This window comes from Ornithodoros turicata, chromosome 6, assembly GCF_037126465.1.
Source record: "Ornithodoros turicata isolate Travis chromosome 6, ASM3712646v1, whole genome shotgun sequence".
Taxonomy (NCBI): Eukaryota; Metazoa; Arthropoda; class Arachnida; order Ixodida; family Argasidae; genus Ornithodoros; species Ornithodoros turicata.
In genome coordinates, this window is record NC_088206.1 from 41,441,386 (window position 1) to 41,513,148 (window position 71,763).

The 71,763-nt window shown below is 45.7% G+C and overlaps 2 protein-coding genes and 5 long non-coding RNA genes across 7 annotated transcripts in view; 1 reads left to right on the forward strand and 6 right to left on the reverse strand.

The window, feature by feature from the left end:
• Positions 1-4,056: 4,056 nt before the first annotated feature.
• On the reverse strand, positions 4,057-9,580 carry LOC135398537 (protein piccolo-like). The gene is made up of 18 exons (XM_064629936.1): positions 9,542-9,580; positions 9,408-9,497; positions 9,170-9,259; positions 8,932-9,021; positions 8,694-8,783; positions 8,455-8,544; positions 8,217-8,306; positions 7,979-8,068; positions 7,740-7,829; positions 7,502-7,591; positions 7,263-7,352; positions 7,025-7,114; positions 6,787-6,876; positions 6,616-6,637; positions 6,310-6,399; positions 6,078-6,188; positions 5,830-5,889; positions 4,057-5,647 (listed from the first exon to the last, which is right to left on the reverse strand). The coding sequence occupies exons 1-18, from the start codon at positions 9,578-9,580 to the stop codon at positions 5,214-5,216; spliced, it is 1,836 nt and encodes a 611-aa protein (XP_064486006.1). The 3' UTR covers positions 4,057-5,213.
• Positions 9,581-9,885: 305 nt separating this feature from the next.
• LOC135397902 (uncharacterized) lies at positions 9,886-10,847 on the reverse strand. Its single transcript, XR_010423860.1, has 3 exons — positions 10,759-10,847; positions 10,119-10,214; positions 9,886-9,970 (listed from the first exon to the last, which is right to left on the reverse strand). It is a non-coding gene; the product is annotated as an uncharacterized LOC135397902 (long non-coding RNA).
• Positions 10,848-16,614: 5,767 nt separating this feature from the next.
• Positions 16,615-17,883, reverse strand: LOC135397903 (uncharacterized). The gene is made up of 6 exons (XR_010423861.1): positions 17,763-17,883; positions 17,562-17,682; positions 17,424-17,482; positions 17,128-17,346; positions 16,943-17,041; positions 16,615-16,714 (listed from the first exon to the last, which is right to left on the reverse strand). It is a non-coding gene; the product is annotated as an uncharacterized LOC135397903 (long non-coding RNA).
• A 1,198-nt stretch (positions 17,884-19,081) lies between these two features.
• Positions 19,082-19,676, reverse strand: LOC135397904 (uncharacterized). Its single transcript, XR_010423862.1, has 3 exons — positions 19,481-19,676; positions 19,347-19,409; positions 19,082-19,259 (listed from the first exon to the last, which is right to left on the reverse strand). It is a non-coding gene; the product is annotated as an uncharacterized LOC135397904 (long non-coding RNA).
• A 14,498-nt stretch (positions 19,677-34,174) lies between these two features.
• On the forward strand, positions 34,175-35,056 carry LOC135398538 (uncharacterized). Its single transcript, XM_064629937.1, has one exon. The coding sequence runs from the start codon at positions 34,175-34,177 to the stop codon at positions 35,054-35,056; it is 882 nt and encodes a 293-aa protein (XP_064486007.1).
• Positions 35,057-61,733: 26,677 nt separating this feature from the next.
• LOC135397907 (uncharacterized) overlaps positions 61,734-71,763 on the reverse strand; it is a 23,473-nt gene continuing 13,443 nt past the window's right edge. Inside the window, exon 3 of the long non-coding RNA XR_010423866.1 lies at positions 61,734-61,807. This is a non-coding gene — a long non-coding RNA (uncharacterized LOC135397907). The remainder of the gene's footprint in view (positions 61,808-71,763) is intronic.
• Positions 67,623-68,448, reverse strand: LOC135397905 (uncharacterized). Its single transcript, XR_010423863.1, has 2 exons — positions 68,161-68,448; positions 67,623-67,744 (listed from the first exon to the last, which is right to left on the reverse strand). It is a non-coding gene; the product is annotated as an uncharacterized LOC135397905 (long non-coding RNA).

The window sequence follows — 71,763 nt, forward strand, 5'->3', positions numbered from 1 at the left end:
TCTCTGAAGTGCCGCCAACGTGTGCCGTGCCCCTATTCGACCACACGTCACCACGTCTATACGCCTACCACGGTCGCCCGTTAACTCCAGCTCTTGCGATGCGTCCGCAACGCATCTGACGGCCGGGGGACCCCTGTAGCGGACGGCGACGACGACGACGACAACGATGGCCACGCGCGTGGAGCACCGGCTTCAGTTCCACCGGCGCGGCCATGGAGATAGGCCACCGTCACCGCCTCTCCGTGGCATACCATCATCGCCGGTCGGGGCTCATGTAGAGGAAGACCATCGTCCTCTACAAGTGCTTCCAGGAGTGCGAGCTGTGTCGTGTACGACGGCTCTGTTTGAACAGAATGTTCTGATGGGAGCAATTGTGTTTCTTCATACTCAGCTTGGGTTGAGTCTGCCTTTTTCTTTTTTAGCTTCAGTACGTGCGTCATTGTTTAATAAGCGTTGGAGTGTCAGTGCGTCTTGAGCTTCACCACATAGCGCCACTATGCTATTGTCATTCTGCTCGATTTATTTAATTTCGTGTGTTGAATGCGCGCTGTCTAAAATAAAAACAGGCCCAAGGGTTTATTGATCATATTCATCATCTGTTTTTCCCTCAAACCAGCTTCTCTGCACAGCATCAACTATCGTTGTTTTCTCGATCATGTGCTTCTTCCAGCTTATTTCGAACGCGTGCTGGCTTTCCTGATTAGCGTCACGATGACTTTTTTGCACATTGAAATGCTTTGTTTTGTTTATGTTCTGTCACAAAATTCGTTCTCAAGAATGAACGCGCTCCATTGCATCATTTGCCATTCTGCTTGATTGAAACGATTTTTAGGTTGAACTGCAAAGCACACACACACACATCCTAAACGATCCTAAGCTTGTTCTCAGGGGGTGGGCTTGACCTAACGCACGCATGCAACCGGGGGAAGCCAACTTTACTCGTGTAGAGTGTGTTTTGAAATGTGTACCCTGAAAAAAAAATTTCCCCAACTGTGGCTACGTGAACAGGCGGCGGCATGTAAGCTGTTCAGCACGCTGGCTCTCTAGAACCAGTTGGATAGAAATGAGTCACCAATGCAATGGCAGCAGTCCATCTTTGCAGAGACAAGCGGCGCCATCTCTTGTCTGTGTAGGGCAGAGCATGTGAAAAAGTTTCATTGTGAACCGGTGAGAAGCCGCGGATGGGCCGATAGCAGTTGGAGCCCGTTAGGGAGCCTTACACATAAGTGACCGATGAGAGGCTTGTAGTCAGATGGGCCAATGAGCACTTGCAGTTAGATGAGCCATATGGTGTCTATCGAGGGAGCTGAGTGACCAATGAGCGCAAGAGATGACCGGGATCTCTCTGATGCAGCTGAACCAACCCACAGCAGGTTGTTGTACCAAATAAAGGTTGAAATCAACAATTGTCGTGTGTGTGTGTCTTGTCTGAAGCTGCTGCATTGTGGTTTAGGAGCGACAGGCTAGCCAATCACTGTTCAGTAGGCTTAACGTGGACCAATCAGGGCCAGACATCGGTGGGCTTTGGTGTGAAGGGACAATCAGTAGGCTTAGCGTGGTTCGGCTTAGAAGTCAGTAGACTCAGAATGGACCAATCAGCATGAAGTAGGCAGAGCTGGTGAAGAGTTGCGCCATCCGGTGTCAGTGGACTTAGAACGAGGGCCAATTGGTAGCGGCCAATCAGAGCGCTGGTTGAGTGATCAGTAGGCTTAGCGTGGACTCGCTTAGAAGTCAGTAGGCTTAAAATGGACCAATCAATGCGAAGCGGGTGGAGCCATTAAAGAGTTGCGCCACGAAGTAAGTAGCATCAGGGCCAGCCACAGCTGTGCCCTATGACGCAGCTGGACCAATAGCATAATTTCTATTAAATGTGTAGGGAACCTTCTTCGGCGCCGTCAGAGCATGCGCGTTGTGAACCAATGGGTGGAGGCATGCGGTTAGCGCGGGCCAATAGCCGTTGGAGCCTACCAGCCCCGCTAAAGTTATCTTATGGTAAAAGTTCCACAGTTAAATTTATATCGTCTAGAGATGAGTGTGAGTGACCAATGAGTGGCTTGCAGTTCAATGGATCAACAGCAGTGACCACTTGCTGTTAGATGGACCCATCGGAGTTGGAGCCTATGAGGGAGCTGTGACCAACTAGAACCAATAAGGAGCTGGGTGAGCGGCCACATGCAGTCAGATGAACCAATAACAGTTGGAATCAACCGAGGGAGCTGAGTGAGCGTGAGAGATGTCCACATAGACCAATGATCTCTCTGATGCAGCTGAACCTATACCCACAGCTGAACCAGGAGGCTGTTGCACCAAATAAAGGTTGAAATCAACAATTGTCGTGTGTGTCTTATCTGAAGCTGCTTAGGAGCGACAGGTAAGCCAATTACCGTTCAGTGGGCTTAGCGTGGACCAATCAGGGCCAGCCATCGGTAGGCTTAGAATGGACCAATCAGCGTGAAGTGGGCGGAGCCAGGTTGCACCATCCAGTGTCAGTGGGCTTAGAACGGGCCAATCGGCAGGCTTACATTGGAAGGGTGATCAGTAGGCTTAGAATGAACCAATCAGCATGAAGTGGGCGGACGCCCCAAGGTAAGTTTGAACATCTGAGATGAAGCCGCCGGCGAGCGACCCGCGCACCATCTGGCGGCGGCCACCCGCTAGCCCGGGTAAGTTTGAGGCCGCAGCGGGGCGTCCGGCGGGAGGCGGCGGCGGCGGCGGCCAATCAGAGGTGGCTGGGAGAGTGATCAGTAGGCTTAGAATGGACCAATCAGCGGAGCCGGTTAATTAGCATAAAGGGGCGGAGCTGTGGTCAGCGATACGCATGCACCAATCAGCGTGTGAAGTGGGGGCAGAGCCGAGTAATTAGCATAAGGGTGGGCGGAGCTACAGTCAACCAATCAATGATCAGTCAAGGCTTAGCACGGGCCGCTCAGTGTGAACTGGGCGGAGCCAAGCCAACTAATTAGCATAAAGGAGCGGATCTACGGTCAGCCATTCAAAGATCAGTTGAGCGCGGTGGCCAATCAACGTGAAGTGGGCGTGGCTAATGGCGGCCAATCAGATGGCTTTGGATTTGGCTCGTGCTTGGATTACAAGTGGATTGTGTTGGCTTAGAACTGGATTGTGTTGGCTTAGAATCGGCCATCTTGGATTAGAAAAAGGATGTCGTTATAGCGCACGGTTCTTATGCCGCATGGTTCTTATACGGGCACCGTTATTAAGCCGTATTAATCAATACTACTCATATTCCATGTGTCGAGAGAGCCCATGTAGACTGTGCATCCGTCGTGACTGAGGTTAGGTTTAGGACGGAACGCTAGCAACACCTACTATTCCGTCTTAACGGAACTCTAGTGGCATTTACTATTTTGTCTGGACGGAACGCTAGCAACAGCCATCACAAAATCAAAAAGGTGCATCCTCTGATTATGTAAAGATTCATTCACCACTCTACCCTGCGAAAACTATAGCTAGCACCAATGCTAACTTGTTAGAGGGCTTCTCACTGCATAAAATGTTACACAGAGCAGGGATGGAGAAAATATTGGGTTTCGTGTAACGTAATAACTGGAGAAAGGACCTGCTGCATAAGGGTGCTTATGTGCTTGTGGTACAGATAAGACAGTATTCAGACGGAATATGTAAACTTAAAGTTTGACAATACTGGAAAAGTTTGTTCAATTTATGCATTACAAACTATGTCATGTGACCAGTGTCATTGCTGCATTGGAAGGAAACAGAACTTGTCCATGTTTTAGTATGCAGTTTGAACATTTGTAGTGTGGAAAATTAGGATCCCTGTTTATCAGTGTTAAGAATATGGAAAGTAAAGTAAACAACTATTTTGCTTTAAAGTAGATTTCAAGATGCGACATTTCATGTTAGAATACATACCAAAGGATCATACAACTTAGATACATTCCAATACTTTTTTCACAAACACTAGGTACCTCAAATGGAAAACAGAACCCCATTTGCCTATTTCGGGCGTTCGTTGTAGAAAGTGTCTAGCATACATAAAGGAACCTTCAGAGTCGTTGTGCAGTATGCAAGCGGGGTTATCAACACAGTGTTGGGTGAGATTCATAAGGGTTTTTTTTTTCATGTGCTCTACTATTCGTCTGAAGCTACTGATGAAATTACAATTACGTTGGAAGCTTTTTTCGTTTCCTCTGCTCTGACCGTCTGTAAGCAGCCTCAGCAGACTCTCTGTTTTTAAGTCTGATATGGTATTGCATCCGCTTTATGGCAAAAAAAGATAAGAAATGGGCGTGACATGCTGCGCAACAGAAAGGCTCATGACTGTTCTCAATGAAGGCACTTATGAGGCGCTGCTTTACTCCTTTTCTGTGTAGGACGTTCGCAACCTCTCGTAAGAATGTGCTTTCTAACTTGCAAAAGAACGCAAAGAAGGCATCTGATGGGGCTCAAAATGTACTGCCAGACACTTGTGATTCACTTTGCAAGTAAGTGTACAAGCCTTCTGGCCTTAGTAGCCCCTCATCTGCAGCCTTCAACAAGTTTGGGCAGTTGGGACATTCTGATTTCTTCAAGAAAGAGTGAATCAAGGACCCTGCATGTGCATACTGTGCATTAGCCTCAATAATATTGTCGGGCTCTTGCACATCACGGATACCATGTTCAGCCTGCATTTCATCAACTGTAGGCACCCCTTGGGAGTCGGCAGTCTTATAAGAACTGCTTGCAGTTGAGGAAACCGGCATGTGCATCAGATCATTTAAAAGTTCAGTCGTATCAGCCTCACAGTTGCCTCTGCTTGGAAGCTTCATGAGGTTCCCCGCAAGGGTATGCTTGAGGCCTGCTACGAACTGAAACGCGTTTGGTGTCTCATTGCACCCATGCATTTGCCGGAATTGACCAAACATGTTTTCTACAGGGTCCTGGTTGAGCCGCCGTGTCAGCAGATGTTCAAAACCAAAATTTTGGCGAAGGCCCTCCCACAATGCAAGTACTGCACAAATTGTGATTTGGCACCCCCTAACAGTAGGAGGTTGCCTATCACTGTCAAATTTCCACTGTGCAATCCACTGTACTGTAGACTCTAGTAACTCCTTATGTTTGGTGGAATCACTGATAGCAAATCTAATCCTCATCATCCTGTTGAATGGACTTTTATTGAAGGTTCTTTTATGGACATTTAATCAAAAATCATTGTGCATGTACGATCTTTTGGAGGCAGTCCTTGGAGTCTTGTCTTAAGTCCTTGAAGGACCGAAGGCATGACTCCAGGTTCCACAACAATGTCTTTTAGCCAACTCACTCCTCAGGGAACTCTCGGATGGCAATGCCAGCACTTTACTTAAGTAGTGATATGCTTGAGGACCCTTGAAATGCAAGTTAAGCGCGAAGCTCCTAAACTGGGGGGGCCACCTCCGACCAAACTTGTTCAATGGCTGCAGAAATAGCTGAACACGGAATAGACTGAGAGCACGTTTTGACAAACACCGTGATGCTGCAAACACTATCTGGCTTCTTGTGAGGCCCCCAAAGTGCATGGTTGCACGGCTTCGAAATAGTGCACGTCGGAGGCGCTCCCTTGATACTTGAAGCTGATGAATGAGGGCAGCAGTTCGAGGCGTTCTTCGCTTTAGGGGACGTCCCCGCCTGTGACTAATACCAGATGCAGAGGCTGTAAAATTCAAAGCATAATGCTGAAATACATCGTGAAAATAACGGTCACAACACAGGAATAAGGTGCACTGACATAGACTACAGCATGACAGACTACATTCGTAGAATAAGTCAGTGCTGACAGACCCAATGAGTAACATAGGATAAAACAGTGTTAATCATATATAGTGCAGTTCTTACCTGTGGTCTGCCGTGTACTTGAATCTTTTGCGGTGTCGCTTTGTAGGGGTTCAGCCAACGCTGCAAAGATGAGATTTATCACGTTAGCCCGAGGAATGATTTAGCATGTGTAAAGCAATCATGTTTATGAGGTGCTCAGGGGCAAAAGATGTACCCAAGCATATTCTTATCGAAATGTAGTTTGAGTATAAAAACCTGCAACACATTTTACCTTCTACCTGAAACTGCATAAGAACAATTCTACTTACGACTGAGATCTTGAGGTGCGCTGCAAGGTGAGGATGTCACTGAAGATGTGCCAGGTGTGGGTGAGGCTACCGCACTACCTTTTGTAGCAGCACGCTCGTCAGAATGGGTACCTGAAGCGAGTTCATATTTAGCATATCGTACCCGTGCAAAAGCAACTAACTATATTGAAAAAACAAGTAACTCTGGCTTTGCCATTATGGGTTAATACATACAAAAGGTATATCCACCTACCACTGGATTCCCCTGGCTCACTTGGTTGGTGGTAGGAGGTTGAGGGAGTTGGGGAGTGAGGTGCAAACCTAACTGTGGTTTTTGTTTGGCCTGTCACAGAGGAATTGAGCAGAATGAAACACAGTGGCACTAACCAGTTCAGATTCTTTCTCGCTTAATGAATATATTGCCATGACATTATAATGTGAGCTCTGGCCAGACAGTCTTGGGTCGATAAAAAGAAAAATATTCCACTTACCACTGGCTTCCCCTGGCTCACTTGATTGGTGGTACGAGGTTGAGGGAGTTGGGGAGTGAGGTGCAAACCTAACTGTGGTTTCTGTTTGGCCTGTCACAGAGGAATTGAGCAGAATGAAACACAGTGGCACTAACCAGTTCAGATTCTTTCTCGCTTAATGAATATATTGCCATTACATTATAATGTGAGCTCTGGCCAGACAGTCTTGGGTCGATAAAAAGAGAAAATATTCCACTTACCACTGGCTCCCCCTGGCTCACATGGTTGGTGGTAGGAGGTTGAGGGAGTTGGGGAGTGAGGTGCAAACCTAACTGTGGTTTCTGTTTGGCCTGTCACAGAGGAATTGAGCAGAGTGAAACACAGTGGCACTAACCAGTTCAGATTCTTTCTCGCTTAATGAATAAATTGCCATGACATTATAATGTGAGCTCTGGCCAGACAGTCTTGGGTCGATAAAAAGAAAAATATTCCACTTACCACTGGCTTCCCCTGGCTCACGTGGTTGGTGGTAGGAGGTTGAGGGAGTTGGGTAGTGAGGTGCAAACCTAACTGTGGTTTCTGTTTGGCCTGTCACAGAGGAATTGAGCAGAATGAAACACAGTGGCACTAACCAGTTCAGATTCTTTTTCGCTTAATGAATAAATTGCCATGACATTATAATGTGAGCTCTGGCCAGACAGTCTTGGGTCGATAAAAAGAAAAATATTCCACTTACCACTGGCTTCCCTTGGCTCACTTGGTTGGTGGTAGGAGGTTGAGGGAGTTGGGGAGTGAGGTGCAAACCTAACTGTGGTTTCTGTTTGGCCTGTCACAGAGGAATTGAGCAGAATGAAACACAGTGGCACTAACCAGTTCATATTCTTTCTCGCTTAATGAATATATTGCCATTACATTATAATGTGAGCTCTGGCCAGACAGTCTTGGGTCGATAAAAAGAAAAAATATTCCACTTACCACTGGCTTCCCCTGGCTCACTTGGTTGGTGGTAGGAGGTTGAGGGAGTTGGGGAGTGAGGTGCAAACCTAACTGTGGTTTCTGTTTGGCCTGTCACAGAGGAATTGAGCAGAATGAAACACAGTGGCACTAACCAGTTCAGATTCTTTTTCGCTTAATGAATAAATTGCCATGACATTATAATGTAAGCTCTGGCCAGACAGTCTTGGGTCGATAAAAAGAAAAATATTCCACTTACCACTGGCTTCCCCTGGCTCACTTGGTTGGTGGTAGGAGGTTGAGGGTGTTGGGGAGTGAGGTGCAAACCTAACTGTGGTTTCTGTTTGGCCTGTCACAGAGGAATTGAGCAGAATGAAACACAGTGGCACTAACCAGTTCAGATTCTTTCTCGCTTAATGAATATATTGCCATGACATTATAATGTGAGCTCTGGCCAGACAGTCTTGGGTCGATAAAAAGAGAAAATATTCCACTTACCACTGGCTCCCCCTGGCTCACATGGTTGGTGGTAGGAGGTTGAGGGAGTTGGGGAGTGAGGTGCAAACCTAACTGTGGTTTCTGTTTGGCCTGTCACAGAGGAATTGAGCAGAGTGAAACACAGTGGCACTAACCAGTTCAGATTCTTTCTCGCTTAATGAATAAATTGCCATGACATTATAATGTGAGCTCTGGCCAGACAGTCTTGGGTCGATAAAAAGAAAAATATTCCACTTACCACTGGCTTCCCCTGGCTCACGTGGTTGGTGGTAGGAGGTTGAGGGAGTTGGGTAGTGAGGTGCAAACCTAACTGTGGTTTCTGTTTGGCCTGTCACAGAGGAATTGAGCAGAATGAAACACAGTGGCACTAACCAGTTCAGATTCTTTTTCGCTTAATGAATAAATTGCCATGACATTATAATGTGAGCTCTGGCCAGACAGTCTTGGGTCGATAAAAAGAAAAATATTCCACTTACCACTGGCTTCCCTTGGCTCACTTGGTTGGTGGTAGGAGGTTGAGGGAGTTGGGGAGTGAGGTGCAAACCTAACTGTGGTTTCTGTTTGGCCTGTCACAGAGGAATTGAGCAGAATGAAACACAGTGGCACTAACCAGTTCATATTCTTTCTCGCTTAATGAATATATTGCCATTACATTATAATGTGAGCTCTGGCCAGACAGTCTTGGGTCGATAAAAAGAAAAAATATTCCACTTACCACTGGCTTCCCCTGGCTCACTTGGTTGGTGGTAGGAGGTTGAGGGAGTTGGGGAGTGAGGTGCAAACCTAACTGTGGTTTCTGTTTGGCCTGTCACAGAGGAATTGAGCAGAATGAAACACAGTGGCACTAACCAGTTCAGATTCTTTTTCGCTTAATGAATAAATTGCCATGACATTATAATGTGAGCTCTGGCCAGACAGTCTTGGGTCGATAAAAAGAAAAATATTCCACTTACCACTGGCTTCCCCTGGCTCACTTGGTTGGTGGTAGGAGGTTGAGGGAGTTGGGGAGTGAGGTGCAAACCTAACTGTGGTTTCTGTTTGGCCTGTCACAGAGGAATTGAGCAGAATGAAACACAGTGGCACTAACCAGTTCAGATTCTTTCTCGCTTAATGAATAAATTGCCATGACATTATAATGTGAGCTCTGGCCAGACAGTCTTGGGTCGATAAAAAGAAAAATATTCCACTTACCACTGGCTTCCCCTGGCTCACTTGGTTGGTGGTAGGAGGTTGAGGGAGTTGGGGAGTGAGGTGCAAACCTAACTGTGGTTTCTGTTTGGCCTGTCACAGAGGAATTGAGCAGAATGAAACACAGTGGCACTAACCAGTTCAGATTCTTTTTCGCTTAATGAATAAATTGCCATGACATTATAATGTGAGCTCTGGCCAGACAGTCTTGGGTCGATAAAAAGAAAAATATTCCACTTACCACTGGCTTCCCCTGGCTCACTTGGTTGGTGGTAGGAGGTTGAGGGAGTTGGGGAGTGAGGTGCAAACCTAACTGTGGTTTCTGTTTGGCCTGTCACAGAGGAATTGAGCAGAATGAAACACAGTGGCACTAACCAGTTCAGATTCTTTTTCGCTTAATGAATAAATTGCCATGACATTATAATGTGAGCTCTGGCCAGACAGTCTTGGGTCGATAAAAAGAAAAAATATTCCACTTACCACTGGCTTCCCCTGGCTCACTTGGTTGGTGGTAGGAGGTTGAGGGAGTTGGGGAGTGAGGTGCAAACCTAACTGTGGTTTCTGTTTGGCCTGTCACAGAGGAATTGAGCAGAATGAAACACAGTGGCACTAGTTCAGATTCTTTCTCGCTTAATGAATAAATTGCCATGACATTATAATGTGAGCTCTGGCCAGACAGTCTTGGGTCGATAAAAAGAAAAATATTCCACTTACCACTGGCTTCCCCTGGCTCACTTGGTTGGTGGTAGGAGGTTGAGGGAGTTGGGGAGTGAGGTGCAAACCTAACTGTGGTTTCTGTTTGGCCTGTCACAGAGGAATTGAGCAGAATGAAACACAGTGGCACTAACCAGTTCAGATTCTTTTTCGCTTAATGAATAAATTGCCATGACATTATAATGTGAGCTCTGGCCAGACAGTCTTCGGTCGATAAAAAGAAAAATATTCCACTTACCACTGGCTTCCCCTGGCTCACTTGGTTGGTGGTAGGAGGTTGAGGGAGTTGGAGATTGGGGTGCAGACATAGCAGCATGTTCTATTCGGCCTATTACTGAAGCAGGAAACAGAAGTCATGGAGCGGGTATTTACCAGAAGTTTATGAGTTTTGACCAGAAGTTTGAAGAAGAAGAAGAAGACCAAAACCAGAAGTTTGAAAACAAATGTCTATATGCAACATTTGCGAACAGAACAGTATGTGCCTAATGGGCTACTGTACAGGCTTTGGCAGGTGTACTTAGTATCAGTGATTTATTCAGACCTTCCAACATCCCCCAAACGTTTGACATCACCTTCTCCCCCCCAAAAAAAACAGCAACTGCACCCCCAATTTTTTTTCTTTCCTCTGGATTCTGTTCTGCTGCCCAATGTTGTATCCAAAATGACAAGCAAGGGGGAGGGGGGGTACAAACTGTTTGTGGGGGTTATTCTTACAGCTACGCTTCAGTATCGTTATACATTGAATGTATCACTGTCAACATCTATTTATGCACGTTAAAATAACAAACTCCCTGTAAGAGGGAGCGTTAGGAGGTTTAGGGGGGTCAAGATGTCAACTGGGGGCGGTTCCGAGGCATCACTCATGAAAAAAGACTCACCAGCAACCGTAGAAGGACAACGTTGCACTGACTGGAGGGGCACAGTGGGGACAGCCGTTCTTTTCAGACGTGTCCTCTGCCTGTTCACGAACGCGTCGGATGTGAAATGCGCCTCGCACAGTTTGTGATGTTTTAGCTGGTCAGGCGGAAGATTGGCAAATCCTGGTTGACCGGCGTACTCAATCCACGCAGACTTCCTATAACACAATGAAGGTTGATGAATAAGAGAGAAAATAAATACTCTACAGACTAACCCAAAGGAAAACATCGCTCACTGATTAGTGTGACAAATGTGTCGGATCCCTACATAAGAAAGCTGGAAATAAACAGGAACTGTCGTACCTCTCGTCTCCTGGGAATCCAAAAAATGAAAGATTGCAGTTGAGGCGTGAATTCTTGCAAAAGCTGGCTCCGCATTTGTTATAACTGACCCGTCTTGGTGGACCATCTTCCGATGTTGCCATTGCACCTCACGCCTCCTCACACATGTTGCACGGTCAGCATGGCAGTGTGACAGCCAGACACCGATAATAAACCGAAGAAGTAAGCAAGCACTTAAAATAGATTCTGGTCGTCATTGAGAATCCTTTGGTGTTGCCTTGTGCTCCTTTCGTGAGCATCACTTCAGTCCACTTCCTTACGTCCCAAGGCCAATTCCCACGGGAACAGAGGCTCAAACCTTTTCTTGAGACTTCTTCGGAGTCGGCGCCGCTTTTACTTCGACAGTCAAGGTCGACTTGTATCTCCCGTAATCCTTGGTCACTTTGTCATGCGGCACGCCATAACACACCCCCATAACGGCCAGAGAAGTCAAATCGAAACCATCGAAACCGCCAAGCCTGCACGCATGTGCGCCCGAAAATAATCCATGTTCAACCAATCGGAGCGCGCAGACAGTCTCGGCCAATGAGCTTGCAACGTTGTAAATTGGCGCAGTGGTACATACTCTACAGTCGCATCCTCGGTTACCTGAGGAGGACTGCCCCGAGCGGTCAACGCAGGGCACAAAAGGCCGATCCAATCCAATCCGTTATTTGTTTTGTGGCGTTCGTTGCGGTGACCGTTTATGGTGTTCACGCGTGTACGTAAATGCAGAAGAATCTGAGTTTCACAATGGGTGAGTGAAAAGTGTGAAGGTAATGAGTCAGGAAGGATTGTATGTTTGTGTTTGTGTTGTGAAATAGAAAGTTGCGATGTTTCGTTTGTGCTTATGTGCATGCGTTCGTGTAGTGCAGATCCCATTGTGTTTTGTGTTGACAAAATGACAAGATCAATGGCATTTTCCACTGACGTGTGAAAAGCAGCTGTTCAACGAGCTCCTTCGTCAGCTTGCTCGACAACTCAGACTCGGGTAGCACTACAGTGCGAACAGCGAGCAGGGTGAAGATTCTGATACATAATATCAAGTTGCGAGTGCGCTCTCAAATATTTCAGAACATACCCAGGACGCACAGGACAGAGTAATTATAGCTTTTTCGCTGCTTCTAACAGTGCGATCAAGAAACATCCCAGGGAACACATGATAGTCCACTAGACGTCCAGACCTGTTCTAACCCTAGACTTTAGGGATAGTGCCCAAACTGGACGTTGACTAGACGTCTAAAAGTCTTACTATTATTTAGACGTCTAAAATTAGTGATTTACTAGACATCTGGTAGACATTTAGTAATTGACGTCTAATTGTAGACGTCTTGTAGCTGGCCTTGTATATACCACATATTAGAAATCATCAAGATTTTGTCTTATTAGGTTTTTAAGAGGTGTGAACACATTCAGACATCAAATAGAGTCACTAAATTATAAGAGGTGGTTCTTAGCTTAGCCTTCAGGTTTACAAAACTGAAGTTCAATTGTTACATAACATATGCAGGAAACTGAATTACTTGATGGCAGAGTTAACATAATTGTGTTGTTCAAGTTGTCCGTGAACCGGCCTTGGTGGCTGAGTCTGTAGTGTGTTCGCCTTCTGATCCCGAGACCGCCGGTTCGAACCTGGCCAAAAACACCAGCAACTTAGTGCCAGGATACAAGTTGCTTAGACATGCCATCTTCCACAAGGGACATTAAATACGGTGTGTTGTGTGGTGAGCTTTTATTGCACATTTAAGGACACTCAGGTGGGCAATCCACAGACCGACTGCTGTGGCGTCGCTCATGATCTCAGTTGTCTCGCAATGTAAACCCCAATTATTATTAAGTCTTCCATGCTGGTATCTGTCCACAAGAGTCGTCACAAGAAATCTAAAAAATGTAGCCAAATGCAGAAAGAGAACTGGAATTAGGAGGGTCATCCAAAAATAAGTTTTCCCGATATTTGTTATTCAAAGGAAACACCACTAGGACAAACTGAATGGTGTAGTAGTTGGATGTGACATCCCGGCACTGCAAACGTTGGTTAATGGAGTGCCATTCACCTATGTGTCAGGCATTCAAGTATGGATGTAATATTTCCGAGTACGTCTGACTATCCTAGTAAGTAAGAGCTATCCTACTTTTCGTTAAAGAAAAAAGAGTGCTTTAGAGAATATCCACTAACAGTTACAAAACACTTTACAGGCATTGAAATGGTGTGTCCTCTATACAGGGTCGTGAAAATCTGCACAGTGAACAGTACAGTGGGAGATCAGCTATAGCACCAGGAAACAACGTTTCTTTTCTGAAATTCCGAGAATTGTTAACGGAGACTGGGGGGTCACTGGTACTGCACTCTGATACTCATGGGAACAAATTTCCTTCAGCTTGGTCAACGAAAGTTATGCAAGATGGGGGCCACATTTGCTCGGTAACGTTCGTAAAGAGCAACGAATGAACGCAGCTTGCATTTTCCTTCAATGGTATCAAGACGGTCAAGACGAATTTCTTGGAACAATTATTATTAATGAAACGTGATGGGTGCATTATGCAAGTGCTGAGACAAAATACCATAGGAAGTCATGGTGGGGTGCCCAGTGAAAGCATTCTGAAGGAGGTCAAACTCGCGTTTTTCGTCTGGAAAGGCTATGCCGACAGTGTTTTAGGACTATCGTTGTGTGCAACTTGTAGATTACCTCACACGCACAATCACAGTAAATGCAGATGTACTGCGAGATCCTGGGTAAGCTTCAAACTACAATGAAACAAAAACGCACAGGACTTGGAAGGAAGGCTCGAACTTCGAACTTCGAAGACTCTGGATTTATTACAGAAATTCATCTGGAAATTTGCCAAAGAGAGAAAAAGTACACAAGTGAGCTGGTGCAACGCAGAAGTAGGAAGCATCACCTTGAGCATGAGGAAAATGAAGTATACAGGAGACTCACAAGCGTGAGTTTTCTTTTCGTGAGCTTCCTGTATACTTCGTTCTCCTCGTGCTCAAGGTGATGATTCCTACTTCAATGAAAATTTGCCCAATCTGCTGTTCCATCTTCCTCTCAAAGCGCCCCTCGGCAGTCACCAATTCGCAAGTGATCACGAAACACAAATTGATCAGGTGAAATGCAAAGTGAATGGCTCACTTTGTAAAGAGGACATAGCATGGCACAGACAATGTATTGAATACTTGGTATCACAGTATGAAATATTTGTTCAGCTAAATAAAGTGACTACGTTAGGGAGTAACGTTGAGCTCTAATCTGAACATAAATTTTTTCAATGTTATGCTATAGATTTATTATTTTGTTCACAGCAGAGGAACTTTTGTTGGATGATCCTCATACATGAAGGAAATTCCTTATTCTCCTACTTTCCATCACACGTGTGTGAAGCAGCAAGTACAATCTGTTTGCAAATGGTCATACTGAGGTAATAAAACTGGACTCTGCAACAACCTTCAGAAACTATGCATGAATGGACCACATTAACTTTGTCCAATTATATTATGACCCAATGGATAGCATGTAGTCTTTCATGCTATGTGAGTTGTATGCCCATATATTGTAACAAAAGATCAGTCAGATGAAGGCAGTCTGACTGAGGTACGTAAATAATTTAAATAATGTCCAGACATATGATGATCCGAGTGTTTTTGGCTCACTGACATGCATATACACTGACAGCATCCACAACTAGAAGACATTACCAGAATCTAAGTGTTGTGAAGTAATATTTTATTTTACTGAATATATATCTTTTTTTCTTAACGAAAGCCCGCATTTGTTCGAGGCAATGTTTCTTGAACTAGCGTTCCTGATGGCGTTACCGTTGCTGGTGAATGTAAATTTTGTACGTTAGTAACTCCCCTGCAGAATACTACGCTACACCAACTTGAAGAAATAAGGAACTAAATTATTGAATCACTGAAACGTCAATAAAAAAGTCGACGACTCCGACGAATCGTGCAGCGCAGCACTATAAACCGTAGCTCCACAAACACAGAAGCACTTTGCACGTACAGTGGGCAGCAGATAGCAGATGTTTGTTTACTGCACATAACATTTCCCACATGCTACACAGCTGCAGCAGTAAAATGGAATCTGACGTGAGTCATGGATTTCAGGACCCTTCAAAAAATCTTGAAACTGCCCATGATATTTCTTTGAAACCACTGAACAGGCAATGCGCTACATATTAGGCACACCTGTAGCTCAGTAGCAAAGGCACTGATAAGATGTTTGCAAAAAGAACAGCGATTTTCAACACACACATCACAAAATACGACACTCGTCGCTGCAACGATGGCGATGGCATAATGATGATGATGTTGGTGTCACTTCCGCTGGATTGGCATATGTGTTATTTAACATTTAACCTCCACCACCCAATTATAATGAACGGCGACGGAAATTAAAGATATTACAAAAATAAGTACTCAATAAGCACGAGCTAAAGCAATGGCAATGACGTCTGCCCGTCTACCCAATCACCATCCATCATCCATCCATCCAACCAGTTCGAACCAGTTCAGTTTCAACGGTTGAAACTTCAAACTTTCCGGACGCGTAACGGGTAGCAGTTGGGGTCTTCGCAGCTGCATTCCACTGGTTGTTATACGAAAATCTTTCGAAGTTCTAATCTCCCGCGCGTTTTGTCTTGCAATTTTTGAGCATAGCGAGAACGTACGCCGTGCTGTCCAGTGATAAAAGCTGTTGAGCGCAGCAGAGCTCCCAGAGTACTGTGGTGGACAACGTTTCTTTGTTCTCTGGCTTTCAAGTTTAAAGGAGTACAAAGGGCCATCCAAAAAAAATTCAGATTAAGACGTCGGATGAAAGTGTGTATGTCATTTTACCGAATAGCGCGAAAGGTTTTGATGTGTGCAATTTGTTTCCCAGAAAAAAACTCACATAAACATAGCTCCGCGCGTTCACCCTTAACTCGCTACTTCGGGTGAAACGAGGATGAGGAGGTGATGATGACGCGATAGGGGGGGGGGGGGCTCGTTCTGATTCGCTGGTCAATGGGGGTCAGCGCCCTGTCCCTTTGCCGGCGTAAACCAGTTTTGACAGTTCCTTTGGAGAATCGGGGATGGAAGGAGCGGCCGCAGCAATGGACGACTTCGAGGTCCCGCCAGAGTACCGGCATCGATGCCTCTTTCCCCTTGGGAAATTCGCACACTGCGGCGGTGTGCGGCACAAAAAACACGGCCGTACGGCGATACCCCTGTGATGCCGGCACAGATTCAGTTTGCCGGCGTCCGCGACAGCGACCGCGCGGCCGCCGCTACGAAGCGAAATCTGGTATTGATAATCATAAGTCTAGGGACATATAGTTGCACTGCGAAGGGGAAGCGTAACAAGCAACGTGGTTGAAAAGTGCCTACCCCAAAATAATTTGGCACAAATTTGGTACTGATGCCCTTGCTGGAATTCTGGGGCTCTTACGATCGAGGAACGTGGAAAACAAAATTAGCAGTTTCCAATATTTGCCTGAGGGAGAAAATGCCATTGAGTTACCTTTGAGTAAAGTTTGCTCTTTGTTCCTCATCGGTGGCTGTATGCCTTTCTCCAGGCAATGAAATGCTGTTCCTTAGTTGCAGTGACACCTGATGAAATCTGGTATTGATAATCATAAGTCTAGGGACATATAGTTGCACTGCGAAGGGGAAGCGTAACAAGCAACGTGGTTGAAAAGTGCCTACCCCAAAATAATTTGGCACAAATTTGGTACTGATGCCTTGCTGGAATTCTGGGGCTCTTACGCTCGAGGAAAGTGGAAAACAAAATTAGCAGTTTCCAATATTTGCCCGAGGGAGGAAATGCCATTGAGTTACCTTTGAGTAAAGTTTGCTCTTTGTTCCTCATCGGTGGCTGTATGCTTTTCTCCAGGCAATGAAATGCTGCTCCTTAGTTGCAGTGACACCTGATGAAATCTGGTATTGATAATCATAAGTCTAGGGACATATAGTTGCACTGCGAAGGGGAAGCGTAACAAGCAACGTGGTTGAAAAGTGCCTACCCAAAATAATTTGGCACAAATTTGGTACTGATGCCTTGCTGGAATTCTGGGGCTCTTACGCTCGAGGAAAGTGGAAAACAAAATTAGCAGTTTCCAATATTTGCCTGAGGGAGGAAATGCCATTGAGTTACCTTTGAGTAAAGTTTGCTCTTTGCTCCTCATTGGTGACTGTATTTATTCTTTGAGTTGTCACTATGCAGTCTTTTTCTTGAGTTTGTTCTTGAAGAATGAGTGTGTCAGCATGAAGTACAATTTCCCTCTTCACTGAGTATCCGACTACCGAAGCAATCACTCACCTTACATGTCTTATCTCAAATTGTGCTGCTTCTTGTGTGATCGTCAAACACTTTCCTTGCTATAAAGGAAACAAATTTGTTGTTCACCTAATGATATGGCTTTTTCTCCATTACAGGAGATACCGCCATGTTGCCTACAAACAATGTGCATCGTGGCTTTGGGGGCGCCTCGAAGAGGGAGATAGGCGTGTGCTGCCATCCTGCGTAGTGTGGGCCATCCGGGACAAGTTTCAGTCTACGTTTTATACAGGGTTCAAACCTGCACAATAGTAGTAGGATGTATATATAAATATATACTCTAACCTATTCAGTACAATGTTGCTTGTTTTTGTCTCATACCTGGAGTTTTGCAGCACAGGCAGCATGCACAAGGCCGTAAGCGGTGTTGCCTGGCCTCTATCAGTGCCTGCTTATCCATGGGGGGCTGGCTGCTTGTCAGGCTGGGGAGCTCCTCAGGAGAGTTTGCGGCCCATGCTGCATCAAACGTAGGCCACCTATCGCACAGCTCTACCACTTTCTTGAGAAGCTTGTGCACATAGTCTGAAAGCAACAAGAATGCAAGAGTTAAACTGGATATCATGGCACTGACTTAACTAATAGTGATGTCTGACTTATGTATGGTTTACATACTGAAGGTAGGCTCCTCATTGATGGGCAGTGCAACATACTCTCCAGAGTACACCTTTGACCGTTTCAGAAGGTGGCATAGTTCCCCGTCCTCCGTGAAAGCATGCGCCCTGGCAGAGTTCTCATTGAAATGCAGGATCGCGAGATATGTCCTACACATTAACAACCAATAAACTTTCTCTGATGATGCCTACATACCTGCACTTCATGGTTTTGGGGCCATACCCAACAGACTTTGGAGCAAACCTGATGACGAGGCTGTGGAATGCCTCCAAGCTTGAAGTCTGCACATCAGGAGAAAGGCTCGGGATGTCCTTGAGGAGGTACTTTGACAATGTTATACTGGCTAGCTTTTTCTGCGGCTGTGATCCTTCAAAAGAGCATACACTATATTATGACTACTGCAGAAAGGAATAAATGGTGCCAATGCGCAGTAATTTGATAGCAAAATACTCACCAGGAATGAGCCATGGTCGCTTCGTGTCGTCGAGGAGAGGGTGCAAACAGCGCGTATAAGAACCCTCGTGACCCTCATGGACATTGCAAGCATGGTTGTTGAGGCTCTTCCACATTGAGAGAGCTTGCTCTGTGTCCCCCTTCACAGTGAGTGACACAGAAGTAAAGGTGGTTGACAACAGGCTTTGTCCAAAGCTCAAGTGCTTCACACCCCTTTGTCTTGCTCGCATTCATGAGCTTCTTGCGGATGCCTATATTTCAAAATTAACAGAAAATAAACTGATCTCTCAGCACCATTTCAGTACACCAGTACCCTAAGCACCTACCTTTGGAGACATGCCAAACATCAAACTGATGCTTCACAGTTGGATATGATGTGCGCATGTATTTTCTTACACTGGCATGCCTATCTGTTGTTAGGGTGTCTACCGCAACATTGAAGTCTTTCAGCTCTTCCAGCCCACGTTTCAATGCTTCCAGCTCCATGTGGTAGCTTGACGCCACTTCATTTGACTGTTGATTTTTTTTGTCATTAGCTACTGGTCACACCAAATACTCCAGACAGATATTTACAAAGCAGCCACACACCTGGACCTGGACAGTGTGGATGACTTTGTTCAACTCCCAGTTGTAGAAGTTGTAGGAAAGGTATTTTGCATTATGTCCAGGTGAATCACACCGTCCGTCAGCAGCTAAGTTGATTCTCCTGCCCTGCATCTCAACCAGGAGTGTGGCTTGGTGTTGTATCCATACCTGCAGCAGGTAGAAAGCACATTAGTAATGGGGCTACTTTTCATGATCTACAAAATCCGTGAAAGAACAAATATTAACAGCGCATACCTCTGTTATTGCGGGAAGAAGGTAGCCTCGCTGGTAGCAGAAAAATGTGTTGTCACAGATGGCCTAAAGGGTAAAAATAACCGCTAAACTTTGTCTAGATACATCTAGTTCCTAGGGGCAGAGTATGGACATACCTTGACATTTATCAGTTGAAGCATACGCAGTGTTGGTATTGGGCTGGCTCCACTGAATAGAATGGCAGCTGACAAAAGCACATTCCCAGCAGGCTTATTGGCTATGTACGGCTGGCTTTCCCAACAGAAAATGTGGCCATCTGGACAGTAGCACTTCACTCGAAGCAGGGATCCGACAGAGCTGAATGACGAAGTGCATGGACTCAAACATGTGGTACATACACGAAAGAGTTCCTTCAGTTTGCTTTCAAACATTATGTATTTTGGCTCCTCCTGTGGATCCACAGACCGGTATTGATGGCGGTCACTGCAACAAGTTTGCATGTAACATATATAAATATACCCAGAGAAAAACCCAAGATATTGAAGTACAACTGTAATTACCTGAGAACACTGTCGTTACTCGGTGCATATGTAGCGTCTGCTGGGTTTTCGGTGTCACCGACCCAGACAACACAAAGACATCCCTGTGACATCCACATAACATCATGCCCTGGACTTCAGGATATCCCAGTGACATCCTGTTTTGTCCAAGAGACCATCATTCGGCTGTCCCTAGGTCGTTCATTGCAACATCATCGGACGTTCTATTTTTAATCCCGAGAACGTCCGACATGACATTTTCCGGACAATTACAGGGACGTATCTTTGGGGTCGTACCCCTCCCCTTTTGGCCCAGTGTGCGCTGGGTGTAATTGGGGGACAAGCCACATCATGTGGTTTGTTCCACCATCCAGAAGGAGTGACATACCTACGTTGCTATGGTTCAAAATTTATTTCAGAACACTGCCAAATCAAACAGACAATTATACACATCAAGGGTAGAAAACTATATGTGATGCACGTTTGTTTCATGGAACATGCATTTGCATAATTGGGTGATTCCACGTCAGATCAGGCAGGTTGGTCCCGTCGACCTCTCCGATTTTTTTCAAACTGAGATATGTGAGAGCCCTCTCCTTGGGAAGCACTTTGGCGCTGATACCAGTGTAAAATTTTTTCTGGTCATTCCGTAAAAAATATAGCATGAAAACGACAATGCTCAATACAAAGGTTTCAGGAAATTTGTGCTCCAGAACACACTTAAATTTTCACTTCAACGCAGGTTGGCACTTAAAAATGCAGCATAGAAAACACTGTAGCTTCACAGACTAGCATTCGGAGAGCATGAACATATATACTTCAATACACTACAAGTACTAAGCATTTCTGGTTTAACCGTGACACAAACGTACACTACCTCGTAGTAACATAGTAAGTATAATATAGTAAGTAACATAGTAATATGCCTTTTTGTATCCATTATGAAATTCATAAGTGGTACAAAAAGGCGTAGCCTCCCTTGTTCAACATCGCACGGGCGTGAACGATGTCATTCGAGATGCCGGCATTGGTAGGAGTATGCTTTACATCACTTACATCATTACTTACTTCATTACATCGCTCCTGAACGGACCATGTACAACTGTGCTCTGTTCTCTTCTGTGTTGGAAATCACGTTGAGTACTTTTTGTTTCAAACTGTTCAGCACTCTCTGACGTTGAACAATAAGTTTCCACAACCTCCCCTGCGACGGATGATTGGAGAACTACTGAGGACTCACAATTATCATCACTTCCACTCAGCATGTTTACTATAAAGACCTCATCTTGATTCCGGGATCAAGACGCACGACAGCGCACGACACTCGTGTTGATCGCGTTGCGTACTCAGAGCGTTAGTCGAAATCGTAGAGTTTTTTCTGTAGCCCGACGGTCCTTCATGCACACATATTTTTACCCTTAACTTTCGGCGTCACTGCACATATTATAGGCTCACCTTGAAACTTAAAACTGCACAACGGAATGTGAACGTTTGCAGTGGCGAGCGGATGATGATGATGATGATGACGTGCGTTATTGTCGATGCTCATGGCGCTTTCTGCTTTTGCGCGGCGGTGCAAGTTAAATGCAGCAGACGACGCTCAGCAGTGAACGGCGGGGACGTTTCTTTGATTTTGATCCCAGGGAATCTAGCTCGCATACGGTTTGTACTGTCGTAGTTCTATGCACGTTATTTTATGGAGCTATTGAGTAAATGAAACTGGTGTAATATTACTCGCAGGATGCCAATCAAAATATAGCTGCTAAGATCCCGCATCAAAATCTTGCGCTATGTTATTTTACGCATGTAGTTATTGGTTGCGACCAGAGTGCACTACACCTTCGTTGTTATGAAAGCTGTTAGCCTAATTGGCTGTATCACAACACGTCTGATATTATACACCCACAGGACGTCCAAGGGACGTCCAGCTTGCAACGTCAGCACTGGATAAATCCAGGATATTTATGGATATTTTGGGACATCCAGGGGATATCCAGTGGACATCCATCATGGACCTGGACGTTATGACCAAACTGGGATGTCCTGGGGACGTTGATGGTTGTCTGGGGATACTGCTCTCTGTCACGTCCATAACTGGTGTGGAACAACGCTTTGGTTCCCATTGCACTGCGGTGTCTTGTTGGTTAGCTTGATGGGCTCCTCACTTGTCCGGTTGCACGATGTTTGCATCGACTGCCAAGGAAGCCCACTGTCCTGTAGCTGAGTTTGACAAAGCTCTTCACTTGTCTGAGTACATGATCTCTGCAGTGCCGCAACATTACGATTTGCTTGTGTGCCTAGAGGTACAAAATCCTATGAGCCACATGTTACACTTATGTCGTTATGTTGCTCATACCAGTTGTCCTAGTATTCGTAAGTACTGTTTGGGTCCATCTTGACTCCTTCGGTGGAGAATACTGTGTGCCTTTCTCTTCGGTTGAACGTGTGCTTTTGAGCTGCTTGCACCACAGTTCATGCACGTGTTTGGAGGAGTCGTGTCGAGCTGCATTGAAGAAATGTTGAACAAACAAAATGGCAGAGACTGTGCTAATGTACATTGCTCGGAACTTCCAACCAATCTTCCATTACCATGATCTCACTCCGATAAGGCCCGACTGGCGGTGAACATCACAGACTGTACCGGGTCTGACACCGTTCTTTCGAGGGCTGGGTGTTGACATGGTGTTGCTTGTTGTCAAGACATGTGGAGGCAGACTCAACAGACAGATTCAGCACAGGCGTCCCGAAGATTGCCCCAGATTTTATTTTCTGTTGAAGTCATTTCCACACACAGTGACAACAAGCTACAGCATGTCAACATCCTGATCTTCCTCGAAAGTACATGGGTCAGATTCGGTACTGAATGCAGTGTTTTCCGCCAGATTTGTGCTGGTGCTAGTATTGGAGCTAGGTCATGGTAATAGGAGATTGGTTGGAAGGTTTGAGCCCTGTACATTATGGTATGACATCTCCATGGTAAACCAGATTATTCCTTCCCGGATCAGGATAGGAGTAATTGCAGTTTAACCTGATTTCTCTTTGGAAACCATGTATCACGTAGAGTCACATGTTATTTGCAGTACTTCGTGAAAATTTGTATGCATGTCATATATAAGTAATATTACAATGTAAGAGTAGACACTCACATCGGGAGACAGAAATGCAGGGGAAGCACGCACTGTTTCAGATGCGTGGCTGCTTTCTTCGTTACCATGTTGGGAAGCCTGTAAATAATATTGCGAGGCACAGTGCAGCATCAATAAATGTTACTGTAAAAGGCATGTGTACCTGCACATACACACAACATGCACTCTTAGATCAGGTAACGTCTTGCAGAATACCGTTCAGTTACCGAACAGTGTATAGGTTATAACTGAGCACGCTGGAGCACCGTAAACTTGATAAGTTGCTTACATTGGGAGACAGAAGTGCAGGGGAAGCACACACTGTTTCAGATGCGTGGCTGCTTTCTTCGTTACCAGGTTGGGAAGCCTGTAAACAACATTGCGAGGCAGTGCAACATCAATAAATGTTACCGTAAAATCATGTCTCCTACAAAACCCAATGCCACCATATACTCACAAGAACCATGGAGCCAGTCCATGCAGTGTTACCATCACTAGCTTGGTTGTCACATCCTTCTGGGATACACATGCTGGCCTGAATTGGAGAAAGTGACTGACACAAAGAAGGCTCAAACCCGCAAGACAGAAAACATACGTATGTGCATATACGTACATATACGTATGTGGAATGGGTGTCTATATTACACGACGCGTTGTAATACGTACCTTGTTTTTCTGTTGCACTGCATGCTGATCGCCCGTCGGCAGGTTCAACGACGGCGTCGCGCCAGGCGTCAGTCTACCTCGGAATCTCCCAACTCCGGACGCGTCCGCGAGTGCCATGTTCAATACGTAATCGTCCGATCGGAAGTGCAAATAACAGACGGAGATTTCGAAGTTCTGTGGGACGGCATCACGTCCTATCAACCTCAGCCATGTGGTCCGTGCGGGCTCGTTCTTTGGAACCTTGTGATAGCGAATACCCGGTCCCTTTCGTCAACCAGAGCGGGATTCTCTGGTGTTTACACAGCCACGAACGCCGCACACACGCATTACGCAGGATTGCAGCGGATTGCGTCAGGCAAGGCACCGATTACCATACACAGTTTCAACCGCGTTGCGCTTACGTAAAACTAGCTGAAATGAGAGGACGAGTGACGGTTGTGTTAGGGTTTATATAGCAGTGTGCGCGGTGATCCGTCTACTGTAAGATCTCTTTTGAAGGACGTTTCTTTGAGGCGATAGAAGCAATAAATTCGCGTTAAAAATATACGGAAACAAAATACAGTCATCTCTTCTAAATACCTTCGACAATAAAGAAACAGCTGTTTGCTGCGGCCGGTATTACAGCAACTGTTGCACTGTTCTGCAGTCTTGTGATTTCGTAGCGTTAGTGATAGCGATAAATGAATCATGTGTTTCGTAGAACAAGGCACCGTGAATTTTAGGAAATCATGACCGAGCCAGAGTAATGCTTTTTCAGAGCCCCGAACAGCTGAGTAGCAGACAGCATCTCTCTGTACCAATCAGCGCGCGCCCCCCCTACAACGTCAGCGGGAGGTCCCCGGCAGATCATTTGCTGGTTCTGCTCCCCGCCACCGTTGCGCACGGTCGCTTTTTGCGGCGTACTTTAAACTCAATTTCTGCGATAATTATGACTCTATGGTGTGAATTACTTCTCATGGTGCATCTTACTGGTCTACTTAACAGTTTTATAGGAAGAAAACCGGGTGTTAAAAATGACTTCTGTGCTACTTTAAGGGGTGAGTTCACTCTTCATTACAGTATGTGCCTGTTTCTGTGCACTAAATCGCATGTAGTAGAGGTGCGTGGCATAATATCGGAATATCGTTTCCTTTATTTCGGCTTCGTATCACCGATTGAAGCATATTGGAAGTGTGGGTTGACCTGACTGCACTTGCATTCAAAGTAGTGATTAACGTTGTATGTTCGGCAGTACAACGTTTCATTAAGTGCCTTGGTTCGTCTTGGTGCTAAAACAAATACGGTATCACTAATTAACCATCGAGATTCACGAGTTTTCGATGACTGGTGAAGTCCTGAGTAAACGAAAGTCGACAGTTACGGTTTGCAGGGCGGACATGCCGGAACATAAATGCTGGTTAGTTCATTGTCATGTCAGCCCGACTTCGGTTGTTGCATTTTTCGCTGGTAGTGAAACTACACACTGAAAATTTTGCGAAAGTACTTTTGTTTGCATATCATGGTTTCATAGCAACTGGATTTTTCTTTTTATAGGTGCTTGGACTATCTTGCATCGGTGGATATGAAAATAGTGGTAACCTACCCTACGAAACAGCTATTTGCACATAAGCTTAACAGTTCCCTGTGAGGTGAGGGGAAGCAATTGTCTCCGACGTGTGACTGTGTTGTCCTCCAATGTTCCTGATGTTCGATGTGCCCCCTAATCTTACTCTGGAGGGAGCCTCTTTAAATTTTTTGTCAACAAAGTATTGCAAATACAGTTGGTGGAAGACTCTAACTGCTTTCATTTACATGGTTGCCTTGTGGTTAACGAAATCGAACTTTTTTTCAGATGTTGTGAAAGTCAGCAGGGAAGTGCGACGTAGAAGAAACGACTGCCAGAAGCTTGCTAAGGAACCGCACAACATGTGTGGGCAGCAGACAAAATATTCATCAAACGTACAAAACTAGTATTTTTGTGCTTGGACGTTTTGAAACATCCTTGGTATTGTATGGAGAACAGCGTGACTATGTCATTCCGTCTTACTTCACCCAAACAGCTATCTGGCAGTAGTGCAAGATTTGAGTTCCTAAAAGGTTTATTCACTGAAGTCACCTCAGCGCCATACTATAGATCCCTCAATGTTTAGTCCTTGCATTTGTTCGCTGCATTATGCTTTTTAGGTGACTATTAACACCAAAAATATGGAAATTGCTCAGATATTCTACAAATCACAGAGCAACAAGTTTTAAACACCAGATATACAGTGAGTATAATATGGGTAACAGCTTGACTGAAATCTACAATAAGGCCGAGATCTACCAAGGCCGATGGCAGCAAATCTGCCTGCTGTGGCGGTCTCCTGCGGATGACGTCATGTGAATAAACTTGTATACTACTTGTACGTACTTATAATATTTGACGTGGTGATACAGCTCTTGCTTTGTATTGGCTTTTATAATATACACAGTGTTTATTTTTATCCTGTACAGAATTTTTGCACCAAAGTTATGAGAGCAGCACAGATGTTGTTTTAGTGTAATGCAGTGATGGAAGTGCTGCGCCAATCATGGAGTGCTTAGCAGTCGCCTGCTCCTGTCACATTGATGTACTTTCACAACGACAGCTGTTACATCCTCATTTCCCTGAGATCCTGGCAGCGTCCGCTAGAGCCCTGCGCAGATAAGATTTTTAGCATCCGCGCACACGTTATCCGATCCGCGCCGTTGCATACACAACCGTTTAGATCCGCAAGTTTCGAAGGACGCGTAAACACAGCCGGAAGAATGTTGGTGTAATTTCGGATGCCTCCATGCTCTCATGGAAGGACTCACAGCGACAACCAAAGGGAAACCTTTCAACAAACGTGATATGGAGAGACTTCTGGAACGCTTCCTCACCAGTGCTCGTGTGGACGCCAAATTGCCTTCTCTCCCGTCTTGGCCGTGCATGGTCAAAGGTGAACCCGGGCATGCGCTCGCTGTCGGTGCACAATACAAATAAATTGCTAGTAGAAAAATTACAGCATGCGGTATATCCGCATCCGACCTCGAGCCATCCGATCCGCACACCACAGAAAGTGATAAATTCTCATCCGAATCCGCAAGTATCTTACGGATATCCGCTTCATCCGCGGATGGTGCAGGGCTCTAGCGTCCACATCAGGTAATCACGCACAAACAGATTTTCAGCTGTTGCTGCAATTTGTGTTGTGTAGCTGTAACAGTTCTGTGATTTTTGTACGTGCAGCTTCTTTTGTTTGTGTCTCTCAGATCAGTGTTGATACAGCTTTTGCTCTTATGTGGCCAGACAAGCATCCCGTGAAAGAGTTTGCATAGCCACTAAACAAAACTAGTTAGAACTAGCAGGCTACATAATGCTTTCTGACATGTTTTGTTCTATTTCTAGCCACAGTGAGTCATTGGAGGCAGTGCTGCAGCACCAACAATCACTCATTGGAAGAAAGGAATGAGGTGGTCATCAACACCCTGCTGCCAGTTCAACACTCCTCAGTCAAAACACAAGACGCCTGCTTGGCGGCAAAGTCAATCCAGTTTTAGACAGAGTTTTGTACCGTAGACTTCGTGTGTGGTTTACTGCGAATAAATGTTTATGCTGAGATCCGTGTTGCTATCAGTTATATCACATTTCTGCATGAATGCATGCCAGGACGGTAGCAGGCCTAGTCATGGTCTACAGTAGGTCTAAAGGTGGCTAAAGTAAGGTACAGGAAATGTATAACCCTAGACCTGTTGCCTGAATGGAGTGATAAAATTGGTCTAGCTGTAGACTTCATGTCTAATACATGGTTAAATGTCTGACCCTGTTCCAGACATCCAGGTCAAAAGAATGTCTAAATCACGGCTAGGTACATAGACATCGGATGTCTAGGGCTAGATGGCTAGGTGGCGTAACGTTAGACGTGTTATTTGACGTCTAGTGGACGGATACTAGACATTTGGTCTCGTGCCTAGACATTCTATAGACATTCCTTATATCTTTTTTAGACGTCATTTAGACGTTTACTAGCCCACCATGTGTTCCCTGGGATAGCATATTCAGGTATGACTTGCTTAGTTCTGTGTCTCAAAAGGAAATGCTAGCCTGACTAAGGCTGACAAATTTCCACATTGTGTGTTCCTCAAATGAAGCACAAAATTTTCGACATCAAGGTATTTAACTGTACTTACAATGCTATTAATTTCGTTATCTCCCAACGCTGATGTTACCAAGGTTTGCTTCTAGGGTAATTTCGTTTAATAGACAGGCTGGTTCGGGCGTAGCCTGTTCTATTGCCTAAAGAAGTGACTAGTCTGTTCAGCTTCTCTATACTTATTTGTTGTCGATAAAAGTGTGAAATGGCTGATAGGTTTCTTCGCTTTCACCGTAGAATTTTCTGGTGAAGAAACCGAAGCTTTTAACATTTGAGGATACCAGAAAGGCAAGTTGGTGTTCCAACTTCGTGATAATAGACTTGAGCGAGGAGCAAATTTGACTTTGAACATTTCTCTAACAGAAGTTCATTTCTCCGGGCAGCGGCGACTGGTGCGAAAAAAATTGCTCTTCGAGGTCCTATATTTACGTGAAAAGATGAGTGACGTGGCCTGCTAATCAGTTTCACCTGAGAAACTTACGAGCGCTCATGAAGGACAAAGTAGCAACCTCCTCTAGCTCGCAGTGAGGCAAGGGGAAGATGAAGTTCTGCGACCTGTTATGCTGTGATGTAAGTTCTTGTAAGATTCCATAAGTTCTTATGTAGTCCTATTCATTTTTGTGAACTCCCTCATCATGGTTTACTGCGATGTGTCTAGGTTGGACTCGAATAGTGATATGGTAAGTTTTAACTACAGTGCTGGCTACAAGAACAGTACTTATTTCGTCCCACTTTGCTATAAGGAATGCATGTGCAGCTAAAGTGCTGAACAATTTGTTGTCAGTAATAAGCATTTTCCCACACCCTCGCATTCATGCTGCAGTAAGTATTAAAATATGTGTTTGCATATTCTGTATAGCTGACTTGTCACCTGTGTTTCTGAAGCCAAGTCACGTTTTTAATCATAGGCACTGTAATGTCAAACCGGCTGCTCAAGGACGTGACTCACAGTAAAGCAGAGCATCACATAAAGTCCTGGCTGAGGCACGCCAAAGAACCTCATGACAGGACGTCGACAAAAGATAAGGGCTCGGAGTACTACACAGAACAGCAGCGACAGCTGGACCGATCCGTGCGAAACTATTCAGGCCTAGCCTTGACTCTAGATTTCACGAGAGAAAAAAAAAGTGCGTTCTCTGAGAGTGTGGTAGATACACATTTCTTTCCTCTGTATATTTGGCTGCAGACTGAAGGCTATGCAGGTGTTGCCTTCAAAATGAAAAGTGTTATGCCATTGTCATCTCCATGCAATACACATCAACAATATTAATGGGTTTTCCATGTATAATGTTGGACAAAAAAATTCAGCTCATGAAACAGAAGGTGGGATCATGTTAAAGTTTATTCTGTGTAGAGAGCTCGGGAGCAGACCGTAATTGTGACAAATACAGTCAAACTCCTTTATAGCGAACACCATTTTAACGAAAATTCCACTACAGCAAATTTTTTTGCGGTCCCGCTGGAGCCCTATAGGTCCAATAATGGACATCCTTTTTAACGAAAATACCTTTACTGCGAATTTGTTTTGCTGTCCCCTGGGTTTCGTTGTAAACGAGTTTGACTGTAGTTAATAACTTTTTGGTGAGGGTAATAAGCTTGATCGTGAATAATAATAATACATAAAGACAACTCGAATATTGTTCGAGTTGTCTTTGTGTTCGTGTGTATTGGAAGGTGACAACAATAGAGCCAGATATAACTTTGCAACGTAGGATCCCGCACATACAGGGTGTTTCACCTATCGTGATAAATTCTAACCGTAGACGTACACGCCGTAAAAGATTGTGGGATTTTTTGCAATTACCCTCTGGCAACTTTTGCCGACACTTTGGCTTTGGACAATTTTTAATTGACGGAAATTTATGTTTTCAATAAAATTAGGAAAATTGCCAAGCACACCCCTATTTTTTAACAGAAATATGGAGTGCCCTCCGGATGACCGCAGACCCAACAAAACCTATGCGCAGTATTAACAGAAACGGTCGAAAAAAGTAAAAGTGCTTCAGTCCTGCCGACTTGATTGTTGCAAAAAGCCAGCAGATTAGTTGCAGGGAAGAGGTATCCCCGCCTCTTGGTTTACCTTTCTTTTCGCTGGTTTGACCTTGATGCACAAAGAAACGAAAGAAAAAAAAAATCAAGGTGGGAACACTTCTTCCTCTTCCTGCACATTTTGCGCACACATTTTTGCAACAATAAAGCAGGTGGGGCTATAGCAGCACTTTTGCTAAGACTTTTCAACTATTTCAGTCACTATACTGTGCATAGTTTTCGTTAGGTCTGCGGCTATTCGTAGGATCGCTTGGCAATTTTCAAAGTTTTTCATTGAAAAGATCCCTGAATTAAAAATTGTCCAAAGCTTTTCCGAATGGCAGCAAAAGATTCCAGAAGGTAATTGCAGAAAGTGGCACAATCCTCCGGCAGGTACGTTGCCAGTTAGAATCGTTTATCACTTTAGGTGAAGCGCCCTGTATATATACATTCATAAAAAAAAAAAAAAAGAAACACCACGAATTTTTCTTGCATATGTGACCCCTCGGAGACTGCACTTGTTTCAAGCAAACTCCAAGGAGGCCAAATTACACCTCTGCTTATTTTCCGCAACCTGATTACTAGTCATGATGGTGCGTTTATTTCATTCATGAACATGTTGTGTAATCCGGAACTGCTCAGAATGTTTGAAATTCCATGCTATATTTTACAGCTGCCATTGCAGCTCTTGTAGTGTTATCTTGAACACCCAAACTGGGCTCCTTACATTTCATCTTGGCCGAGGCCAACTGTAGACTACAGAAGAATGAAGTGTATAGATGACGTTATTCATTTTATTCATCTATGTATTTTGTAAAGACTGCACTTGGCTCGCATTGTCATATCGGACTCCTGATACATGTTTCTTGTTCGGGTTGTTTGTTACGAGACCATGCTGTCTAGAAGGGAGTAAATAAGGTTCTCTTTGAAGTGATTGGTATTTTTGTGCATATTATTGTAGCCAAATAATGTTCATCGGCTCAGTTAAAAAAGACTGAAATATCTGCATCAGGGATTGTGAAAAATGGTTTTGCTCAGATGACAAAGGTGGAAGGCACTTTGGAAGGCTCGTAGTACAACTTACCTCGACTGAAATGACGAATTTCTACATGAATCTGATGTGTACTGCACGGAAGTGGCTTTGTGGTGTTTGCTTATTTTTGCTAGGAGGTGCTTCGAACCAATTATGTGATGACGGTGTTTGCTAGGTGCTACAGCGCATTAATGCGATGACATTATTTACTCATTTATGCTGAATGGTACTTCAGCCCATTGATGTAGTGACTTTAAATAACAGCACCATGGTGGTGATCCTTTAGTTCCATATGTCATGTGTACATTTACAGAGCCTTTTCTAGATAGAGGAATGCCATTTTCGGTCCAAATAAGCATATCGACTATTTATTTAGCGTTATGAATATTTCTAACTGCTGGCGCAAGAATCGTTCAGCTTTTCCCTGTATACAAGGCAAAGTGTGGTCTGACCCTGTAAGCCATCCAGCCACCATTAATTCCAAAGCACCCCTTGTGGGCTTAATGACTGAGAACACAGTTTCTGCTCGTCACTGCTATATGCAGACTACAAATTGATTTCACCTCTCAGCAGCTTCAGATGTTGATGTGATGTAATTTCTAGAGCTTTTATGCGTTCATGCATTGAGCACTTATCTGCTTTGTTATCATCCAAGTCAAATGTCATTTTCTTTTTATGCATATTGTGTAATATTTAACATTGTGTAGCTGTACAAATAAAGAAGCCATGAAAGCTTTGAAACTGCTCTGATCACGTGAAAATTATTTGCTGCAGCTAGTGTTAAAGCATATCGGATACCGTGAAGGCACGGTATGGCATATCCGATCAAAGCCTGATCATATCCCAGACTTGTCCCACGGGATGTCCCCAGGAAAGGTCATAGGACGTCTTTTTGCAGACAACGGGATGTCCCATGGATGTCCGCCGGATATGTTTGGACATCCCATGGATATCCTGTATTCCCAAACGGATACCATTGTGTCGTCTGGTAGTGTTGTAAAGAATATAAGCGGGCTCTATCTCGCGCAAAACATGACTTCTTTCACTGCGAAATGCCCAACTTGTTATCGACCAACCTGAGAAAATTTTTGAGCATCCTGAAGCCTCCCGCCCACAGAGAAATTCAGCTTCACGACGCTGATGGAAATCTTGTGCCTAGTCATGGATGTGCTGAGGCTTTTAATGCTGCATTCTCTTCTGTTTTCACCGCTCACTCTGATGCTTGTGTTCCCCCGAACTCCTATACTTACATGTACCCACCAATGGCAGAGTTGAACATAACGGCAAACGGTATTGTTAAAATCATTGACGGCCTCAAAACCCCTTCAGCTGCTAGTGCAGATGGAATGAAGTCGAAAGTACTAAAAAATACAAAACTCGTCTGTAGCATTTACTTATCTGCCATCTTTTCACAGTCACTTGCCACCGGTACCGTTCCTCACGATTTGTGCCTTGGGAGGGTCATTCCAGTTTTTAAAAAAGGCGATCCTCGTGATCCCCTCAACTATCGATCCATTTCCTTAACGAGCATACCCTGTAAAACCATGGAACATATCATTTACTCAAACGTCTTCGCACACCTCGAATCGAACGGTTTCTTCTTTCCTTTTCACCCAGGCGAAAGTCTGGACTGGTCCCAGAATGGCTCCAGTTGAATCTGGACTGGTTCCAGTTGGATGTTTGACGGTCCCGGAATGGTTCCAATGGAATGTGGATGGTCCCAGCTGGATTCCCAAGTGGGGTGGCTGGTTCCACTTTGGTGACATCAGTGGTACCACTCTGGTCTCAGATGGTTCCAGAAGTTCCAGCTGGAGCCTCACAGGTACCATTTTGTTCCCAGAATGGTCGCTGAGACTCCAAGTTGGGCAGCTTCCCAGCTTCCCCCTTTGAGATTTCATCTTGTCCACACTTGCCATGTTTTGTTTGATCTATTACTCTGATCTATTTTAGCACAGGCATGGTCTCTTTTTATTGCTGTTTATCCAGGTGCGCGCGTCTGCGAATGCTGTAACTCCAATTCGTGCACATGCTCATCTGAGGTGAATATCATAACATATTAAGTACCAGAGAAATGTAAAAAAATACATCTCAACAACAACAAAAATTAAGCTAATACTAGAAGAAAGACAACAACAAAAAAAGAAAATGTAATTGCAGAGGCTGATGCAATGTGAAGACGCCACGGCAATAGACCTCGCCGCGAGCGACGTCATAGTCACGTGACCTACCGATACTCCCCGCCCACTGGTGGGCAAAACAAACGCATGCGGGCGTTGGCGCAAGCGGGAAACGTGAAATATACAATGGCATATGCTCTGTATTTTAACTACCTGTAAGCTAATCGTTTTTGTGTCGTGATGCCACTTAGCTGCTGTGCAATCGGCTGCACTAATCGTGCACGGGCAGCCAGTGGCCTTAGTTTTTTCCGCATCCCCAAAGCACCTGCGAGACGGCAGAAATGGCTCAACGCCATTCGGAGAAAGGACTGGAAACCTTCGAACGACGATCGGGTCTGTAGTGCCCACTTCATACGAGGTACGAGAACAAATAACAGTGTCAATTTTTCTTTTTATGTGTCTCACAAAATGCGTTTTGCCGCTGTTACGGATGCACTAAACAATTCCAGATGGGCGTGTGTTGCTGCCGCGCCGTAACTTGCAGGCTATCCCTCTGATGCGGAAAATCACCCAGACTGGGTACCGACCGTGTTTTCTTTCCTTGCTACATCTTCGGAAAGGCAAGCAAAGAAATGCGAAAGGTTCGAGAGAGCAGCCAAACGCCGGTGTTACGATGTGCCAGGTAACACATTCTGAAGGGAGAGTTACCTCGTGTGCGGTTGACATCTAAAATGCAATCGACTTTATGCAGGTAATCGGACAGAGTCGTCACCTGCAACATGGCATACTGATGATACAACACTCCAAACAGGTAAACATAAATCAATGAGCAATCGCATATTGTGCCATTCTAAGAATGCAAATATAAAATTAGCACAATTCTATACAGAGGAATGCTGTCGTGGTGCCGATAGAGCACCAGGAAATTTTTTGCTGCAAATGACGGTAATTTTCGTTATTCACTGGTCAAATTCATCATCCTGTCAAATGTGGCTTTCAACAGTGGAATGTTATTCTGCTTTTTTAATTGTTCGTTTCTAGCTTGTCCTGTTATCTGTTTCCCGTCAAATGTTATTTTCACCACCACAGATAGCAGTGGCCAAAGCAGGACACACACAGAGGAGCTACTACAGCAGAAGATTCAAGAGCTAGAAACCTTGCAAAATCGAATGGCCCAATATCAGGAAGAATGCCAGACATTACGTAGTGAGAACCTACGACTAAGAGAAATGACGATAACATCCAAATGGGGATACAAAAGTCTGGAGGGGAAGTCTTCTACAATAGCGTACCTCACAGGGCTTCCAAATGAAGAGGTTTTCAAGTGGGTAGCGGAACTCTATGAACCTGCAAAACATTTGTGCCAGAAACTGGGTGCTCATGATCAGATATTGCTTGCCCTAATGAGGCTTCGCCTTGACCTCCATTTGTGTCTTCTTGCCCAAATGTTTGACGTTGGCAAGACAACAGCCTCCGAGATCTTTCAGCATGTGATAGGTGTGCTGGCGCGGGAGCTAAGTGGGTTGATTGTGTGGCCCGATGACACTGCCTTCTATGCATTCCTACCTCGCCTGTTCAAGAAGAGACAGTTCAAGAATGTAAGAGTGATTGTGGACTGCACCGAAGTACGTATTGAAAGGGCCAGCAGTACTACGATGCAGAGTGCAACATGGTCCAGTTACAAGCATGCCAATACGATGAAATTTCTTATTGGTATCACACCAAATGGGCTGATATCCTATGTGTCCGAGTGCTGGGGAGGGAAAGTGAGCGACAAGCAACCAGTTTTGCAAACTGATTTCACGCAACATCTTCAGTATGGTGATGCTGTAATGGCTGATAGAGGGTTCAATGTTGCAGAAGAACTGGGTGCACTAGGAGTTCAGTTGGTCGTCCCTGCATATACAAAGGGCAAAACGCAGCTCAGTCGTACTGAGGTGTACACATCTAGGGAGATATCTAGGCGACGAATTCGAGTAGAGCAGGTGATTGGCCGTATGAAGCGGTACCGCATTTTGAGAAATGTTGTACCATACCACATGAAAGACTACTTGGACGATATCATCAGAGTCATTGCAGCTCTGACAAATCTCCTTCCGAAGTTTGCATAAGATGTTTACAGCTCACTCCTGAACATGGAAAGTGTGTTGCTCTTGTCCTTTGCAAGATTCCCACCATTCATGCTTTTCTGTGGTCCTGAACTTTTGCAGTTTTTGTACATAGATTACAATGTTTTTATGCTTGTGCATTTTTACTATGCGAGTTTTTAAATAAATGTGTGTAATATATGCCACCAGTTCTGAAAAGACTGCTTTTTCTTCGAGCTGAAGCAAGGGAACACAGGATCCAGGTATTGAAGATGTATGTGTGCACATATACAGCTACCCATTCTCGTTCCCTTGTTGCCCTTCAATGTGCAATTGGGCTGTGTACCACCATCTCAGCGGCGAACTGCCCATTCCATCATCATTAATTTGTGTGTGTGTGCATGTGTGTATATAAATACGGAATGAAGGAAATGAAGCTAGAGGTAGGGGAAGCACTACAGTAGATTATTTGCAAAGACAGAAATGCAAGACACAATAAAGCTCAAAAGCAATCCACAGGAACAAAGAGCAGACTATGCATGGCACGTCATCAAACTCTGCAGCACATAGTCCCTGAAAAATGGCTTCACTCTCTCCTTGTGCTTCTCCATGAATGACAGGTCCCTCTTAATTCGTGTAACCACGAACTCTGGGGTTCCATTCTCCCCTTGACTTCCTCCCACCCAGCACACGAAGTCACAGTAGTTCACGTCAACACACTCCATGCCAACTTGAACCTGGTATGCATAGTTGTGGTTTGGCTTCAGGCTTTGGTTTTCATCCAAGTAAAAGGTTTTGTCCTTCACATTCAGGAGATTCATACCCCTGTATTTATAGGAGCACTTTATCTCCAGTATACCTTGTCCACAACAAAGGCAGTAAACTAGTCCATCAGGACTTGCAGCAATATATCCATTGTCTTTATGAACCTGCAGCCCAGACTGTACACAGACAAAACCTTCGTGATTCCTCTCCATCATGGCAACATATGCTTTTCTTGCAGTGTCTTCATTTTCAACACCAAACTTTATGGCTTTAGGCAATTTGTGCCTTCTCTCAAAGCTGACAAGTGGTGGCTCAATGATATCTTGCGCCTTTCGTAGAAGTGATGCTGTACTTTTGCATTTGATGATGCTACCAAACGTGGAAGCTGTTACTCGCCCGCACCTTTGTTCATACCACGCAAGGCACTCCCTTTGCTCTCTTGTGGCATGTTCTACCGCAGTACACTCATCAGAACTGAGGGAGAATGTCTCGGAGATGCGTGCAACCTCTTCTTGTGACATCTGCATACCCCTCATTTCAAAGATGGTATTCGGAGGAGCGGCAGCATCACCACATTCCTCAGCACTGTCCGTCTCTTTATCCAGTGAAGAGTACTTTTCAAATGCCGTGAATATAACGGCATCTGGAATGACATTCTTCAGGGAGTCGAGCACATCAGGGTAACACGTGAAGGATGGGGCAGTCGCTGCAGTCCTAGACTTTTTCCTGCTTTTTGCAACCCTATTATGTTTGTGCTCCACATAGCATAGGTACTTCATGCGAGCTGGCTCTACCTGGAACAGATAAGTAAAGTGTCAGTATCACATCATATTTGTTTCTACAGGCACTTATTTTGGATGATATGGGTACCACATAATGAATGTGAAGGCTTAAATTATCAGAAGAAAACCTGGTGTATGTTCAAGTACAGTCAACCCTTGATTTGTAAACACCGAGCATTCCTTGCGAAATCTTTCACAAAACGAGGAATTCACAGGTTTGTAATGATTGGAAGGCGTGAAAGCATGACAACGACACGAGGTGCCACGAAACCTGTAATCACGCAAAACTCAATATGTTCAGTTAATTGTAGAAATAGCTTGCATTTGCCTTCTTTCTCATTGATCCTACTTGTTACCATAATAAGCAATGAACAGTAATGCAGACAATGATGGCAAGTGAGAAAAATAGGCATGAATTTTAAAAAAAGAACATGAGACATCAACAAGACAGTGAGGTCTTACCTTCTCCCTATACTGGTTGTTCCATTGGCAAAGGGTGGAGGTAGACGATCGCCTCAGGCCAGATGACACGTAAAATTCTACTTTGAACAGAAGAGCTGCCACATGGCTGCAGACTTCACCAAGCCTGGAAATAGATGGATGTGGCAGCTGTCAAGTGGATGAAATAGGCGCACAACAACACACTGTTCACCAACCTATCACAAACTGGGATACTACTACACTCCATGTCAAAACGCGAACGCAAAAGAACACATTTCATGTCCACAAAACCCATCAGCTAATTAATCTGCATTGCTTCTAGTCTAGTCTGCATTGCTAGACCTTTTTCGGTCATAAGTCTCGTGCTCTCAAAGTGTCCCCATGCATCCTTGTTCGTGTTTCAAATGGAAGCATCCGCGCCTGCTTGTCGGTCTCTGCGCACAAATGGAGATAATGACGCAGGCTTATAGGGCAAGGTTCCTAAGTAGTAAACGTGCTTATGACGTGAATGTACTTACCCACTCATGCATGTACAGTGGGCACTGATCACGCTGCCGTCGTCACTTTTCACAAGCGTCCACGTAGAGTACTGCAGCGAACGCTGTGACGCAGTCACTTCTGCTTTAAGGAAGCAGTGTTTTGCGGAAGGAAACAGACTGAATATTGTCCTGACGTGTCCTTCGCACATCATTCCGTAGGCCTTGAGGGACTTATACGCTTTCATGGACTCCTGCGTGAAAGGGCCCGGTGTGGTTACCAGGTACACGTAAATGTCCCCAAACGTTACCGGCGGCCACACGCTTGGGTCGTCTGCCCAATCTGTGAGACTGTACGGGTCACTGTACTGATGTCCACCGACACATATCTTCTCAAAATATCGCTGCTTCGCCTCTGCAGGCAACGAATTCACGTACGTATCGGTAGCCGCGGTAGCCATTCCATAGCCGCAACAGCAACAAGCATAGTTCCGGAGGCGGCCGTTGCCCACCACTACAGCGCTGCAATCGCTCCGGCGTGAATGTTTACATAACACGGGGAACTCTATTGAAACTTCAAACGGCGAGAGCCGAGTGGGAGAGGAGTGAGCGAGAGGCGAGCGACGGAGCGAGAGTGCCAGCTGGCAGTTGGAACTTGGAAGTTAGAACTTCGACGCGTCGGAGCAAGTTGGTTTTGTCTTCAGTAACCGTCACAAGGATGGTGATGGTGTATCTCCTGTGCAGTATTTACGTGTGTTTCAGTGCGCTTTGTAAGACAATGCGATGACAATGGTTCCTGTGCAACACATGGTCGATTTCCCGGGAGAGTTTTGACGCCAAGAAGACATAAACGGCGTAGAGGCAAGAACGCACTGTGAAACGCCAATCGGACTGCACGTCGCGAATGTTTGCAGGTATGAGACTATGAGTGATGACCGTGATGTTTTGATTACTATTAATTAGATGTTTCATTTCAGAAACTTCGGAGGAACTTGAAGAGAAACAGGATAAGAAGATTCCGAACGTACGGTGAAGAGGCAATGGGGTGTATGTCGCGACCTGCATGGAAAACAGGAGTGTTGTGTCATCTTCTCTAAGAAAATACAAGATGTGAGGTGGCCAACGAACGAAAGCTCCCTGTGGTCCGTGAGTGCATAGCACAGGCATATGCTTTGTGTAAACACAGTGAGTGATCAGACTTCTACTACGTGGTATGTAAATGTAGAGATGTATTGATTATTTCTTTCTGCTCGAGAGAAAATTTCCGCCATTATTTGCGATTGCGCGCTCACCATCGCCGTCACCCACTGGTACAGAAGCTTCGTAAGCGAAACCGCAGCAAAATCGCGCAGTGTGCGCAAGAACTAACGGACCATATACCTGCCTTCACTGTTGCCCCATCCGCTTCTTCAGTAGCGCCATGGACACTGCCGAAACCATCCATCTCGTCTCACATCCCGGGGATTAAGGGGCCGAAGAGCCAAACCCCTGCTCCAGTCCTGAAGCAGGCTAGTCTGGAGTGGATGGACGCTACATACGGAAACCAAATCGCTGTATATACGGACGGTTCCTCCACTACAGGCGGCTCATCTGCGGCATTTGTAATTCCAGAGGAGTCAATTTCACGTGGGTTCCGCCTATCGCACCGCACCTCGGCCACCTCTGCGGAGTTGTATGCCATCCTGCTATTCCTAAGGTCTATTTTGGATCACCACCCCCGCCTCTGGGTGGTTTACACAGATTCGCGGGCAGCGCTGCAGTGCATAGACAACATGGGCATCCGTGGCTCCTTGGCTCCGGTGGTAGTGAACATCCTGACGACACTCAAGGTTTTAGAAGACAGGGGCCACGGCTCACCCTCCAATGGATCCCTAGCCACATTGGAATAAGAGGCAATGAGGTAGCGGATCGGGCAGTTGCTGCAGCTCACCATCGCCGCTCAGCAGTCTCCATCGTACTTTCGAATGGAGATAGGCGCTCCCTCTTGTCCGCGTTGACGTCGCCCTGGGCCCATCAGGAATGGTGTCACGACATCACCCAGTGGTCGCTTCTGTATGCTGTTGACCCAACGCTTTCATTTGAAATGCCAAGCGGTTTCCCTCGCCTCTTTACGTCTCTAGTGCGTCGTTTACGACTTAGCGTCGCATTCACCCCTGCATTCCGGTATAGGCTGGGCCACAGCACCACGGCGCTGTGTACAACTTGTGGTTTACCGGCAACAGTCCGACACATTCTCGAATACTGCAGCCAGTACGTACGCGAGCGACGGGCCTTTAAATCTCAACTTGAAATGCTGGATCAGAGGCCATTCAACATCTGCAAAGTTCTCGGCCCATGGAGTAACCCTGGACACAAGTGCAGTGCACTTGGCGCTCTTCTTTCCTTTCTGAGGGCCACCGGCCTCCTTCACGAACTGTAGGGGTTTCCTTCCCTCGTCATCCTTTCATGTGAACCCTTTTGGAATGGGGTAGGGTCCTGCACTCAACGCAGGGAAACATCCCACATCATCATCATCATCATCCATTCATCTATGTTGTTGTTGTTGTTCTTTCTGCTCAGTGTATGCTTTTAGCAGAATAAACGGTAATTACTTGAGCAATATGTGCATTTCTACGCATTATTTTCGGTCATGCATTCAGTGGTCCCAGCTGCTAAGTGGCCGGATCCCACAGAGGGGACCACTGGATCAATTCCACTGGTTCCACTTCAAGTGCGACCATCGTGAAGCTGGTTCCACTTTGAACAGGTCCCAGTCACTAAGTGGTCCCTCACTCAAAGTGGGACCTGTCCAATAAACCACTTTGAAGTGGTCCCACTCCAGATTTTTGCCTGGGCAACGCGGTTTCCGCAAGGGATATTCATGCGAAACGCAATTGGCATGCTTCATTCATGACATCAAATCTAACATGGGTGATCGCATACAAACCGACGCAATTTTCCTGGATTTCGCCAAAGCATTTGACCCCGTACCTATTTCTATTCTGCTTTATAAACCTGTCATGTCTTAACTTATCACCAGCCATACTCACTTAGATCAGAAGCTTTCTCTCCGACCAACTTCAGTCATATAACGTTAATTCACAGGAATCTAACATCGCTAACGTTAATGACCTCGCTAGCCTAACTCGCTAATGTAACTGACTAATGACCTGCCTCGCAGTATTTGCTTACATAACCAATTGTTTGCTGATGACTGCGTCTTATACCGTCATGTAAGGTCTCCCACGGATTCCAATCTTCTACAGGAAGACCTAAACGCCATCTCTTCATGGCGCTTGAATTGGAAACTTCGCCTTAACATTACTCATTATCTTTGTTTCTCCCGCGGTAAGCCCGCTAACCAGAAATGTTACTATCTCTCCGGCACTCGTATCGCTCCTACAACTACCTTGGTCTAACTTTAACATGTCAACTGTACCCTATGTCAACTGTATGCTTTATGTCAACTGTACCCTTGGTTTCATCAGGCGCGACCTGAAGCTTTCTCCTCCCTCTGTCCATCTCCAAGCCTACATTACCATAGTCCGCTCTAAACTATAGAGTATGCATCTTCAATGTCAGTCATATCTCCGCGACCTCATAGAAACTATTCAAAGCGGTGCAACTCGCTTTATTCTCTCAACCTACTCTTATCATTCGAGCGTCTCTGCTCTAAAGGCTCGCTTCATGTAGCAAATTCTTCCGCTTGTGCCTCTTCCATAAGTTCATTTACACGTCCGCCCTTTGAAACACTTACGAGTACATCCCGCCTGCACCACATGTCTCACTACGTCTTGACCATCTCATGAAACCCAGGCGAAAATTTTTTGAACTGGTACCAGTTGAACTGTGTTATCGAACAGGGACCAGTTCAACCGGTCGCAGATCAACTGGTACCAGTTGGGACAACTGGTCCCTGTTCGATAACACAGTTCACCCAGTCCCAGTTGCAACTGGTCGCAGTTGAGACTGGGACCGGTTAGAAACCAGTTGGGCCAACTGGTACCAGTTGATCGAACTGGTCCCTGTTCGATAACACAGCTCACCCAGTCCCAGTTGAACTGGTCCAGTTGCAACTGGGACTGGGCGAACTGTGTTATCGAACAGGGACCAGTTCGATCAACTGGTACCAGTTGGCCCAACTGGTTTCTAACCTGTCCCAGTCTCGACTGGAACTGGTTGTAAATCTCATTGTTGGACCTGGGACCAGTTGAAGTGGCTTCACTTAGAGCGGCCTGTTCGGACAGAGGTTAGCTTGTATGTAACCGGTGTCCCTTTGCAGGACTGCTGTTCCCAGCAACGGCAGATCCAAAGAACTGCAATGCAAAATTGCGTTTTATTTGTAGTCAAACATTACACATGTTCTAATATACATGTAGCGTAACTATAACATAATTAAATTATAGCAGTTGATGAACTACAGAGTTACATGGAATAGATAATACTTCATGGTTGATTGGTCCCTTGCTTGACTGCCTTGTGGACATCTTGAATCATTCAACAAAGTATTTGAGATGTTCTTAATATAGCGCACGATGGATCGATATTTTCCTTTGAGCCCCAGCAGCTTAAGGTTTCTGGAAAGTTGTAAAGGCACAAGTGAATATGCATTCAATTGCAACATGTAATTGTAGTGTGTGCCTGGACAGTCACTCAATTTGAGCAGTCGTGGCCACGGAAAGTACGCGAATCTCTCAACGTTTCTGTTGTGCAATAATTGGACCTTTCAACTAAGAGATTGGCCGGCTTTGGGGGGACAATAAGTACAGGTCCCGACAAAAGTTTACGGAACACGCGAGCGGTGTATTTTCTCCTCGGTACGACATCCTAGCGGCAATCCGGCTCACTTCGCGGGCACATACAACAGTAATCATACCGAAACTACCGCTGTGTGTCACTAAGAGCGCTGTCGTCCACCCCTCTGAGGCAGTGAACTGGCCTGATTTTGCCGGCTTCCGCTTGCCGCTAGGGTGTCGTACCGAGGAAAAAATACACCGCTCGCGTGTTCCGTAAACTTTTGTCGGGACCTGTACTACTCTGGCGCGCTAGGCTAGTTCGACAACATCCGTGGTGTGAAGGGTCTAAAACACGAGAATGAACGAAAAAAAGCAAAAACAGTTTGAAACATGAAAAAAAGTTGCTGGTAACGTTAACATGAACCGGATGTTACTCGTAAAACGGCATGCACTTGCAGATGCCACGAATGTGACGTGGAACAGAGAGAAGAGGTTCTAGTAGAAGAAATATTTCTAAATGGTGCACAAGGGAAAAGCACTTAAGCACAGTACTCACGATAAAGCGGTCTCCACAGTTGTAGTCAAGCTGTAATCCTACAACACCCACCCGCCCGGCCGCTGGCGCTCATTGTACTGTCGCACTGTTGTAACTTGCAGACAACTCCTTTAGATTACAAAATCAACGCCTATGTCACACATCACGCTAAGAACATAACGGGCAAAAATCGCTGCATACGCACGCTGCTAAGCAAGCGACCGTTGCACAGTAAACGCATCATTCATCGCGGGAGCAGGAACGCACAAAATACAAATATAAGAGTTCCAAAATAACTTTCGTTAACAGGAACTTTACCAAACATTGAAATATGATTATTACTACTAATAAAGTCACTTTCTGATCGTTTTATAACTTCGTCTTGCAATCTTCATATTAACCTGTCCTGGCACTGAAACCGAAACTTTCCCCCAAATATGTAAACTGGTCCAGTTCGAACTGGCACCACCTCACTTTCCAGTTGCCACCAGCCCAGCTTGAACTGGTTGCACACAGTGCCCACTTGCCACCAGACCAGCTTGAACTGGTACCAGTTCACTTTCCAGTTACCTCCAACCCAGCTTGAACTGGTACCTGTTCACTTATCCCAGTTGCTACCAGTCCAGCTCGAACTGGTACCACAAAGTGCCCAGTTGCCACCAGCCCAGCTTGAACTGGTACCACAAAGTGCCCAGTTGCCACCAGCCCAGCTTGAACGGGTACCAGTTTACTTTCCAGTTGCCACCAGTTTGGTACCAGTTGGTTCCAGTTGACCACCAGTTGGTGCGAACTGGGAACGAACTGGTACCAGTTGACTTCCCAGCTCTAATTTTTGCCTGGGAAGTCAGCCGTCCCACTACTCATACTTCATATTATCCGGAATCATTCTTCCCACTAAGCGGCAGAGACTGGAATGGCCTTCCCGAAGCCCTCGTTCTCATCTGGGACCCCATCATTTTTCGCGCTAACTATAGTATTCTTTTCTTTTTCACTGAATTATGTAAATTGTACATTGTGTGTTCTACCGCGCGTATACCCTGTTTCTTCCGCTGTCGTTTTTGCTTTTATTTCCTTTTCTTTTGGTTCTTTTTTTTTCTGCCAACTAATGTACCCTCATGTAATACCCGCTTGGGTCTTTGAGGTAATGACACAAATAAATAAATGAACCAACCAACGGCAAAGATCACCATCATCTGTAAATTAAGAGAGTATATATAGAAGTCGACGTAGACTATGTTCTTCATATGTTACGAGCCAGTACAATGATCCCTGCTAGAAATGGTCCCATTGAAGATTTCCCGAAAAACTCATTGAATTCAATAGGACGTCTTTCAGACAAACACCATTAAAAAAAACCCTGAAATTCCAATTCCCAATAGATGATTTGGAACAAATATTATATTGGACACAACTGGTGTTTTAATTGGTCTCAATGAAAATTCTCTGTAGAAATCAATGGGGCCCAATTCGAGACACATTGAATAGCACCCATGCAAACTCATTCGAGGTCAGTCTTGCGTCCCATTGAGCCAATGTGCTGCACTAAGGAATTTCCCACTGAAGTCAGCCTGATATTCTCCCTGCCAATGCACTTTTTTAATGAGTAGTAACATTCAAAACCGTTGCTCCTAATGAAAGTTACGTTGAAGAATCAAAGAAGTTGTGGCTGCAAAAAGAAATACACTCTGTGTGGTTTCTTCGTGAAAATTTATTGTTCACATAACAATACAGTAGGTGTGAAAATATGACAAATAGCAATACACAAAAACGAAAAGTTATTCCAAATGTCTTGCACATGTGTGAGTATTCATGGAACTGAGAAACCACACGAAACAATAAATAGCAGGAACAAATACTCAATTCATCACTTACGTGTCTTTGAAGGCGTACCGTTCATCACCGACACACACTACCGTAATCCATGGAGGCTCGTTCTCGCAACGTCCAAACAACGAACAGCGCACAACGCCAGGAGGAAAAATTTCTTAAAGCACTGAGTTCTTCGACGACCATGTTCTTCACTGTCTTGTACACCTGCCGCCTCACGATTTACGGTCTAGCCTGACGTTCTTGAGCGAAAATTAACGCATCTCCAACTTAGGCGAGACCGTGTTCCCACGACGTGGTGATAGCCACATCGCGACAAAGACTCCCTTGCCTGCAGCCTCGTACAGGCTCAACCTGCACGAAATACCATTTAAGATACACTTCATATAATATTTCAAATACCGTTTCAAATGACGTCGCTATAATGTCAGAAGGCAACAACGCATATTACATACCTTTTCACACAGCGCGGTTGGTAAGTCACTAAAACACTCCACTTCATCTTGCTATCTTTCCGTCAGCGCTCATAATGCCTGCAGGGGTAAAGGCATACAAAGAACAGGAACGCCTTACACGTCAACCACGTACCTTAAAACAGACAAAAATCACAAAGATAAAGGGCGGATTGATGCAGATGCGCGACCGCCATCCTCACACTTGGACGATTCATAAGAGACTGACTATTCCGCTGGCAACTGGCGGACGCTTCCACTTCTGCGCAGTGCAATATTGCATGAATTGCAACACAATAGCTTCAAGCGGGAGGCGCAACAGTAGGTTATACCACGGATCCTGTACCTTTGAGGGAATATTCAAAAACATTTGAAATCACGCGAACTATTTTGGAGCGCGGATGGGGAAACGTGCTACGGCGCCGAAAAGGTAGCATCTCATTCCTTCAGTTGGGAATGATCGTGTCTCATTCGTTCACATTGGGCCAATTCATTCAATTGGCTTCGCATTCCTTGTATTGGTGGAGTATCTCATCAAATCAATTGGAAGTCAGCGTTTCTCATTGATACCCATTAGACCAATTCCTTGAATTGGTTCTTTATTCCCTGTGCGCAGCCTTCGCCACACAACATGGTGGAACACGTTGTCGCGAAGGCCGCTCCCCTGCAAAACTCCCAATTATCTCAATGAGAAATACTCCTGTTATGCACATTGAATGAATTGGTCATCTGATTTCACATTGAATCTCATTGGAACTACGCGAGAATTCATTGAGATCATGCCCTTTATTTCCAGCAGGGATATCAGTCCATCTTCGTGATTCCACCTGCGATAGTAGTGACGTTGCCCACCTGAGCGTGGCAGGCACCACCACGAGTCCCACTTTGTTGAAAATCTGTGGGCTGGGCGTGCGCTCTATTGTAACACTTGGAATCTTTTGTGAGTAATCACAAAACGTGGTGCTTTTGGGATTGTTTGCTCTGACTGACTGGATCTCTGAGAAAGAAGGTGTTAGAGCTTCTTAGCCTGGACTTGGCAAGGAACTGCGCCACGTCTATCCAAAAACGCTCGCGGAACTGTCTCAGAAATGCCTGAACCCGACGTTCTCGGGAAATCGGGAGGCTGAGCGATATCATTTTGAAGAGGCGCGGATCTAGGGGGGATGGCTGGGGCCCTGACCCCCTCAATTCCAGACTTGAACATAGGGTTCAATGGACCAATCCCAGCATGCACTCCAGTTTTTGCTTTCAAGTTTGGATTGAATTAACTGAGACCTCAGCATCCAGCACAAGGAAATCTGGAGTAAAAATTTACGCTTCAGAAGTTCTTCTAAAAAAAGAAAAGAAGGCATATATTATCCACCTGTGAAAGCAAGTGGCACTTGTCCATAGCGGACCCCCCCCCTCTCCGGAAAATCCTAGATCCGCCCCTGATTCTGAATGATGGTTGGATGGCTCCAATCATGATACTCTTTTTCCACGACCTTGCAGAGCTCTGTGCCATTGAAAGCAATCGAAGTAGAAGATAATAAAAAGACTCCAATGAAGTAGTATATGGTCAGCTCAAGAAGCCGGCAACTCACACAGTGACCTGGACGCCATTAATTAGCAATTAGAGCAATTTGGGACGCCCCACAGTAATTAGGATCATTCAGTGAGTCATTACACTAATTGGGGAGTATCTAAGACGTGTCCAGACCACTGTGTAAAGCCTCGTTTACATGAATACGACACAAGCGTATCGAATCGAGTCCAAACCGGCGAGAAGACGATACGACACCGTTTACATGGATGCGCATCGAGCCAAGACCGGAGGTGGCGCCACGCCGTGTCATATCGAAAAGTTAGAGCGCACTTTTGCAACTACTGCCGTTCCCTTCCCACCGAAAGTTAAAACGTCGAAAACGTAGCATCTACGCCCCATTTTCAAGCGTACTTCAGAATCAAATCTGCTCTACGGCTGCAAGCCCTGCTGCTTCTGTCAGTATAGACTAGCCTACATGTCCAAAACAGAACGTGGCTGTGAACTCCCTAATATCATCATTTTGTGATCCTGACTAGGAGTAGCAGACGATGCAACTAGCTCGCAGCCGAACGCCCTTTCCCACAATCCTCTCTTCCTCCCTCGATTCGCATCGTCCGTTTACATGCACAATCTGAATGCACATCCACCGTCTCGAACCACCTCTGTTTAGCGAATTGAATACGATACGCTCTCCTAGCGAATTGACGCGTTTACATGGGTGGATTCGATTCGACAACTGGATACGATACGCTAGTGTCGTATTCATGTAAACGCGGCTTGAATTGCTGACTACTTGAGCTGACAAAAAATAAAAAGATAGGTGGAAAAGAAAAAAATAGGTAGAGATAGAGTGGAGAGAAGGAGTTTAGTTGAAGATCAACGACGCCATCTTGAAGAAAACGGTCCGGAACGACCGCTGACCATCGCTGGGCGACAGAGCACAGTGGCAGGTTGCAATGCATGTTCAGCTGTGACCACATGTTCTGGACATCCTGTGATGTCAGCTGTGACATCATCATGGCATGTCTGGGCAGGTTAGGACAGCTCTGGACATGCAAGGGGAAAAACACTCATAATATGAAGGCTGTGAAAGCAAGAGTAAATATGCTAACCATCAATAGCTAACAACAAAAAGAATCAGACACAGAAGTGAAGCAGCCCACCACAACAGCAGTCACGGGGAGCGCAGAACAATGCGACTGCTCTATCCGACAGGCAGGCAGAGAACTGACTCGTAATGTTTTTTTCTCCTCTATAAAGTCCCGCATCTGCACCCCGTAGCGCTTACTTTCTCAACTAATTTCATGACAAAATTATTAATAATCACGACAGCGCTACTCTCGTTCCCAAGGCAGCTTTTGCGGAAGATAGAAAATGGTGGGGATGCCCTTACAGGTACAACAGCAACAACCACAGCGTCATCACCTACAGAATTCAACGGCTAACACAAGACAAGAACCACAAAAATACTAGTCACACAACGCTAAACATGCGACAACACGAACAAAAGGCCGCTACGGGTCACTGGTAAACAAGTCTAAACATGTGCGTACAGGGATATTCGTTACAGCAAACATGCGAGAAAAGGCTTAACACGAGCACGGTAAAACAACGCGCAAACATCGGCAAATCACCCACCTTTTCCCCCGCGGCGACAGAGCGTCCGATCCCGACGACATCCAGCGATCAAGTGACGCAGAGCGGGGACGACGGAGCGACCGACCACACATCTTCTTCCTACGAAAGCCAGCAACTGACTGACGCAGGTGCCACTCTACGGATGCTACGCATGCGCGCACGCTCGTAGCACCCTCTGCACGCACCTAGACATGACATCATCACTCAAGCATGTTGCTACATGATTCAAGGGTGCGTACGCTCTATACAGGAGACCTATTATTTATTGAATCACCATCCCAGGATTCTTTCATTTTTACAACTATAATGGTTGCATAAAAATAGAAAACCTACTGCAGAAGAGCACCATGCATGAAAACTGATCGTAGGAATTCCAAAGTCTTACTAAATGAGACTCGCAAAAGAACAAAATATCCTAACATGTATCTCCATCAATGGCTAATAAGAGGACTAGGCACTCAACAAATCAACATAGAGTATGGGTAACAAGGAGCGCAGAACGATGCGTCTACTCCATCCGACAACCAGGCACGGAACTGAATCGTAATGCTTTTTTCTCCTCTATAGAGTCACGAATCTGTCCCTCTTGCGGTTACTTTCTGAACTAACTTAATCGCAAAATTATTAAGAATCGTTCTGCCATTATTCCTATTTAAATCAAGGGTGCAGCAGCACTAGCGTCATCGTCAAGACAAGAACGATCAACATGAACCTTTCGTGCCCATGAAAGAAAAAAAAATACAGAGTGTCAACAAAGGAAAGCATGCATGTCAGGACATGTCAGGAGCGCTGTTAAACGATGAAAAATCACACGACTGCCGGGCCACAGAGGAAAGCAAAGACAGAAAAACATGTGAAGAGAGTGAAAAAGACACACATCATCATCAGACGTTCACATACACTGCATTCCTTCATTGTTCATCCCCTCGACACAAAATCCACGAGAATCGTCGCACACCATACAGCAGTGACGTACCATACATCCGTACTCCGGCAGAGGTAAACTGAATCCCACCGAGGCTACGCTTTTCCTATTACATCCGGAACAAAGACCTATTGTTTTGCGTTCGCATACATGTCTGTACCGTCGTTTGGCGATGGTAGGATAATTATTGACCCGAGGAATAATATGGATTTATGTGGTTGTGAAAATAGACTTTGTGTTTGTGAGTGTGAAAATTTGAGTGTGTGCGCGCGCGCTTTTCTGAACCAGGGACCCCACTTGACAGGTAAGTGTTATGTGTTTGCCTTTTCGTGTGACACGAGTGATACATGTATGTACTATTGCGTGAAATAGTGGTTTAAAAAATAAGGGTAGTCGCGTTTGCATTGCTATCTGTAGGATAGGCCGAGCGTTTTTAATGGAATTGCGTTGCGAACCTGGTGAAGTCTTTGTTTTGGGCAGGCTATTTTATGAGTGCCCGACGCCGGTCCTGTTGTGGTGCATTTGATATGCTTTCCTGAAGCAGTGTGCTTTGTTCTTGTAGTGTGGTTCACGCCTTTAGCTCCAATTCTACCAGTAAAAATGAATAGGAGTCTTTGTTTGTTAGTGTGTGTCTGTCACGTTCATAGCCTTGTTGAAGCTTTGTTTTCTTTGCAAAATTCAGACTTTAAGGTATTAAGCTATCCGAGAAGAAGTGACTTTTCCTGCTCGCTTAAGATAAATTATGTGTTTTTTTCTGTGCTTTCTTCATGCAGGGACAATGTAATTGTGTATCTAGCATTATGCAATAATTATCTGATAGCACAAATGAGTGTCTTTGTCACAGTTTATTAGCATGTGCCTCATTATTTTATTTTATTTCTTCCCTCTTATAGCTATGCGAGCAAAAGTGTATGTAAATATTTCACTTGCCTTTTCTTATTTTCTCTACTTTTACGCAGAAGAAAGCCTCCTGGTAAAAGCTGAATAGTGTTCTATCAGTGGAAGTGAGGTTGTTTGTTTGATTTTGTTGGGTGCTCGATATGTTGACGAAGTAAGCAGTGCTTAATCTTGCAGTTATGGGTTTTTGAGCAGAAATGCTGGTATCTGAGTACGGAATAGAAATTCCCATATTTCTCAGCTCCCTAAGAAACTTAGTACGTCGTTTTCCGAGCAAACCGCGTTTAGTTTACGCGAAATAGAAAACTGAACTTGTGCATGCTCTATGATGATCCGCCGCAGGGTTAGGCCTTTTCCCCGATCACCTGTGTTTTCGCATTCGACGTCGCATGTCTAGACTTGTTCAGTAGTGTCTTTGTTGCTGCAGTTTCTACCCTTCGCTAATATCTTGTTGTTGTCGTTTTGTGTTAGCCGATCAGCTTCGTAACGATGTGCAGTAACGCCCAGTAGAAGCGATTTCCCTGTTTGTTTTGTGTAGACGCTTGACCTGCGCTTTCTTTACGCAGGGACAACACAGCTGTGTGTATCGCATTATGCAATAATTTTCTGATAGCAGAAATGAGTGTCTTTTTCTCAGTTGATTAGCGTGCGCTACGGTTTCTTGCTGTTACAGCTATTGGAGCACAAGTGCGTGCAGCATGTGTTTGTGTGTGCTTTTTTCCTGATTTGTGACGTCATCATAGCATGTCTGGACTTGTTTAGCAGCGTTGCAGTTTTACCCGCCACTAGTACCTTGTTGGTGTCACGTTGTGCTAGCCGTTGAGTTTCGTAGCGATAAGCGGTGATTCTCCTATTATTCCTGAGTGGTTCGACTTAAGCCTTTTCCCTGCTCACTTAAGGAAATTTGTGTGCCATTGTCCTGTGCTTTCTTTACGCAAGGGCAATGCGGCTGTGTATGTAGCATTATGCAAGAATTATCTGACAGCAGAAATGGGTGTCTTTTTCTCAGTTTATTAGCGGTTTCTTGCAGTTATAGCTATTGGAGCACAATGCGTGTAATTTTTCCTTTCACTGCTTTTACGCAGAAGAAAGTCGCATGGCAAAGCTGAATTCGTGAGAAGAGGGTTTGTATGTTTTTTGTTTGTTAGATGTAATTAGGAGCACGGTGTGTTGCGGAAGTTAGCAGTTATACGTATTTGTGCGGAAATGCTTGCATCTGAGCGCAGGACAGAAATTCCTAGCACGCCACTCTGAGTGTAAATTAATTATTTTGATTGTGAGACTGCTTCACTGCATGACAAGGCTGAAATGGGAAGAGAGAAAAAATTGGAGCGCTTTTTTGTTGAATTTTAATGTAAGAATGAATATCATTAAGAGTAGGACAAAGGAAATAATCTTGCGGTTCAATAAATAATAGGAGTTTTTGTCTTTGCCGCTGCCTTCTTCAGACAGTATGTAGACGTCACGCAGTGTTTCAGGTGTCTGTAGCAATGCATTTAACGTTACTGGAAAAAAGTGTAGGAATAGAAAAATGGAGAATGGTGTGTATTGTCCTGGAGGGATTTATGATGAGCACTGTTCTTCGAATAAGAGGAATGTGTGTGTGGTTAGAAATAGTTTGATGTTGGTTTTCTGCTTTGTTCAAGTGTTTCTCTGTGCTCTTGTTCCCCTTGTTGTCTGACAAACATGCGATTTTTCCTGACGTGTCCTGACATGCCCAGACCTGTTCAGTCATGCTTTCCTTCTACATGTAGTTCTGTTTTTCTTTTGGAAAAGACACATACTTGTTTTGACGATAGTGCTGCCCTGAATGGCAGTATTTTCTGCAATAGTGTTTCTGCTTCTTATGCAATCGTTATAGAAGAATAAAGGAAATAATCTTGGGATATTGATTCATTAAGTAACAGGTCCGCTGTCTACAGCGTACACGCCCATGAACTGTACAGATGCATTCTTGGGTGATGACGTCATGCTGCGGCTCTGTTTCATGTGGACCTTGTCCAGTTGAGCATTAATGGAAAAAAACAGTGTAGCCCTGAGACAATAGGCTGACGTCACGACCAATGAGCAAGGCCTGTAGAGGGCGCTAGGATTCACTTGTCTCTTGGACATTGGCGGGTGTGGACGCGTTAATTCTGTTCCTAGCAATTGCGTTGGCTGTTAGTGGAAAAGCGTAGCCTCGGTGGGATTCAGTTTACCTCTGACGGGGTACGGATGTATGGTTCGTCACTGGTGTATGGTGCGCGACGATTCTCGTGGATTTTGTGTCGAGGGGATGAACAATGAGTGAATGCTGTGTATGTGAACGTCCGATGATGATGTGTGTCTTTTTCACTCTCTTCACATGTTTTTCTGTTTGCTTTCCTTTGTTGCCCGGCAGTCGTGTGATTTTTCATCATTTAACAGCGCTCCTGACAAGTCCTGACCTGTATGCTTTCGTTTGTTGACACTGTTTTTTTTTCTTTTATGGACACGAAAGGTTCATGTTGATCGTTCTTGTCTTGACGATGACGCTAGTGCTGCTCCACCCTCTATTTAAATAGGAATAATGGCAGAACGATTCTTAATAATTTTGCGATTAAGTTAGTTCAGAAAGTAACCGCAAGAGGGACAGATGCGTGACTTTATAGAAGAGGAAAAAGCATTACGATTCAGTTCCGTGCCTGGCTGTCGGATGGAGTAAACGCATCGTTCTGTGCTCCTTGTTACCCATACTCTGTGTTGATTTGTGAGTGCCTAGTCCTCTTATTAGCCATTGATGGAGATACGTGTTAGGGTATTTTGTTCTTTTGCAAGTCTCATTTAGTAAGACTTTGGAATTCCTACGATCAGTTTTCATGCATGGTGCTCTTCTGCAGTAGGTTTTCTATTTTTATGCAACCATTATAGTTGTAAAAATGAAAGAATCTTGGGATGGTGATTCAATAAATAATAGGTCTCCTGTATAGAGCGTATGCGCCCTTGAATCATGTAGCAACATGCTTGAGTGATGATGTCATGCCATGGCTTCATTGCAGGTGGATCTTGTTCCAAGGAGTTGCGTCGGCTGCTAATGAAGACAAAAACACTGTGGGCTTGGGACAATGGGATGACATCATGACCAATGAGCAAGGCCTGCAGAGGGCGCAGGGGTTCAGTTCTCTCTTAGCCTCTCGCAGGTACGATCGTGTTACTTCTCACTTGTGGTCGCCGCAGGTGGCGCTAGGTGTGTGCAGAGGGCGCTACTAGCGTGCGCGCATGCGTAGCATTCGTAGAGTGGCACCTGCGTCAGTCGGTTGCTGGCTTTCGTAGGAAGAAGATGTGCGGTCGGTCGCTCCGTCGTCCCCGCTCTGCGTCACTTGATCGCTGGCTGCCGTCGGGATCGGACGCTCTGTCGCCGCGGGGGAAAAGGTGGGTGATTTGCCGATGTTTGCGCGTTGTTTTACCGTGCTCGTGTTAAGCCTTTTCTCGCATGTTTGCCGTAACGAATATCCCAGTACGCGCATGTTTAGACTTGTTTACCAGTGACCCATAGAGGCCTTTTGTTCGTGTTAGTAGTAATGAATGACCACGTCTATTCGGAAACTCTACAAGGCTTCTGGACACATTTAATTAGCAATTTGAGCTAATTGTTACCCCCACATTAATCAGCACCCTCCAGGAAGTCATTGCACTAATTGTGGAGCATCTAACTCGTGTCCAGACCACCCTGTGCGTTTCCGGATAGTCGTGGTCATAAAAAAGAAAATATAGATAGAAATAAAGTGGAGAGAAACAATGTATTCGAAAATCAACGATGCCTTTGCGAAGAAACCACTCCGGAAGACCCGAGTGACCAGCGCCCGCCATGTTGGTAGTTGTCGGCGGTGGGTAGTTGCAGAGATCGACGACAGGTGGCCACTTAGTTGCAAGGCATCACACCAGATGGCACCACCATCATAGCTCGATGCGAGAAAGACAGAACAAGATACTAGCGGCAGGTAAAAATGCCAACACTGCTGAACAAGTCTAGGCATGCAAGAGAAAAGGTCTAACCCCTACTGCTAAACAGTACGAAGAAAACAGTACACATCGGGAAAAAGGCTTAGGGGGAGGGATCGCTTAGGCCTAACCACAGCGGCTCAACACTATACACCTAACACAAGGCGGGAACCGCTAAACGTGCGTCAACACAGAGAAAAGGCTTGGTCACTGCTGAACAAGTCTAAACATGCGAGAAATGCTTAACACGAGCACAGTCAAACATCGGCAAATCACTCGTTGGTCACCGCTAAACATAGGGCACGGCAAACATGCGAGAAAAGGAGCGCGGTAAATCACTCACCTTTTCTCCCGCGGCGACTGCTCATCAGCCTGGCAGAAGCTGAGCAGGCGCGGGTATGGCGGAGCAACCGAGCACACGTCTGCTCTCCGCAACAGCCAGCGAGCAACTAAATCAGGCGACGCGCTGCGGCAGCTACGCCTACGCGCGCGCATGCTCCTAGCGCCCTCTGCGCCACCCGCCCGCGGGCTGTTTCGGTTTCCTCTCTCCGCTGTGCGCGCGTGCTCCTAGCGGCTACGGGTGGCTTCTGAGTTTCGGTTTCGCTCTCCTTTCTTTGCGCGCGCGTGTTTATCTGTATAAAGGCAGCGCACACCGCGCTCGCGTCATCATTCTGACCGATACGTGAAAAACGTCATGTGTGGTTTATTCTCCTGCGTTTCTCGTCGTCGCAAGGAAAAAACAAAAAACGGAGGACTTCGCAAATTTATTCGCGCCATCGTGGAGGAAGCCTTTCAAGTCCACCACCTGGAATGGTTGCAAGCGCGTCAAGAAGTGTGTCAGGACAAGATGAAGACGCTCGACCGCATCTTAGCGGCGGACAGACTGACGAAAAAGAAGTCCAACTTTAGCCTGGATAATCTGTATTGGGAACGCAGTTGTGATCTAGAGGACGACGTCGACGTGTAAATAAAAGTGATGCATTTCTCTTCGACTCTCAGTCTCTTCTTTGTCTTCGTGCAACGTGTACGCACGCAACATGTCTTCCCCCGAACCTTTTCGTTTCAGTCATCCTTTTCGCTGTATCTTAAGCAGTCCCTCCATGTGCGGCAAATCTACGTTCGTTGCGAACGTGCTGAGGAACCTGAACGATGTGGTGGACAAGCCTCCGTCACAAATATTCTACGTGCAGAAATATGCTTCGGCGAGCATGCAGGACGAATTTGGGGACTCTAAAATTCACGAAGGAGCTACCGCGAGAGTGGGACACGTCGCGCGCTACGCTGATCGCGGTTCCTTGAAGGAGGTGACCGATCTTTTCATTCGGGGTTCTCACCATGCCAACGCATCGATCTTCTAACTCGTTCAGAACATCTTTTTCGACAGTAGCCATTTTAGAACTATATCCTACAATGCCAGTTACGTCGTTCTGTGGCGCACCGTGCGCAGCGTGCACCAGATGGAACATTTCGGCCAACAGCTATTTGGCAGAAAAAGATTGGAGTATTTTCTGGACGCATATAAACAAGCGATGTCGTCTCCCCACGCTTATTTACTCGTGGATCTTCACAACTATACGCACGAGGATCACAGGTTGCGTAGCAATATCTTTCCGGGAGAACGTCAATATATCTACGCCCCGAAATGACTCTCCACCCTCACCTCACTTTACTCATAGTACTCTCCACTCTACCCCCTCCGCGCCGTCGCGACGTCTTGAGACGTTCGTCTTCGTCCGACATGAAACACCTCTCCCAAATTTGCCTCAATGTATTGAATGGAAAGGTGGCTCTAGCTCCAGATACATTCGCGCGTTTGAAGAAGCACAAACGCTTTTTACGACGGCTCGCCTACAAAAAGATTCACAAGAATCCGCAACGTTGGAAGCGCTATCTGTCTCAGCAGCGAGGACGGGGCGTTCTTTCGTCGGTGGTTCCTCTCCTTCTTTCTGCCGTGTTGAACCTTTTTGTCAATGGCCAAGAGAATTGAAGTGACCACCTCCTCCATCGGAAACATTCTTTCCTCGAAGGAGAGTGACGACGTCAAAGTGAAACTCATACTACAAGCACTATATCGCATACTCAAGCAGTACGGATTCGACCCCTACGACAATAAAAACAAGGCGTCCAACCCTACAAATGACTTTGACTATTCGCTCCTCTCTCCAGAGGCGGACGAACAGGAAGCGGAAAGGGTCGTCTCGGAATTAAAGAAGGTTCTTTCCTGGGATCGCGAGAGTTGTGTCTCCGTGTTGGGCAATCCAATCAGGCACTCCTCCGTTTACGAACTCGTCAATTATTTGTTGCAACGTAAGACGGAAAAGAAACCTTCGTGGTTCCTCAAAGTCTCGAAACTATTGCATCTGATTTCTCTGCCCAAATCTCGCGAGCCTCAACAGCAGCAGGCCTCCATTGTGTGGACGACTTATGGAGGGATATGACAAACCAGCGGGTGGTTTGGGGGGTGTGGACCACTATAGAAAAGCGCGTCACTTGAGCAAAAAGAAGGCTCTCGCCACTCTCAGAAAGCTGGATGCCTACACGCTTCACTATCCGGTCAGAAGAAAGCTTAGTAGGAGACGGATCAATATCATGACAATGTGTCAATATCAAATCAAGATCAATGACGTGTGGCAAATGGACCTCGCAGACTTTTCAACATACAAGAGATTCAACGGTGGGTGCCGCTACATTCTCGTGGCAATCGATTCCCTCTCCCGCTTTCTGCGCACCCTCCCGCTAAAGACGAAGCACCCCGCTGAAATGAAAAGGGCCATGATAAGACTTTTTCGGGGAGGTAACGCACCTACACACACCTTTAGCGACAGAGGAGGGGAAGTCTACAACAAGACCGTCAAGGAGTATCTCTCACGAAAGAAGGTCCACATATATTCCACCTTCTCTCCAGTAATCAAAGCATCGCAGGCAGAACGCGTGATACGCACTTTACGTGACAGAATATTCCGCTATTTTACAGTAACCGGAAAATACCACTTCGTTTCCACGCTTCTTAAAGGGACTATGAAATTTCCCGAACCCCCATACTTTTTTTGATGGAAACTGTTCTTCCCGCAGAGAAACTAATATGCCACAAATTTTTCCGGACGAAATCGCTCCACTCTGCGAGGGGCGCGCGCTGGAAATGTCTCTTCCGCGTTCCTCCTCTCCCGCGCATATTTCCCTGCCGATGGTGTAACTGTACGGACTGCACTTCGGTTCCCCGTTACGTCACCGGTGTTGCACAATGGCAAGTAATGCCGCGAGCTCGCGCTGTGGCTGCCGCCACTGCCGAAATCTGCCGATCACGCGAAAGCTGCTGTCATGGAGATTTCCACTCCCGATGAACGCATACGCGGGATCCTACGGCGCATGCTCCTGGCGGGATTCCTCGGCTCGGCGACACGTCACGATGACGTGTTGCTGAGCCGGCCGTGGTCGCGTCAAGTTGCCCGTTGTGTCTCCGCTCGGCAGCTCGCCACGGCGCGGCGCTAGCTGTCCTCCCTTCGCCGCTCCGTTTAAATTCGCTCCCGAGAAATCAGCTCGCGCGACGAAAGTAAAATTTCGGTTCTGGACTCAGAAAAATGTCTTCTTTCGAACGAAACGAAGAAAAAAATCGTTTCATAGTCCCTTTAAGATCGTGCGCGAGTACAACAACACAAAACACAGGACTTTGGGCATCAGCCCGTCCGAAGTCACACCCGAAAACGAATTGGAGCTGTTCAATAAGATAAATGGGAAGCCCGTCGTACCCTCTGTGGAAAAGAAGCTCAATGTGGGGGATAAAGTGAGGGTCCTACTACACAAAAAAGGTTTTCATAAGAGCTCGGAAGGGAGTTGGTCGCCTCAGATTTTCACCGTCTCCCGCCTGAGAGACACCTCCCCTCCCTTCGTGCACCTGGAAGATTACCGGGGTAAGGAAGTGGACGGATCTTTCTACCCGGAGGAGGTACTCGTTGTAACCCGAGACACCAATCAGCCTTGGCCAGTAACGAAAGTGCTGAGAAAGAAGCAAGTGAACGGTCAGAGCTTCTCCTTGGTTCGGTTACGACAAAGAACACGACAGTTGGGTTTTGAACAGCGATGTGGTCAAGATTGGGAAATGACGTCAGACATCTACGTCCACCTGCTCTCGAACGCCAGCATGGATAAGTTTCCCTCGAATAAACTCAACGCCTTCATGGTAGCTTTCGATAGTTCGCTTCAGCTCTCGAATCAGTATAAAGTCGGTCTGATGGATCTCAGCATAAGCAACGATTTTTTAAATATTGGGTACGAAAGGCAAGATGCGAAAATCGAGGTTTCTTTCGAGGGCGCGGTCGAAGCCGGGAGAACTTTTCGTGTCTCCTCAGATCTCGAGAGGGATTTGGGAAAAGCCCTTCCGGTATTTAACATTTCTTTCGCGTATAATAAATCGCGATACGACTTCGTCTTACCCGTGGATGTGAAGGCCGTGGAATTGAACCCTGGGCTCGCACAGGCGCTCGACGCCTCGCTAGCGTCCCGCGAAGCAGGTCGTGCGGTGAAGCCTCCCAAATTGAGCGAACGCAAAGCCACCTCCATCTTATTGGAGCACGCCACACCCATCGCTTTCAGCGACGTCACTCTGAATTCGGAAACCACGTCCCTACGTAACACACTCAACAAGTATTTCCAGACACACAAGCTGGACGCCTCGCTAGAATTCGCGGATAACGTCTACTCTCTGAAAACGCGGAAAGGGTTGCACGTACCGGAACCCTTTGTCAAGCTGCTACATCTCACACCCGTCGAGGGAGACGGAGAAACGCTACGCGTCTCTCTCCTCGTAGCGCGCCAATTTTCTTTCACGATCAAGACGAAAATTCCTCGATCTTTGCAAGTACATCTGCCTCCCGGCTATTATGCGACGCCGCAAGCACTTCTGGATGCGATTAACCAGCGCGTAGGCGAACGCGCGCGCTTCAGCTTCGACGGAACCGAACAGAAATGTAAATTTCGGCTTTCCGAGGGCACCTCCACCCTAAGACTTTCCGAGTACCTGGCCGTGCTTTTGGGCATCGAATCGCGTACCGTGTTCACAGGGGAGGAGGAGGATGCCACGACCTCCGTCGAGGTACTCCTGGAACCCCCGTTTCACAACATAATTGTCTACACGGATATCGTGGAACCCACGTACGTGGGGAGCGGGAAAAAACCGATATCAAAAATACTACCCTTTTATTACGAGAAAGACAAGCACGTCGTCACCTACACGTTAGATAACATCCAGTATTTTAACCTGTCTCGATTCGAAATTCCCTCAGTGACGATCGTTCTCGCGGACGAGATGGGAAGACGTTTGTTGTTGCGGTCCAAAGGCAGAACCAATCTAACGTTACATTTCAAATATGTACCGTAATTCCCCCAAAATAATTCCCGTGTACACTGGACCCCTTTTCCAACGAGGGGGCGGTGTGTTGAGCAACATATCCAAGTTTATCGTTCCCATCTGGCAGCAAATAAAACCGATCGCCAAGAGAACGTTGAAGCGCTTGGCGCGGCATTTGGCCGATGGCGAACGAATATCGCGCGCAGTAAAAAAGACGGCCATAGCAACGGGGAGAGACGTGCTGGATTCCATGGAGGGCTCTGGAAACAACAATGGGAAGAAACGCCACAAAAGACAACAAAAGGCGCCGACACACGACGCACCTGCAGATATCTTTGCTACGCCGTGGAGGTCACACATCTGCTGCGCGCGCTTCGTCCATCATGACGTCAACGAAAGGAAAAATACAGACGCCGATCTGACTAACGAGTGATGTGATGATATTCGAACCCCCTTCCATTCAATACGGTGTGGAAGATACTTCGTACCAACTTTTTTATCTGGTCAACGGAGTAAATAATTATGTGATCGAGTTTTCTATTCAAAATTTACAGAAGGCACACTTGGATCTCTACGGCAGTTTCGTGTCTTTGACCGTCCGCATTGTTCGCGACGACGGGGGAGAAATGGACGAAAAAGATGTCGCTTTCCCAATACCATCTGTTGAGCGGCATGTTTAAGACGGTCACCGTGTATGCGAACAACAAGCTCGTCAGTTCCAACGAGTTGTATGCCTACAGGAGTAGTTTGGACGTCGTGATTCATTCCACGCCCCTAGCTCAAGAAACAATGCACGCGGCTGGACTCTACGTAGAGGACGACGAACATTTAAAGAACGATTACGACGTCTCGTCTCGCGGTCCAAAACAGCGTTACGAAGCGACGAAAGGTGGCAAATACTTTAACCTGGTCGGTCAGATCAATACATACCTGTTTCAACAGCCGCACCTTATGGTACCTGCCGTCGAGATTCGCGTCGTTTTCCTGTTAAACGACGACGAATTTAAACTCATATCGGTCCTTCTCATATCAGTGTTCTTCTCCTTCGCATTTGAACGAGTGGCGAAAAGGAAACATTCGCCTGCAATTACGCTTCGCTAAAGCCCTTCCACACGCGGTCACCGTCGCCCTCTTCATTTCCGAGTGTCCCAAGCTCATGTGCGTCAACAAGGACCGTACGGTCACCTTCCCATAGAAAAGATGTACGAGAGCGACATCTTGGAACTCGTGTCCCTGAACCCCCTCGCGTCCTTCATGCTGAGAGGCATTTGCGCTTCCGAAGAAGCCTTCGTTTTACGCAAGCCCGGCTATTTAATCATCAATACCGAAGAGCGAAGAAAGCGCGGGCAGCACTGAGTGCTCTACCTGAAAAACTACGACGGGTCTGCCGTGTTTTTCAACAGCTACGGACTTCCCCCCATCGAAGCAAACCTTCGAACGACTTTACTAGTGGACGAGTATAACGACCAGTGTATTCAATCGGCTCTTTCGCCTTACTGCGGGCTTTTTTGTATCTACGTAGCCATGCGCATGTCGAAACGCTACAGCTTGAAAAATTGTGTATCCATGTTTTCCTGTAACCTCGAAGAGAATGACGAAACAAGCAAACGTCTCCTCGTGAGCGAACTCGTTTCGTAAAATAGTCTATTTTTTCACGACATACACAAGACGCTTGCGAGACGACCTTCCAACGTGCTGACCCGACGCTCGTCACTGTGACATCGAGGGATGTGTGGAGAAGCCAGTAGCGACGGACGATAGGTCGTTTGAAGCCCGCGTTGATGAGACACGGGTCGACTGCCTCTCTTCGTCTATACTTTTCCAACAGCTCGATTTTGTAATCTACGAAACGCTTCATTTTCTTTGCAATCTTTCCACTGACGGTGAACAGACGTAAGGGTATCGTCTTCGATATCGAGCGAAAGTCACCCTCGCAGCCATCGCCGTGAATATAATCGCGTAATCGTAGCAAGTCCCAATACATTCGCGTTCGCACAAAGGTTGCAAACCTCTGCTCGGGCGTCATGACTGAGACGGAATGAGAGTAGACAACCTTTTTTATTTCTCGTGAGAGGTTATGCATGAATCAGGCTCCAGCTTTTGTTTCGTGGCCGGGAAGGCAGCCCAAATACAGACGAAGGCTCGAGTCTAACCAAAGGCTGGGGTTTCTCGACCAGAGCCCACCACAACGACAGGTGGTCAGCTGATCGCCGATCCGCAAAAAGAAGGTCTTCGGAGGAGGGTTGAAGGTTAGGACCAGGGGTAGATCTCCCGTCAGTAGCCATTCGTAATCTGCAACGAAAGGAGCGTGAGAAACGCGTGTTTTTTTTTATCTCAAACACACGTACAATCTTCTTCAGTCACAGAGTGACACTGATGGTCCATCTTCTCCATCTTCCTTCAATAGTCGAAGTCCTTCGCAACGTACGTCGAATGGTACCGTCCGACAGCCGAGAAACGGGCGAATCAATCGGTCCGTCCAATGCTTTTGCTCTGAAAAAAATGTGAACGATTATAGAATGTATTAAAAATAACCAGGAAGCGTGCCTTTGGACCACAATCCACCGCAATTAGTGCAGAAGAAGCGGGCGCTGCCAATCTCCCGAAATATGTGAGGCGTGAAAAAACCGACTTCACGCCCAGCAAAAGTGTTGTAAACTGGAAACCAAGCCCTTCAAACATTTCGACGATGATGACGTCATGGGTATTACTTACGAGGATCTACCACGCTGATCATGATGGCACGAGAATGACGATCAAACGTTCGCTTTGTCATTTATAGTAAAGCTTTTCCTCTCACTCTCTATGACGTCATTGAAGGTGTTTGGACATGTTAAGACGTGTTTGAACATGTTTGGACGTGTTCAGACAGGGGCGGCAAACCGTCACCCCCGTACACACTAGTTTTTCTCTCTCCCTCTCTATGACGTCACTGAACGTGTTTGAACATGTTGTGACGTGTGTAGACACGAACCCCGCAATACGAAAAACGTCACGCAGTACGAATTAGACTGGTGGTTCGTGTATCGCGTCCAGTGTAGGAGGTTCCTGGGTTCGAATCCCACACTGGATCTTCTCGTCGTCATATAGAAGTCGGCCCAGAGTGTTAGCTATACATTAGTGTAATATTTTATTCAACGTCGATGGTATCATTGTCATATGCGACATCACAAAGAAAAAGGCGCGAATGATGGAAGGCGGGGTGGTCAAAGTACAGACGACACCGTCGCAACGCGAGGAGGAGGAGAGCGGTGTAGCGACTATAAAAGGTGCGCTGGTTCTACATCGATTGATCGAAAGCCCATGAGGGGAATTCACCCACGACGTGAGGCGTTTCGTGGAGCAAAATGTAAGTTGACCGGTTCTGCTGTGAGAGTGTATTCTATGTATGACATTGTTTTTCAGGAACCAATAGCCGCTGTCACCGCATGACACTGAACACACAGGGAGTCATCCCAACCTCTCTCATCACCAGTCTCGAGCGTTCCTCAACTGAATGGAAAAGTGAGCATTGTTTCGTGAGGGGGAATCTCGTACTGATTTTGTTTGATCGCAGTGCCACGCTGTCTCGTATGTCAGTACGACCCCATCGATGCCATGCTTGTGGCCATAGAAAGAGAGCACGAAGCTAGAATAGAGAATCTCGGTAACAGCGACCACGACCACACCCTCTTCGTAGAGCCCGGTTCTTCCAATTTTGTCGCGACGTTGTGTGATATGTGTAATCTTACGTGTCGTAACACCAGAGAACTCGTCGTGTGCGTGCACAACCTGCAGTACGATTTGAGCTCCCTTCTCCACCACATGTACATTCTAAATCTGGGCGAACCATGGATCTTAGCTTCGAGCTCGGAAAAGATAAGAGGGTTCAACATTGGTGATCTCCATTCCCGCGATACCACGCAGTTTTTCAACCTGTCCTTGTCGAACCTGGTGGAAACCCCCTTCGCCAGCGGTGGCGAGAGCGCGTTTCATTGTACCCGTCAAATGTAAGGTGACCGTTTCCAGCGCCTCCTCAGGAAGGGCATTTACCTGTATACCTTCGTCGACAGTTTCGAAGCGTACAATTTGCCCACACTACCGCCAAACGAAGCTTTTAAAAGTGACCTGAACGACCAAGAGATCACGGACGAGGACTATCAGTACGCCCTCGAGATTTTCGAATTGTTCGAATGTAAGAACCTTGGCGGTTACACGCGTCTCTCCGTCACGCTCGACGCTTGTCAGCTCTGCGACGTTGTACTGTATTTCAGGAAGATTGCGCTAGAGACGGATGGGATGGATATCTTGCGTACCATGTCCCTCGCCAGTTACGCGGGGAGCAGCGCTCTGAAGCTCACCAATGTCAAACTCGAGCTCATGAACGATCGCGAGATGTACGAAACGATCGAGAAGGGAATCAGGGGAGGCATTTGTAACAGCTTCCACAGATACTGTCGGGCTAATCACGATGGGTGCGACGATTACGATCCCCAGCAAGAAAAGACTTTTATCCAGTACCTTGACGTGAACAGTTTATACCTGTACGCGATGACTTTCCATCTCCCGACAGGTGGTTTTGAATGGGTCGATCATTCGAGGTGGAGCGAGATCGATTTTGTCAACATTCCTCACGATTCGGAAGTGGGTTACGTCTACGTGGTAGACTTGTCGTATCCCGAAGAATTGCACGCTCTCACCAGGGATTTTCCCCTAGCACCCGAACACAGTTGTGTGGACGAGAACGAACTGTACCCCTACCAGCGCCACCTGAAAGATGCGTTGTCGCTGAACGCCCCTCCCACAAAGAAACTCTTGCTGACGTGCTACGACAAAGAACGCTATGTCGTTCATTATGCATTGCTCGCTCTGTACGTGAGGTTGGGCATGAAAATAAAACGTGTTCACAGCATCCTCTCGTTCCGCCAAGACAACTTTTTGCGAACCTTCGTGCAGAGAAATGTCGCGTTGAGGAATGCCGCGACCACGAAATTCAAGCGACTTCTGTACAAAACCATGTCGAACAGTACGTTCGGTAAGTCGATACAAAATGTGAGATGCATGAAAAGGTACGCTATAGCTTACGACAAAGAAAGCGGGCTCCGAAAAGCTAGCTCCATCGACAGTCAGCATTTTCACATTCTGAGTGATAAGTACATCTTGTACGAGATGAAACAACGCCGCATCAAATGCACGCACCCCCTTTACATGGGCTTTGCCATTCTAGAGATATCCAAAGTCCGAATGTACAGCTTCATCTACGAGTCGCTCTTTTCTCGCTTGACGTGTCCAGTGCAATTGATGTATAGCGACACGGACAGCATAATTTTTTCTCTCACGTGTGAAAGCCTGGAAGAGCAGCTGATGAAGATTGAGAGTGAGTTAGATCTGTCTTCCTATCTGCCGGACCACCCACTTTTCAACGACGAGCACGCGAATCAGATGGGGTACTTCAAAGACAAGACAGGAGGCGGAGTTATTCAGGAAGTCGTAGCCATCCGAGCGAAAATGTACAGCATTCTCTTGGCTGGGACACACAAACAGATCGCGAGAGCGAAAGGAGTTAAGAAAGACGTGGTGAGGAAACATTTATTGTACGAAGTGTACCGAGATTCTCTGTTCAATGAAAAGGCGATCTCTCAGAAGCAGTGCACCATCCAGAGTATAAAGCAAACGACGTACACCATTTCAAGACTCAAGAAGAGCTTGGTCCCCTACAATGACAAGCGCTATCTCGTGGATGCCGTACACTCCTTCCCTTATGGAAGCTGCAAATACGGTAAGCTTTCCTAGTGTTTTGAGGCGTATAGGATTACGATAGTGCTCTCTCTTTGTGCAGCAACGGAAAACCGGGAAGAGAGCCTGAGAGCGTCGTCGTTAGGCATCGAGTAACCCCGGAACAAAGAGCTGCACGCGCATGTAATCGAGAATAAAAGTTATAGTCGAGATATGCTTCTCTTTCTCTCTCTGGCAGACAGGAGAAGCACGGGTCATCGTGGCAGTGTGGTAGCGGAATGGGTGTACGAAAAGAATGACCATTCTGTCATCGTGCTGGTGCAGTGACCCGCGCAATGACGACCCCGCGATGAAGATTCCCTGTTCCTTTTCTGGCACGTCTGATCATCTCGTAATGCTCCGTTCGTGAGATCAGACAAGTCAGGGAGGGTGCAGGCATCTATCGACCAACTCTTTTGTATGTATTCAATAAACATGTTTCAGTGAAAGAAAACACAGAGTCTCGTCAAAGTTATTCGGATTGTTTAATGCGTTGCATGTCAATAACTGATCAGTATTTCAATAAATCAATGACAAAGTTGGCGATGTAGACTGCTTGCAAATGTCGCTGCTTCCGCAGGGTGTGCTTAATATGAGCGATGGCACGAGCGAGAAGGTCCACGATGTCTGCAGCGATGTAGTTGAATTCTGTGTTGGACAAGCTCACAAATTCGCTCATCAGTCCCAGGGGTCCGTCAGGAACCGTTATGCAGACGTTCTTGTAGCGGGCGTAGATCCGACGCACCATCTCCTGCAGCGGTCCCGGCGAGATCTCTCCTATATTGCCAAAGCCTACCATGTCTATCACGTAGCGAAAAGCAGTGATGACGAGCTCATTGCGGGGACTTTCGCTGTTCAAACATTCCTTCTCCACTTCTTCCCAAGAAGTGTGGGTGCGGGAACAATTTGTAACGAGTGGTAGCTGTACATCTTCACGTAGTGATGACGCGAGCGCGGTGCGTGCTGCCTTTATACAGATAAACGCGCGCGCAAAGAAAGGAAAGTGAAACTGAAACTGAGAAGCCACCCGTCGCCGCTAGGAGCGCGCGTGCGCAGCGGAGAGAGGAAACCAAAACAGCCCGCGGGCAGGCGGCGCAGAGGGCGCTGGCTGTCGCGGAGAGCAGACGTGTGTGCTCGGTTGCTCCGCAGTCACCGCGCTCGCTCAGTTTCTGGCTGGCTGTCGCGGAGAGCAGACGTGTGCTCGGTTGCCCCGCCGTTCCCGCGCCCGCTCAGTTTCTGCCTGGCTCATGAGCAGTCGCCGCGGGGGAAAATGTGAGTGATTTACTGCGCTCCTTTTCTTGCATATTTGCCGTGCCCCCGTGTTTAGCGGTGACCAACGAGTGATTTGCCATTGTTTGACTGTGCTCAGGTTAAGCCTTTTCTCGCATGTTTAGACTTGTTCCGCAGTGACCAAGCCTTTTCTCCGTGCTGACACACGTTTAGCGGTTGCCGTCTTGTGTTAGGTGTATAGTGTGAGGCGCTGTGGTAAGCGATCGCTCCCCCTAAGCCTTTTCCCCGATGTGTACTGTTTTCTCCGTGCTGTTTAGCTGTAGCGGTTAGACCTTTTCTCTTGCATGCCTAGACTTGTTCTGCAGTGTTGGCATTTTTACCTGCCGCTAGTATCCTGTTCTGTCTTTCTCGCATAGAGCTATGATGGCGGCGCAGTAGTGACAGATATAGCACTTGGTAACAATGGGCCGCTCAGGTTACATGCGACACGCACACGCACGATAAGATATCTCAGAAAACAATGGAAATCATGTATCGATAGTGTGAACAATGGGTTCCCAGGTTTCAATAACATGCGCCGCCAGGATAAGGTAACGGTTAACTCAGGTAAACAATGGGAACTCACGTGTCGATAGTGTTTGATAGGCACCTGGTTGCACATTTAATGACACTTAATAACACGCAATGACGTTTAATAACACGCAATGACATTTAATAACACGCAATAACATCCGATGACATTTAATAGCATTTTCCGATCGGGTTGACGTCACGATCAGTCCGTCACCTACGCTGGTTGCCGCGTCAGAGCGCCAGGTAGGTTTCCGACCATGTGTAGTTTTGGTTTCGGTTTGAAATTCCCACCAAGCGCCCTCTAGTTTTCAAGCTTTGGCCGTCTGTAGTTTCGGTTTCGTTTGAAAAAACAAATGGATGTCGGGGCCCGCCACCTAGGTTGGTTGCCGCGCTAGAGCGCCAGCTAGGTTGGTTTCTGACCATGTGTAGTTTTGGTTTCGGTTTGAAATTCCCACCAAGCGCCCCATAATTTTCAAGCTTTGGCCGTCTGTAGTTTCGGTTTTAACAAAATGGATGTCGGGACCCGACGCTATGGTTGGTTCCCGTATAGTTGATGACCATGTGTAGTTTTAGTTTCGGTTTGGAATTCCTAGGTTTTGAATGGTTGCAGAAGCCCCCTTGTTTCAAGCTTTAGACCGTCTGTAGTTTCGGTTTCGGTTTGAAAAATGCATGGCGTGTGACAGCATTATTTTTTTTCCCCATGCCACTGTGATAAGTACACCCAAATAATGATGTATGTCGGAGACCAGACAACAGTGTATATATTCCTTTTTTATTTTAGCACATTATTTTTCTACTCTTTTATTTAACTACCGAAGGACATGTTACAAATTACCAGATTCTTGTTTGGCATCATCCTTGTACAAAAGCAATCTGCAAAACAAAGGAAAACGAAACATCCTGTGAATGCTTTTCTCAATCAGAACAAAGTGTGGGACGGCTAAGATCTTGATCGGGTGCCACGCAACAACAACAAGCAGCATTATCAAAGAGTCGGCTAACGTTTCCATTTTCCGATATGTCTCTCATACTGTGTCGTGCATTTGCGTTGGAGTACGGCCTTTGGACATGCCACACGCTAAAGCAAATAACCCGCTGACAATACTCTCAACAATCACTATAAAGTAGAGGTGTTCTATAGACATGCATTTCCAAACTTGTGTTGCTCATTGTGACAACAGCAAGCAACGAATCGAGAAACAGCGCATGACCGCGTATTGTGGTTACCAGCTGTGATGGTTTCGAAATAAAAATAACCAAAATGGCATAAGGGCGAGGGGTACACTCACATCTTGCATGACGAACTAGCCCTGGGAACGGGACAGAGAGAAGAGGGTCGTCCATGGAGGTTCGTTCACAATCACCGGACTCAGTCTTCGACAGCTAGCTTATAAGACCCTTGATTTTTGTTTTATTTCAAGGGAAGGAGGGATCACGTGAATGCATCGTGGACAGCTTCTCCTTTCGCAGGAGCAGCATGTGAAATGCGATACCTCTTGCCGACACGCTCTTCTTTCTTCTTCTTTTTGTATGATAACACAAGCCGCGAAACACTGTGGCGGAGACACCCGTCTGGCTTTTTCCAAGTGCTCTTTGGGAACGCCAACCACACAAAAACATTATCGTCCTCGCAAGATGTGTTTTCGACTGCTGCACAAAGTAAATAGAGTTATATATGTGACAGTTGAATGAAATCGGTGCTTGATAGTGTACGTCAATAAGACGCTGTCGCTTTGTAGCACGTTGCATGATCTCGAAGCGAGTGGAATACTAAAACGGTTTCACTCATTCTTACGTGACCGTTAGATTAGTAAAACGAAGGATGTACCTTGAAACGAAAGAAAAAAAAAAAGGAATCGACTGTATGAAGCGCGGAATACATTTCCTTTGGAGATTCCCAGATGACTTGATTTCGACGATTATTCGCTAATCGCTAGACCTTCAAACAGCACAATATTCGTCTCAACTTGAAATGGTTCCATAAAATGTGTCCTCTTGACTGCTGTTAAACTAATTTTAATAGGTCCTTTCGAGCAAGGTATGCTTTCTGATTAGGCGGAGGTATCCAGTTTGGCTCTCACGTTTAACCATAACTTCTTCATTTTAATATCGAACACTTTTTCCTTGAAGTGCATGTAGCTTCTCGTAAGGAGAGCAAAATGGTATCAGCCGAAAATTGTCTAATGGTTCACGGCGCTTGATATGGTCATCGAGTTCAATGAATGTGGATACATGAGATGGTGAAACTCTCACAAATGAATTTCTGCTCTTCAATCATCGTTGATCCAAACGATGCAAATCCTACCAGATATGAACACAAGGTGTCAAATAGAACTCTGTTAGCGTCCCGATATGTATGCGGCTGACATATGGGTGATAGTGAGTATAATAGGGAAAAAATGGTTAAACATATAACAAAACTGCGATCTGTAAATATATGATAGTCTACATTTCAGCAGGTTAGGTTTAGTAGGTTCTCCCTTCATCTCTATGTTTTCGATCTATAAGAAAACATTCAATTAGGTCCAAATTACGATCTTTATCAATTGATAGATTCGAAATGATAACTTTCCAACTCAATGCCGAATAATTATCTTGGATGATATAACATAAGATATTGGTTGGCGTGCCTTATCCATCCTGGGGGGGGTGCTAGCTGTTCACTTCATCGATTTCTAATAGCATATAATAATTGATTCCTTACACATACCTACTTGCGAATCGTTCACATGTTGCTACATGTTGGTACATATAGCTACATTTGATTATCACGAATATGAAATACTTAATTCTCTTGTGAGTGTCTGTATAGCTTGAAATGGGATAGTATCTATTCTTTACATGTGTTGTCTAGAATGTCTTATAGAAATGGTTTGCCCGCGTGTGGACATTGAGTCTATCCACCATGTCCCCCTGTTAATGTATGATTTCTATCGTTTCTTGCGTTAACTATTTACAATTATTGGTAAGATTGGTTGCAGGTGGATCTATCCCTGTCTCTCGAGAAAAAGATGGAGGTTACATATTTGAGTATCAGACGTCCTATAATAAAAAAATGAATTTGATTTGATTGTCATCGTATGGATTGAAAACATCTTATTGAAGCTAAAAGCAGTGTCCCTGATGTAAAATAATTATCGCTGGCTTTTATTTCATTCTTCAGATAGAAACATAGTGGTCGTGGTTTGTCGTTTTCATAGACTGCTTGAGTCTCACTCATCTGCCTCTGGCGATTTCTTGGTGACTGTCTGATATGCTGTGGTCGGTTTCTATTATAAAGAATAGTTATTGCTAGCGTTGATTTTTGTATTTTTGAGATTTAAAAAATAGTTGTGGTACAGAAAATTGAGTGATTGGTTCGCTGGACACATCTCTGGGAATTGATTCCTCTGTCGTAGAATAATTGCAGTTAGCTCTGATTTTATTCCCTAGATGTGATAAGCTGGAAAGGACCTATCAAAATTAGCTTAACACCAGTCAGGAGTGGAACCATTTTAAGTTGAGACGAATATTGCGCTCTTTGAAGTTTTAGCGAATAATGGTCGAAATCAAGTCATCTGGGAAACTCCAAAGGAAATGTATTCCGCGCTTCATAGAGTCGTAATTAACCGCGATGAAAATATATAACATGTTGTTTATGACAGTGAAAAAAAAAAGGCTAGGAAGCAAAGCGAGCTGGTGAAGATGTTGCATAATGTAAAACCCCGAGACTAGGGAACACGAAACGACTTCGTGTTGTGTCTGTCCTTTCGTGTTCCCTAGTCTCGGGGTTTTACATTATGCAGCATGTTGTTTATGCTGCTTTATCCATCCTGTGTTGTGTTGTGCAGTCGATCGTTTCGGATAATATTAGCAACATACTATAATAGTTAATTGCCAGCATGTTGATTGAGAATCGCTTCTCGGAATTAAAGGTTGTGCTTTTCACATAAAATGATTGAACCTCTATGTGCAATAAGGGGATAAGTCAAATTATCCCCTTTTAGTGTTTTTATTGCAATGATATCTACATACCATTATCTACCTGCCAAAGAAAATTTAGGACAGTATTGCAATTTATTGACTCGCAACAGGTGGGTAAGAAACGGCAAATGCATGTGTGTCAATGGGATGGACATTCAGATCATACCCCTTTTCTACACATGCGTTGAAATGGTGTAGCTTAAATTTTGCTTGGGTGCAGAAATCAACTTGGACTTCCGATCGAAAAACATGTTCTTCCTACCACACGTAACAGTGTCAGCAGTGCTACTGAGCGTTTTAATCGGAAAACGTGCGCACTATACTAATAAGTCATGTTTTGCTGGTCATACAGAACATTATTTTCAAGATTATGCTCGTTTAGCAGCACGATAATCACGATCTAGGCTGCTCCACTGCACAAAGGTAACTTCGGCCATCCTGCCGTCACCATGAAAGTCCGACTCATGAAAAGTGTTTTTTCCTGCACGAAAGCCCTGTGCGTGCTTTGTTATATAGAAAAAGGGGATATGTCATGCTCCTGGATTTTGTTCAATCTCTGCTAAATCACACGCTCAGAAAGGACGCTAACGGGACATGCATGTAGAGTAGACACACGCATATATGTTACACATTTTACATTTGCGTTATTCGAGAGAACTTATCTGCAACTACTTTACCAAATATTCACTCACAGTTTTCTCGGTTTGGGATTTTCGACTTATCCCCGTATTGCATACAGAGACTCAATTATCCCTTGCTGTGATTTTATTCCTCAGATAGTAACATAGTGGTGGTTGTTCTTCATTTGATAGACCGCTTGAGTCTCACCTGTGTCGATTCCTTGATGACTGAAATAATATGGTACAAGAGATTGATTGTAGCTGGTCGGCTACTATGATAAAGAATACTTGGTGCTAGCATTGATTTTC

Bases quoted from the DNA above. Each gene is read 5' to 3' on its own strand.
- LOC135398537 (XM_064629936.1), bottom strand. From the start codon at position 9,580: ATGGCAATTTATTCATTAAGCGAAAAAGAATCTGAACTG. The intron at 8,307-8,454 runs GTAAGTGGAATA...CCTCTGTGACAG, and splicing joins TGAGCCAAGGGAAGCCAGTG to GCCAAACAGAAACCACAGTT. The intron at 7,353-7,501 runs GTAAGTGGAATA...CCTCTGTGACAG, and splicing joins TGAGCCAGGGGAAGCCAGTG to GCCAAACAGAAACCACAGTT.
- LOC135398538 (XM_064629937.1), top strand. From the start codon at position 34,175: ATGACGATAACATCCAAATGGGGATACAAAAGTCTGGAGGGGAAGTCT.